The sequence below is a fragment of the Odontesthes bonariensis genome, chromosome 21 (genome assembly GCF_027942865.1).
Source record: "Odontesthes bonariensis isolate fOdoBon6 chromosome 21, fOdoBon6.hap1, whole genome shotgun sequence".
Classification (NCBI taxonomy): Eukaryota; Metazoa; Chordata; class Actinopteri; order Atheriniformes; family Atherinopsidae; genus Odontesthes; species Odontesthes bonariensis.
Window position 1 is genome coordinate 14,189,190 of NC_134526.1, and position 61,094 is coordinate 14,250,283.

General features: G+C 40.4%; 8 protein-coding genes across 12 annotated transcripts; 4 read left to right on the forward strand and 4 right to left on the reverse strand.

Moving 5' to 3' along the window:
- Window positions 1-8,522: 8,522 nt before the first annotated feature.
- Window positions 8,523-11,603, reverse strand: LOC142370987 (Golgi apparatus membrane protein TVP23 homolog B). 2 transcript variants are annotated; one of them, XM_075453544.1, is made up of 7 exons: window positions 11,534-11,603; window positions 11,303-11,370; window positions 11,079-11,223; window positions 9,875-9,964; window positions 9,355-9,480; window positions 9,124-9,252; window positions 8,523-9,038 (listed from the first exon to the last, which is right to left on the reverse strand). In XM_075453544.1, exons 1-7 carry the CDS (start codon window positions 11,543-11,545, stop codon window positions 9,012-9,014), a joined length of 597 nt encoding a protein of 198 aa, XP_075309659.1. In that variant the 5' UTR covers window positions 11,546-11,603; the 3' UTR covers window positions 8,523-9,011. The 2 variants fall into 2 exon arrangements, with proteins under 2 accessions (XP_075309659.1, XP_075309658.1); XM_075453543.1 differs by lacking the exon at window positions 11,534-11,603 and having other exon boundaries at window positions 11,303-11,403.
- Window positions 11,604-13,046: 1,443 nt separating this feature from the next.
- On the reverse strand, window positions 13,047-24,501 carry otop2 (otopetrin 2). Of its 3 annotated transcripts, none has more exons than XM_075453542.1 (7): window positions 24,428-24,501; window positions 15,947-16,420; window positions 15,732-15,868; window positions 15,569-15,627; window positions 14,747-14,886; window positions 13,824-14,653; window positions 13,047-13,721 (listed from the first exon to the last, which is right to left on the reverse strand). In XM_075453542.1, the coding sequence occupies exons 2-7, from the start codon at window positions 16,377-16,379 to the stop codon at window positions 13,551-13,553; spliced, it is 1,770 nt and encodes a 589-aa protein (XP_075309657.1). In that variant the 5' UTR covers window positions 16,380-16,420; window positions 24,428-24,501; the 3' UTR covers window positions 13,047-13,550. The 3 variants fall into 3 exon arrangements, with proteins under 3 accessions (XP_075309657.1, XP_075309656.1, XP_075309655.1); XM_075453541.1 differs by lacking the exon at window positions 24,428-24,501 and adding an exon at window positions 16,792-16,815; XM_075453540.1 differs by lacking the exon at window positions 24,428-24,501 and adding an exon at window positions 16,792-16,806 and having other exon boundaries at window positions 13,048-13,721; window positions 15,947-16,470.
- ush1ga (Usher syndrome 1Ga (autosomal recessive)) lies at window positions 18,331-24,205 on the forward strand. Of its 2 annotated transcripts, XM_075453941.1 has the most exons (4): window positions 18,331-18,622; window positions 21,163-21,616; window positions 21,878-22,674; window positions 23,331-24,205. In XM_075453941.1, the coding sequence occupies exons 1-4, from the start codon at window positions 18,459-18,461 to the stop codon at window positions 23,332-23,334; spliced, it is 1,419 nt and encodes a 472-aa protein (XP_075310056.1). In that variant the 5' UTR covers window positions 18,331-18,458; the 3' UTR covers window positions 23,335-24,205. The 2 variants fall into 2 exon arrangements, with proteins under 2 accessions (XP_075310056.1, XP_075310055.1); XM_075453940.1 differs by lacking the exon at window positions 23,331-24,205 and having other exon boundaries at window positions 21,878-22,678.
- Window positions 24,502-24,858: 357 nt separating the features above from the next.
- On the forward strand, window positions 24,859-28,329 carry LOC142371217 (tripartite motif-containing protein 16-like protein). The gene is made up of 6 exons (XM_075453833.1): window positions 24,859-25,432; window positions 25,654-25,749; window positions 25,863-26,096; window positions 26,691-26,862; window positions 27,219-27,293; window positions 27,391-28,329. The coding sequence occupies exons 1-6, from the start codon at window positions 24,887-24,889 to the stop codon at window positions 27,924-27,926; spliced, it is 1,659 nt and encodes a 552-aa protein (XP_075309948.1). The 5' UTR covers window positions 24,859-24,886; the 3' UTR covers window positions 27,927-28,329.
- Window positions 28,330-28,353: 24 nt separating this feature from the next.
- Window positions 28,354-29,796, reverse strand: amn (amnion associated transmembrane protein). Its single transcript, XM_075453834.1, has one exon. It carries the CDS (start codon window positions 29,779-29,781, stop codon window positions 28,354-28,356), a length of 1,428 nt encoding a protein of 475 aa, XP_075309949.1. The 5' UTR covers window positions 29,782-29,796.
- Window positions 29,797-31,299: 1,503 nt separating this feature from the next.
- Window positions 31,300-33,891, forward strand: LOC142371376 (proton channel OTOP2-like). Its single transcript, XM_075454029.1, has 7 exons — window positions 31,300-31,349; window positions 31,629-32,023; window positions 32,106-32,242; window positions 32,332-32,390; window positions 32,478-32,599; window positions 32,699-33,501; window positions 33,607-33,891. Exons 1-7 carry the CDS (start codon window positions 31,300-31,302, stop codon window positions 33,775-33,777), a joined length of 1,737 nt encoding a protein of 578 aa, XP_075310144.1. The 3' UTR covers window positions 33,778-33,891.
- A 772-nt stretch (window positions 33,892-34,663) lies between these two features.
- On the reverse strand, window positions 34,664-48,105 carry hid1a (HID1 domain containing a). The gene is made up of 19 exons (XM_075454023.1): window positions 47,933-48,105; window positions 47,131-47,280; window positions 45,722-45,892; window positions 44,192-44,308; window positions 43,533-43,639; window positions 43,297-43,413; window positions 40,967-41,174; window positions 40,816-40,872; window positions 40,585-40,725; window positions 40,404-40,494; window positions 40,167-40,318; window positions 39,993-40,071; window positions 39,668-39,832; window positions 39,312-39,539; window positions 36,008-36,159; window positions 35,843-35,929; window positions 35,656-35,747; window positions 35,405-35,563; window positions 34,664-35,321 (listed from the first exon to the last, which is right to left on the reverse strand). Exons 1-19 carry the CDS (start codon window positions 47,996-47,998, stop codon window positions 35,258-35,260), a joined length of 2,403 nt encoding a protein of 800 aa, XP_075310138.1. The 5' UTR covers window positions 47,999-48,105; the 3' UTR covers window positions 34,664-35,257.
- Window positions 48,106-48,998: 893 nt separating this feature from the next.
- LOC142371678 (protein VCF1) lies at window positions 48,999-54,522 on the forward strand. The gene is made up of 3 exons (XM_075454395.1): window positions 48,999-49,539; window positions 50,032-50,149; window positions 51,411-54,522. Exons 1-3 carry the CDS (start codon window positions 49,523-49,525, stop codon window positions 51,621-51,623), a joined length of 348 nt encoding a protein of 115 aa, XP_075310510.1. The 5' UTR covers window positions 48,999-49,522; the 3' UTR covers window positions 51,624-54,522.
- The last annotated feature ends 6,572 nt before the right edge of the window (window positions 54,523-61,094 follow it).

The window sequence follows — 61,094 nt, forward strand, 5'->3', positions numbered from 1 at the left end:
CTGCCACACTTTATAACGCTGTATGAAGAGTTAATCTTGCTCAATGAGAGTGTTATGCAGATGTTACCAACTGAGGAAGCAACTTCAAATCAGTTATCATGGTATGAGCCAAAGGCAACTGCCATAAGGGGATTTGTCATAGACACAGAAATATGGATTAATGAACAAAGGAACAAAAAAATGGATGATGGTGTTACACCAGATGACAGTGTCTCAGTGGTATCACTGCGCAACAAAAGCAACAAGAGTAGAGCTGGCTCCAATAGGTCGTCTTCAGTTGCATCTTGTACTAGCTCAGTGGTGCGCATGAAAGAGGAAGGCAAAAGAGCAGGGCTTTTAGTCCAAGCAGAGTCACTGAAAAAGAAGAGAGCCATACAGTTACAGATGGAACAGTTAAAGGTTGATATGGAGCAGTTGGATTTGGAAACTGCAATAGCAGCCTCTACAGCTAAGCTGAAAGTATTTGCGGAACATGAGGGCCCTCGTGACGCCATGAATGACTATGTGGCAGCCAGGTTGCCAGGTGCTGATGCAGGCAGCCGTGCAGGGTCGTATGTTTCTCTGACTGGATCTGTTGCACGTGTCTTTAGAAGTCCACCTGTGTCTGAAGCTCATGCGCCAATGGCTGGGGAGGAAGAGGAGGAAGATAATATTCCTCACACTGCTGTGAAAAATGTGGGACATGCACCTCCTGCACATTACCGTCACCATGTGCCTACAGCCAGAGCCTCAATAGGCAAGCTTCAGGATCCCATGACTTCAAGTGACAGAATGTATGATGTGATGCAGCGTCAAAACATAATAACCGAGCTGTTGGTTAAGCAGCAAGATCTGTCTCTATTACCCAAAAGGGACATTCCTGTCTTCTCTGGTGATCCGCTCACCTACAGATCTTTTCTCAGAGCGTTTGATAATGCCATTGACAGTAAGACACAAAATGCTAGAGACAAACTCTTCTTTCTGGAACAATATACAAGTGGAGAGCCACAAGATCTAGTGAGAAGCTGTGAACACATGACCCCAGATAAAGGCTACGAAGAAGCCAGGCTATTACTTGATCAGCAATATGCAAATGAGCTGAAGATTGCAATGGCCTACATTGAGAAAGCCTTGGAGTGGCCGCAGCTTAAAACAGATGATGCAAAGGGCTTGAATGAATATGCTCTCTTTTTGATTGGCTGCAAAAACACCATGAAGGATGTTGATTACATGAAGGAAATGGATAACCCGACCAACATGAGAGCTATACTGTCAAAACTGCCTTACAGACTGAGGGAGACGTGGAGACACGTGGCTTATGATATGCTGGAAAACAAAGGAAAAAGACCGAGGTTTGGAGACTTAGTGAGTTTCATAGACAAACAAGCCAAAATAGTAACCCATCCTTTATTTGGTGATCTTCCAGGATCCAGAGCAGCAACCGGACTAAAGGAAAAAGGCACACCTGTTAAGAAACCCAAAGGAAACACCACAAAGAGTAGCAGTTTTGTTACAAGCATTGACACACAGAAACAGAAACCAGTACAGACAAACCAGAGTGCAAAACCGGACCAGGCCAAACTGAAAACAGAGACGTGTGTGTTCTGTGAAAGGAGCCACATATTGGAAAACTGTGAAAAGTTCAAGAAACAAGCTCACACCGACAAGATTGAGTTCTTGAAGTCTAAAGGTCTCTGTTTTGGATGCCTTGTGCCAGGTCACATGAGCAAGAATTGCACCAGGAAGTTGTCTTGCCAGATATGTTCTAAGAGACACCCAAGTGCTCTACATGTGGTGCACAAGGATGAAACGACAATGTATAAGAGCAACAAGAACAGCATTTCGGAGTCACAAGCCACAAGTGCTGTAGGACAGGAAACCTGTGGGTATACTGGGGCCGGAAACAGCCAAGGAATTTTGGCCATTGTGCCGGTACGACTCAAGTCCAAGAAAGGTACGAAGACGATGGTGACTTATGCCTTCATTGACCCAGGCAGTTCGGCGACGTTTTGTACAGAAGCAGTAATGTCAGCGCTGAATCTTAGAGGCAGGAAGACGGAGATCTTACTCCGAACTATGGGGCAGGAGAAGCTTGTCCCTAGCCACATCCTGCCAGACCTGGAAATCTGTGGACTTGAGGAGAACAGGTACATGGACTTACCTTCAGTGTTCACACAACCTGAAATTCCTGTGAAAAGAGACGATATACCTTGTCAGAGAGACATTCAGATGTGATCTTACCTGAAGGAAGTACGCCTTCCAAGTATCGAAGCTGAGATTGGTCTATTGATTGGCGCCAATGCTTACAAAGCCATAGAGCCATGGCAAGTAATAAATAGTCGAGATGATGGTCCATACGCCGTGAGAACTGCAATTGGATGGATTGTCAATGGCCCCATCAACCGAGATCAACTTTATGACACTGATGAGGAACTGCTGAGAGTTGCCGCAAACAGGATTTCTGTGGAAAACATCGAAGAGTTGTTAATCCAGCAATTCAACTCTGACTTCTCAGAGCGCAGCTGTGAAGACAAAACTGAGATGTCTCAGGAGGATCGACGGTTCATGAAGGAAGTGGAACAGTCATGCCAGCTTGTTGAGGGACATTACAGCATCAGTCTTCCCTTCAAGGACAAGTCTATGAAGATGCCCACTAATCGCAATCATGCAGAACAAAGAGCCATCAACCTCAAGAGGAAGCTCAACAGGAACCCAGAGTTCTGCACCGACTACAAGGGCTTCATGGAAGATATTATAGCTAAGGGCTATGCGGAAAAGGTGCCTGAAGAAGGTCAGGAGGTCAAGGAAGGAGAGGTTTGGTACATCCCACACCATGGGGTGTACCATCCCAAAAAGAAGAAGATTAGAGTTGTCTTCGACTGCACAGCTACGTATCAAGGCGTCTCTTTGAACAACCAACTACTCCAAGGGCCTGACCTCACGAGTACCTTAAATGGAGTGTTGACAAGGTTCCGAGAGGACTCAATTGCGATGATGGCCGACATAGAGGCAATGTTTTACCAGGTCAGGGTTCCTCCCAAGGACTCTGACTTCCTGCGTTTCTTCTGGTGGCCGGATGGAAACTTGAATGGACCTCTGGAGGAGTACAGAATGACTGTACACATTTTTGGGGCTACTTCATCCCCAAGCTGCGCTTGTTTTGCGCTAAGAAAGACAGCAGAAGACGGAAGAGACGAGGCCTCAGTTGAAGCAGTGAAAACAGTTGAAAGGAATTTTTACATGGACGACTGTTTAGCCTCGGTGGCCTCTGAGCAACAAGCCATAGCACTTGCACAGTCTCTGAAGGCTTTATGCCTAAGTGGTGGATTTAACCTGACGAAATGGGTTAGCAACAGCAGACACGTTCTGTCATGCATCCCAGCCAATGAGAGAGCCGCAGAAGTGAAAGACCTTGATTTGAGCAAAGACACCCTGCCAACAGAAAGAGCCTTAGGGGTTCATTGGTGTACAGACACAGACACCTTCAGGTTCAGAGTGAACGTGCCAGAAAGACCAACCACGAGAAGAGGGATACTCTCAATAGTCAGTTCAGTCTATGACCCTCTTGGTCTCGTTGCTCCATGCATCCTCCCAGCCAAGCTGATTTTGAGAGAACTTTGCCAAAAGAAGTTGAGCTGGGATGAGGAAATTGGTGAGAAGCAATCGCAAAGGTGGCACCAGTGGCTTGAGGAGCTGCAGGAGCTATCTAACTTCCATGTGGACAGATGTATCAAGCCAGCTGATTTTGGTCCCACTCTCAAGGCCCAGATACACAATTTCTCAGATGCAAGTGAGAGCGGTTACGGTACAGCTTCATACATTCTGCTGATCAGTGAGGATGGACAGAAGGTCTGCTCAATGCTTATGGCCAAATCAAGGGTGGCACCTCTTAAGAAAGTAACAATCCCCAGAATGGAATTGACTGCCGCAGTCATAGCAGTGAAGGTGGACAAGCTGTTAAGACAGGAAATGGAGACCAAGCTTGAAGAGTCTCTTTTCTGGACAGACAGCCTCACTGTACTTAAGTACATCGAAAATGATGCGTCACGCTTCAAGACATTCGTGGCCAATAGAGTTTCGTTCATTCGAGAAGCTACTTCACCATCACAGTGGAGATATGTGAATACCTCACTCAATCCCGCAGACGTAGCTTCAAGAGGGATGAGGTTCACCTCACTCATTAACAATGACCATTGGATACATGGACCACAGTTCCTTTGCCAAAGTGAAAGTGAGTGGCCTACAAGACCTGACATTCGCAGCACCATGGAAGACGATAGCGAGCTCAAGTCAACCCTGGTCAGTGTCGTCAGTATGACCAAAGGCACAGGCCTGACAACGTTGGTGGAATATTACTCGGACTGGCATAGGCTGAAAAAGGCTGTTGCATGGATGCTACGATTGAAAGACTTGCTTCACTTCTTGGTAAAGAAGAGAAAGAAATATGTGGCTGATGTTGCTCTGAAGGAGATGGATAAAGAAAAGCAAGACCTAAAGGTGGAAGAGGAAATGAGGAGATTGAGACAGACAGTGGACAAGAAAGCATTGTCAGTACAAGATTTGGAAGATGCAGAAACTGTGCTGATAGGCTTCAGTCAAAGGGAGATGTTTTCAAAGGAGTTGGCCTCACTCCAACAGAGAGATTCACAAGTTATGAAGACGAGTGTACTCTACAGGTTGGATCCTGTTCTGCTCGATGGTGTCATCAGAGTGGGTGGCTGGTTGAACAAGTCCGCCATGCCAGAGGAATCCAGAAACCCGGCTGTGCTACACAAAGATCACCACATTGCAAAGCTGATTCTACGGCACGTCCACCAACAAAATGGTCACTGTGGAAGAAATCAGTTAATTGCAAAGGTCAGGCAGCATTACTGGATTCCTGGACTGAACAGAGCGACCCGCACAGTGATGTCCCAATGCATCGCATGCCGAAAACTGCATGCAAGGCCAGCAGAACAGAAGATGGCAGACTTACTTGAGGAACGTGTACTGCCAGACCAGCCTCCCTTTACACATGTCGGCGTAGACTATTTTGGACCGTTTGAGGTCAGAAGAGCATGCAGCACAGTGAAACGCTATGGCGTCCTGTTCACATGCCTCGCTCTAAGAGCAGTCCACACAGAGGTGGCTCACTCTTTAGATACCTCATCATGTATCAACGCCATCAGACGATTTATCAGCCGAAGGGGTCAAGTGACTACGATGCGCTCTGATAATGGCACAAATTTTATAGGTGCCGAGCGAGAACTCAGAGAGGCTCTAGAAGAGCTTGATCACTCTCAGATCAGAGATGACCTGATGCAGAAAGGTATCACCTGGATTTTTAACACGCCAACTGCCTCCCACCAAGGTGGAATATGGGAGCGACAGATTCGCACTGTCAGAAAGGTGTTGAATTCTGTGTTGAAACAGAAGGTGTTAGACGATGATGGCCTTCACACTCTGCTTTGCGAAGTTGAAGCAATTATCAATGACCGTCCCTTGACTGCAGCTTCTGATGTTCCAAGCGACGTAGAGGTTTTGACACCAAATCATCTTCTGCTATTGAAGAAACAACCAGCCCTTCCACCAGGTGTCTTCAACACGGATGATATCTACTCCCGTAGAAGATGGCGTCAAGTACAATACATGGCCAACTTATTTTGGTCAAGGTGGACCCAGGAATACCTCCCGTTGCTACAGGAGCGACAGAAGTGGCACAACAGGAAGAGAAACTTCACCCCAGGAGATCTTGTGCTCATCGTGGACAATTCCGCCCCCAGAAATACCTGGCTGACTGGAAGAATCCGGCAGACTTACCCAGACGCAAGAGGCGTCGTCCGAAGAGTTCAAGTCCAAACCAAGTCCAGCTTATTAGATAGGCCTACTAACAAGCTTTGTCTTTTGCAGGAAGCTGAATGAGTTCAGGACGACCGGCGACTATGGACGTTATATTCTGAGTTTGATTGAGCGAGTAATTGACATTTACAGTACAGTAAATGTAGCCTTGCTAATGTGTTTATGGCTCTATTTTTGTAGTTTTTAATTGTTATGCATCCTGCCTATACAATTAGGGGCCGGAGTGTTAGAGCCATGATAATATTTAGGGATATAATTTAGAGTGTAAGAATTTATATATTTAGTTTTTGTCATTTCTAGGTTATTTATTTACTGAAAGAAAGGTTTATTTTAAGTTCAGAGAAATGTAAAAGTCATTTTATATTTGGGACTTTTAATTTCATTGCGTGCGTAAAGGTAGACGCATCCTCAGAACTGATGCAACGGTGGAAAGAGCCAGACGGATTTAGTGAAGCACGGATGTATATAGTTTTTTGACCGTGCTCGCTGTGTAATTAAGAAACAAGGACATTGTATTGGAATACCTTTTTTGTTAACCCTTTTTTATTGGATAAAGATCTTTTGTTTATGAAGAACCCAGCTTGCTCGCGTCCATTCTTTTCAAAAGTGCTACCTAAATCCTGAATGACACAGATATTGGATCTGCTGCCATAACAAGGACTGTTCCAAAACCTCAATTGAGAGCATACCAGTTAAAGATGAGGTCGTCTATCTAGGTATAACCATCACAAAGGATCAGAAAAGAAGAAGCTCTCTGAACTTTGACCCTCTTATTCTAAAGACTAGAAAAAGACTCAATCAGTGGTTAGTAAGAGATCTTTCACTGCGTGGTCGTATTCTGCTTACTAAGGCCGAAGGCATTTCCAGGCTTACTTATGCTGCGCAGGCGTTAGAAGTTGTCAATAAAGCTGAGAAAGAAATTGACAAGTTATTATTTAATTTTGTCTGGAAAAATAGGACTCACTATATTAAGAAATCTACTCTAATGAACTCGTATGAAAACGGAGGACTGAACTGTTTATCATTCTCCATTTTGAATAACACCTTTAAGATAAAGTGGATTCGTCAATTTTTTAAATCTCCAGCCTCAATTTGGAACATTATACCTTTCCATATTTTTTCTAAATTCGGCGGTTTGAATTTCTTTTTGGTTTGTAACTTTGATATACAGAAGCTTCCAATCAAACTCTCTAATTTTCACTGTCAGGCCTTTTTATCATGGTTACTTATCTACAAGCACAATTTCTCTCCTCATCGATACATCATATGGAATAATAAGGACATTTTATTTAAGAAGGAAACTTTGTTTTTGGATACCTGGTTTAATCATAACATTATTCTGGTAGATCAACTGTTTAACAGTACTGGAATGTTACTAAGTTATGAGGATTTCCTATCTAAATTTAATTTTCCCATTTCTCATGGAAAATACGCAAAGGTTTTCGAGGCTATTTCTACAAAGATTTGCATGTTATTCAAACAGAGGACAAGACTCAGTTATCTTCATTCTCCCAACTCTTACTCCTCTACATTCTCCTGTTGGTAAAATATGCTTCAACCCTCTTCTTCGTAACAACAACAAATCAATCAGATACTTGTTTCAGAAGGAGACGACTTCTACTCCTGCTGTCTTTCCATTTTGGAATCGTTTTTGGTCTGATATATCTTGGAAATCTACCTGGTTGCTCCCAAATCATTTTATTCTCACCAACAAGGTAAAAGAAGTGTCCTAGAAACTCATTCACAGGATCTACCCTGCTAAAGACTACCTGAAGAAATTCAACTCAAACATTAATGTGAACTGTACCTTCTGTGATCTTTGCCCCAAATCCATCACTCATTTGTTCTGGTTATGTCCTCATTCTAAAGAGTTCTGGCAACATTTTTGTAATTATATTGATTTAAAAATTTTTGCAAGCTTTCAGTTGTTCTGGGAACATGTCCTATTTGGCTATCAACAAAGTGCTAAAATGAATCCAAAGATTTTCTTTATTAATCTACTTATTTTTAAAGCTAAATTTCACATACACAAACACAAATTTTTGAAAAGAAAACCTCTTTTTTTTGTCTTTTTGGTTGAATTAAAGCAATACCTTCTTACAATTAGACCTTTAACTAATAAAAAAGCAAAAACACCTATATGGGCCTGTTCCCAACTTGGGATTTTGGACGAACTGTTGTCATAATCCCTAATTTTTTTTTATTTTTTATTTTATTTTTTTGTTACAAGAGATTCCTTGGCACATATGTCTTTGTGTTCATTAGCTTTTTTTGTCTAAGTGCATCATGACGTTCATCTTCTTCGTTTTATTAGTATTCCTATGCTCCTCCTGGCTATCTTCTTTTTGGCGTTATGCTCACTTTTGTAAATTGTTATTTTGTTGTACTACTAATAAAGATTTAAAAAAAAAAAAAAAATAGAGAAATAATGATTTCCGGCGCTCAGGTAGCGCAGGTCGCTCTTGGTGTACACGCAGCATTAGAGCCACCTAGTGGCAAAACATTTCTCGGCATTCAGATGAGTGATACCACACTCCTTCACATTTTCTTGATTTCCTTTGCAGGCATACTGATTTAGAACTGATGGGATAGCAAAACTTCTGTTTCACATTCATATTCTCTTTGTGCATATGCTATAAAACACTGAAACATTGAAAACTTTTGTGGAGATATAATCTGTAAATAACCAATTCCAACAAAAAAAAAAAAATGTGCCCAAATTGAATTTATTACAAGATATCACTCAATGTCATTAAGAAACAACTTTTCTGAACAAAGAAATTCGGTTTGATCAAAAAAACAGTAGCCATACTTAAATGTAAACACTCCAGGATTGATTAGCAGCAATTATAAGGTAACAACTTTACTGTATAAACATGTTTCCAAAATTCACAGAAAATAGAACACAATTCCTTGAAAAAGGCCCTTTGAAGTATGAAAAAAGTCACATCCCCTAAAGTTGGCAACAGAGTTTCTTGTGGAACAAGTTTAAAGCTTCACCCATTACCTTTACCGATATCTTAATCCAAATCCCCTCAGAACTCAATCAGAACATCATTGTAACCTCCTGAGAGAAAAAAAAAAGACCCTGACGAAGATCTGCCGCTTTGTGAAGAAATCAGATAAATATCACAAGCCCATCCAGCGACGAGCTCGACGTCACTGCATCAGGCACCCGCACATCCACTTCAGTTTCACGATCCTCCCGTTTCCTTCATTGCCTTTGGTGAGAAATAGGAAACGGTGAATATTGCAACTCATTACACCAAAATATGACACTTAAATGTCTGATGATGTTCCACGTACCTGTTTAAAAATCTGGGTACTGAAGTAGTTCTTTGCCATGTTTCTCAGGTTAGACCCTCCACCCACTTTACATCTGACGTACCCGTACAAGTTGGCCCATTGTAAAACCAAACCCATTATCACCACAGCCTGGGGGCAACCACAAACAGGACTGAGACATAAACTCACAGTATCCAATGATTTAGACTGACAGGAATCTATGTGACAAGTGCACAATTGCTCTGAACTGACCAGCCATTTAATGTTGAAGGAGAAGACGGTGCTGAACATGAAGATGACCCAGAAGATGGGGCACACAGTGAGTCCAAGCCAGAAAATTCGTGAGTCTGCGCTGGATATTGTGTTCACACTGTTTGACTGCTCAGAAAAGCACACCAGATTTATGACATTTCATCCTCTTATCAAAGTACAGACTGTGTTCTGTGATAAAAAGGACAATGCAGCTCTTTAATGTTGCCATATTGTCTGTTTATTAGTTACACACCAACATAAAGTTAACTATTTGATACTTTGAATATCCCTAAATCTACCAAAAGATCTGATAATAGGAGTTGTGTTCTGCCTATACTACATTCACTTGTTAATAAGAAAAATATAAAAGGGTTTAGTTTCCGAAGGATGTTTTATTTTTCCACATGGGTGTTACATGTGGCAAACATTTGAATTCATCCTTGAACAGAACCTATAAAGCTGTCATTGATCATATCAGCTTACTATTTATAACTTCCACACTCTTTGAGTTCCCGCTTACCTTTCTTGACTCGAACATCCAACGGCTGTTCCCATCTAGGTCCACTTGATTCCACCACCGAAGGCCCACCATCAACCTGCCTGATACATTCTAAAAACCACAAATCTCCCCTTAACTTTTAATTTGATTTATTACAATACATCATACACGAGCTCAAGTTCACAAAACAATAAGCAATACAAATGAATTACCTTGCAGGGATTTCAGAAATGTTTTCTACCTCTACGGTCGTATTCTCATATATAATCATTTATCAGTTACTCAAAGAAAGCATATCTTTTTAGGGTTTGTCCTATGTAAATAGCTTTGTTGTGCATGTACATGGCCTGTAAAATTCCACAGTCCGCATCAAAGGGAGCTCTTTCCCCCACAGAGTACAAGGGTCCAGAACTGCTTGAAGCACATTTTTGGCAGTCTAGAGGTTTTTTTTGTTGTTTTTTTCCGTTACTTATCTACACCACCATGTAACATATCTGCATAACATCTGCAGGTTTGCAGTTTCCTATATATGCAGATATACTAGTTTCCTAATGTTTAGTTTAGGACATTCGTCTGTCTGACTGAACATGTCTGGTTTCATTGTTAATAACTTCTAGGAACGGCTGCTGTGAAGTCGAACACATTTTACTTACGTGACTGAGCTCTCAAGAGTAAGAATGTTAACATGACAATGGAAAAATAAGTAAATTTCTAAACTAGTCTGACCAAATCTAGACTTTTAAAATGCATGGCTAAACACGTCACTCTGCTCTCATAAAATCCTAATTTTAAAACGCCAACATTATCTGACAAGATCACCATTCAAGTCACTTGAAGATAATCTCCCTCTTAGAAAGTTATAAGCAGCAGAATGTAATGAACGCTCTTTCATAAAGTCAACAGCGATGTGGTGTTACTTCAGTTAATAACTCGCGTCCCCTCCTGTGCTCCCATATTGAGATGCGCATTGAGTTGCCAGACAGCCATCTTGCAAGTGTGCCCCTTGATGATGTAAATAAGTGAAGTAAGAAAAACCTGGACTACTAAAAAGGTGTTTAAGGCAGTGCAGCGATTCCTGTGGGAGAGAATAAAACTCTTCAGTGCGGACTTAATATTGCAGAACTTTAAAGGAAGAGGTCAAACAAAAAGAAGAACAATCCCTCTCTTAAGGCCGTATAATTGGCCATCTTTCTGAAGCAGCTTTGTGATACCTTCGCCCACTAACCTTGACAGTCCAGAAATCGCATGACAGCAGCAGGATGATGGTGACCATGCACGCAATAAAACGACCGCTCAGGATGTCGCACAATATATAAACCAAGATGGCACTTATCCGGAAGAAGAGATGGAAGAATGATGCCAGAGGATGTCTGAAATACAGATTTACATGATTTCTTTATGGCTGGAAAAAAAATAATCCACTTTAGCCTGAATCAAAGCACATCTTACCTAATGGCAGACTTTCTGTGCCTGAAGTTATCTTCCTCGTCACCAAAAAGAGGAGAGTCTTGGGAGTCCTGAAAGCATAAAATCATTCATTTACACAGCAGCTAGTCAGCAGCTACCCCTGCGTGTTATTTCTACCACACGTGTGAAAAGTTCTTAAATCAAAAGATTCGCCATATTAAAAAGAATTAATAGCCTCTAAAATGTAACAAAATAGAACTTCGGATCGGTCACCTGTCTCTGCATTTTGACACCAGAAGGATGTATTTCCTGGTGACGTGGATGTAAACAACAGCGTGTGCGAAGGACCTCGCGGAAGTGTGGCCTTGAAGGTGCCTGCATCAAAGAGAGTTCTGACATTTCAACCCCAAGGAGAATTCAAAATCCGGAAAGGAAACAGTCCTCTTGGCATAAACCAATGGGACCTGAAAATTTAGAATCGACTAATTGGCTTGTTGCAGGTTCAGAACTAATTTCTAATCTCGTAATTTCCAACTCCCCCTAACTGACACTATAGGCCTACCCTATTGTAGAAATTAAATTTAGCTCTGCCAGTAACAGAGGGGGGGGGGGGATTTAACTCCAGCCTGCTGTAAATCGAAGAATATTGTAAACGGGTAAAATAATTAATTAATTGTAAATTAAAATTACAAAGTAATTTTGTAACTATTCCAACGAATGGGGATTCCAAACATTCAAACGTAAAAAAAAAGTTTCTATACAATTGAAATAAAATCATATTGAAAACAGACACCAAAAAGGAAGTAAGCTGTTCTCAGAAATCAGCCAGTGCTGCAACAAAATGGACATGAACAGTACAAGGAACAGTTGATCCGATTACAATCCAAAATAGATAACTTGTTTGTGAGGTTAAGAGCCAAATGGTTTGAGGAAGGAGAGAAGAATACCACCTATTATAGTCATTTAGAGAAAAGACGACAGCAGAACACAGCTTTGACAAGTTTATTAATGAGTGGACTTACAGCAGGCTGTACACACCCAGTTATTCCCACCCAAGAAATTGTTTAATGACCATTAAAGACTTTTTTACCACAAAAAAATGACAGCATACTTAAAGAAAGTTGTGAATCAGACCTAAAAATTGAAGAACTGGACGCAGAATGCATAGAGAAGAGAGAATTAATGCCAAGCACGAAACAAGGCCTCATAACCCCATATCCCAAAACACAGCAAGGACAAAAGATTACTAGACAACTTTAGACCCGTTATGTTATGAAACACTGATTATAAATTGTTATCTAAATGTTTCCAGCTTCCTTAGTGGTAGAATCATTTACAATAGCACAAGGCTGGTCTTAGACTTGATCGATTACAGTAACTTATTTACAGAGCTTCCTTTTATTTTTTTACCTGTGAAATTGTTTCCACCAGCAAGTTTTATTCTATTGCAAATGATCAATCATCTAACCATCGTTTTAGACCACACGACAACCCTGTGGAACAACAGATACATCCTTTGATATAAGAAATTATTGTTTTTGAGATCATGGATGGGAAATGGACTTTGGTCTATTACTCACCTCATGGATGACTCAGGTGAATTACTAAATTATCAAGTCTTGTGTGTAAATTGGGTGGGTGACTACGACCACAGAGTTGTTCAATTATGCCAGAATTAGTTACAATAAATTTCTGGTGATTGAATTATCGATACACTGCTTTCTTTATGTAGCAGTGCATATACAGTATGTTAAACAACTAGTTTATTCTATTTCGCCAGTCACGACTTTCAGCAAGAATGATATCGATCTATGTGTGTTAATTGCTGCAGTTGTCTCTATTTTTTCCACTGTCTCCAGTAGCTATATGTCATTTCAGAAGCCTTTACAGTATTTTCTTTAGCATTATCATGCCCATAGTTATGCATTATGCCGAGTGTAGAAGCACCATCTATAGTTAGTCACAGCAGTAGCTGTAATGCTGCTGCTGTTGATGATGACGATAACGATGATGATTAACAGAATTGTTCTCTCATTTTGCTTTGTTTTATTCTTTTATTTGTGCATACAAAGTTTAACGTGTAGATAAAGTATAACAAGATTAGCTTCGCTTTTGAATATTTTTACATTGTCATATATTTAATGCTGCAACACAATAAGAAACACCAAAGTGATAATACTCATTTGTCAGTCTTTACAAATATATATAGAAATGAATCATCAAACAAAACACATTCTGTACAAAACAGTTTTATAATGTTAAAACATTATAACACAGAATATAGGCCGAGTTATGAGTTCAGAAACACCTCAAGCAGACTGGCGACTGAATGCATTCGGTAAAAGATGCCAAAAGGTAGCCCGATATTCACAACAGCAGCCCACATGTTGAATTTGTAGAATTCCGTTTCGGTGTCATGGTCAAACTGGGGACGAGCACCAAACGCTGGCATGATCCACAACTGTGAAAGAGATAAACAAAAGTTGTCAATTATTATAGTTGTCGTTGATTTTAGTGAATTTTAAACTGGAGATTGGAGGGAGTGAGGGTGAGAGGTACTCACAATGATGTTCCCCAGCAGCAGAAACGCGCAGACTTCTCTCAACACTCTCCGCTTCCACAATAGTTTGTGTTTGTGTTCGGCTGCTCCACTGTGGCTGCATGCTTCTGTGTCAGGGGAGGGTTTTGCTTCAAGGTTGTTGACATCTTTGCTCGCCTCCATCACGTATGGATTTGCAACCACTGTGGGTGGCTCCACCTCATGAAAGGGTTCCCGATGCAGACCTTCAATTATGAAAAAGTTCTGCAAGCCTAGCTGGATCACAACCAGTATAGCCCAGGCCAGGTTGAGTCTGTTCAGGTGGCCTTTGGCTCCTGTTGCAATCATGGCCACGATGGAGAAGTAGCTGATGATGAACTGCCCCAGAGATGCACCAACCAGCAGACCCACGTCAAGGTTGCGGGTGGGGTTTTTCTCTGAGACGTGTTCCCTGTGATCCACCTTGAAGATGGCACTGCCGATCACAGTGCAAATGGACATCATGGTTACTGTGACTATATTCATGACGAAGTGCATCATCACTGCTTTGTCTTTGTCGTCTTCATCATAGTAGTTTGTTTTCATTTCGATCTCATATACGATGAAAGTCGCCAGGCCTGCAATCACTAGGAGGACTCCCAAAATAGGGCCGATAAAGACATCCTTCAGGCTAAATTTGGTGTGGTGGTGGCTGTGGTCGGCTGCTACTCGGCCTACGTTCTTCCACATGATGTAGGCCATGGCAGAGGCAAAGAGGCTGTACTCGATATTGAAAGGGTACAGGTAGTAATAGGCCTCCTTGAAGACGCCACATGTGGTGTGGCTGCACTTACACCGATCGTCTCCATAGCCCGCTGTAAGACATGAAACAGTAAAGAGTAAAGTGCTACAATGTGGTTGCCAACAAGCTTCTGTATCTATTGCATGGATTTGTTTGCTTTAATCACCTCTGTTGATGTACATGCTCCGTCTTGAGAGTTTGGTTTCGTTCGTGTAGTCGGGAATAGTTGTTTGGTGAAGGGACTCCTCGGTGACTGCGGTCATCCATAAAACTAGATTTGTGGACAGGGTTAGCATCAATCCGCAGCTGCAATAATTAAAAGAAAAAAGAATCATAAAAGGGAAGCTAAAGACGATGGTAATACACACACACATACATATATTCATATTTACACATGACACCACAAACTATAAATCAGTGAGTACAAAGTTCAAGATTAGTATTTACATAGTTATAAATCTCTCTCAGACTTATTTATTATAGAAATAATGCGTGCCTTTTCTTTTCTCTCAATTTTTGCCCTCCTCCTTTACGTTTCTTCTCCATTTTTGCACTGCTGATTGATTGATGAATTGACAGATGAAGAGGAGGAGGGGCCTATACCCTGGGGGCTCCAATGTTGATTAGCTAGACACTAGAGTAACTGTTAACATTGGTTATCACATTAAAGGCCAGCCCAAAATTAGTATTTACATAGTTATAAATCTCTCTCAGAGTTCTTTATTATAGGAAACTCCTCTGTGTAGTTGATTGCACAATTCAAATACGTAACATGGTTTGCATGTAGATTACAGTGATGAAAATGATGTATTTGCACAAGGTCTTGCACCTTTTCAAGGTCTTGCATTTAAGACCTTCTTAAGTTAAGTTAAACATTATCAAAGTGTCAGCAGTGGCGTCAGCTGAATTATATTCTATCACCCAAGCTACTGGCAGTGTCTGTGGCACACCTGTTAAAGAAGGAGGTGTAAATGCCTTCACTACTTACAGCGACAAGTTCTTTTGGAGCTGCACGCAGTCTTGTGAATGGATCCACAAAAAGTATGTCTGCAAATTGAAATGGAAATTATCAGAACATTTTGCAACCATTGTGACCAGAGTATCGAGCAAGATACCTTTTTTTAAAACTTTTTTTTTTTTTTTGTCTTTACCTGCACAAGGACGAACACAAGTTGCACCACAGGATATGCAACCTTAACACCAGAATCACAGTGGAGGTAGCCCACGTAGCTGGCTATCTTGAAAATGTCCATGATGACACTGAGGAGCCCAAACAGCATAAGTCCTCCTGAGGGACAGACAGCAATTAGAACAGGGGGGAAGTTTCCAAGAATTGCTATGCATACAAAATATCTATTTCTCATACCTCTGAGCCATATAGGTCCGGCGTGCTTATCCTTGAAGGTAACAGCGTTCGCTGTCCTGGTTGTGTAGACAGTGTAATAGATCATCCAGATGGAGCTGAGGAGGATTAGGATGATGAGGAAAGCCTGCAGGTCAAGGGTGCTGATTTTAACACTGTTGGAGGCGCTGCCACTGACGAGAGCACAGCCAATGATCAGGATGTTCAGACAGATGATCCCAGACAGCATCCATCCCCAGTTTCGGCCCCGGTCCTTCACAACCTCAGTGGAGGACAAGTTCACCTCGGGTTCACTTGTGTTCTCCGTTTGATTCGCTGCGCTGATGTTGGAGAGGTGCGCATCCTCCATCTCTCTGTCTTTGGCAGTCATCTTGCATGGCTCACAGAGACTTTCGCCGGTCAAGCATTCGCACGGATTGTCGGGGTTATAACACATGGCTCCTCTCTCTAAGGTCTCTTCACAACTGTTCGCTGTATCTGGAACCAGATATGAGACAAGCCTGGTTTATCAGCTACGCCCGGGCTCTCTGTAAAGGCAGACCCCGCCCTGAATGAAGGTTTTCCACGCATACAAAAAAATGCAATTGACACTTAAAAACAATGCAATTTCCTCATTTTACTTGCGCTGGTTTTGGCAAGATGTATATTTAAACAGTGTTTTGTCCAGCAACAATCCGCATTAACTGTACAGCTTTCTTCACCTATAACTCATTATCTTCGAGAAAAGCAATCTGACAGAATAGGTGAAAACATTATCAACATAAGCAGATATCACTTACAAAATTGAGCACACCAATATAACAATGCAGTGCCCTGTAAAACCAAACGAAAGAAGGGTTTCAGCATACCTGTAAGCCACCTGATGGAGGGAGGAATTGGGAGAGGCCTGAGCTGTTGTGGCTTTATATACCCCCAAAACACAGTTGTTTACGTGCAAAGAGTCATAAACGTCAGGACTGTTTTAAACAACAGCACAGTAGCCCAAAACACAGCGTGTTTAGCACACAACCAGAAAGTTCAAAAGAAATTTCCAGGAATACCCTTTTCTCATGGATTACAAAATACAAGGAACCGGTTCTTTTTCGAAATAACTGCAAGTTTCTTTGATATGACATAATATGGTTTAATGTCAGTTCTAAAAGCTGGTTTAATACGCTAAGTTGGCAAAATCAGAACTGTGGTGGTGTGTGGCATGTATCATCAGTACCCAATTTTCCTTCCCTTAAATAGATCCTTTTTATTTTCATTTTTCATTTTTCATTTTTCTCTCAGCTGACCACACGCAGCCATGCAACACTAAAGGTGATCTAAATTATGCAGATAGGTGTAGCAGGTGTTACTCATCTAATGTTTTGATTCGGTGCTTGGAAAGAATTCTTTTACTTTTCTAATACGAAACATGACACAATGAGGAGATGCACCCCCACCTGAATAGCCTGTGGTGTCCTGTTCGCTGCACGTGCCTATTGTCATGAAAGTTTCTATTGGGTTGTTTGGGTGAGAACTTGCTAATGGCGCAACTAGGCTTAATTCAGATGAGCACTTTAATTCACCCCATTCATCAAAATGGTACTGAAAGCATAGACACTTCTGCAAAGCTCCACTGTAATGAAATGTTGCTTGGTTCATTTCTTTCCAGGCATGGACACCTCAAATGAGAACAATGGTTATTTCTTTTAGAATAGCCTACAAGGGAAAACAATTACACTAATGAGTCTGGTTTCGTTGTGCCAGTCACAATGAAACAGGGCTTGGGTATGTCCATAATTCTCAAAAGTCAGTAGGCCTACTTATTTCCTTGTGTTTGAGCAACATCGGAAATTAAATGTAGTGGAATAATCGCATCTGTATGTCTATTGTATTGTGTGATGAATGACTTTGCACAAATGAAAAGAAGTTGAAGAAATCTTTTCTAAATACAATAACATGACTAATATCAACACAAATACTTTTATTATATAACCAGGCTGTATCCAAGCATTAGAAGTAAAGATAGTCACAAGACTTTATGTTCCTTTCACAGCTTATAGGGCCATTAAAGCTAAGTTGATATAATTTCAGTTAAATAACTGAGTAACTGGGTACCCATTCAAGATGATAATGTAAATCTCGGATACGTTCATATAATAAACACAAGGAGAACTAAAGTGAACGCGTCCAATTAAATTACAGCCCCCTATATGTTTAAATTAGTTAAGGTTGGTGTAAAAGCAACCATGAAAATCCTGCAACACCACTTCTAATGAGATAGTTTGGCTCCTAAGCGGGGTTTTGGGTCTCTGTCCTGGACCACCTCGGCCACCGGGAGCACTGTTTGACCACACGGCGCGTCCCTGGATACCAGCGACGCGCTCGGCGCTCTTTGTTAGTTCAGATGCGACTCGCTCTGGATGAACGGTGGAACAAATCGACACTTTAATCGATTTGCTGCCACCAAATGCCCGCATGACTCCGGCCATGGTGGTGGTGCTGATTAAACGGAATGGAGTCGCGTATAGTGGATTAATTCTGCACCATGAATGACAGGTACCACAAGGCGGCCCGGGACGGCTACCTTGACCTGCTTAAGGAGGCGACGAGGAAGGATCTCAACTCACCGGACGAGGATGGCATGACACCGACGTTATGGGCTGCTTATCACGGCAACCTGGAGGCTCTGCGGCTGATAGTGGCCAGAGGGTGGGTAGGATTTATTAGAACTTGTGTGCAAAATCACAGAAGGCCAACAGATTCACCCAAATACCAGTAACCGTACTCAGTTATGCGTTTTTTCTATACATTATTTATGACAAATATATTCTAATTTGTATGAGCTCTATATTGTAAAGATATGCTCATACAGTGCGTACGTTACACATACTATATATTGATAGATTCAATTAAACCTTGACAGTGTTCTTATGGAAAAAAAAACTTTGTGAAAGCACACTCTATAACCCTCATTATCACCATCTTCACCTCATGTATTTGGGTTAATACAAGTATAACTCAGCTGAAGGTAAATAAACCAGTTCATGCAGTCCACCAGTTCTGAATTTCCTAATAAGCAAGAACATTTGTGAAACTTTCTAGAGGCTTCATAGACATTATTTATAACAGTCAGAGTCTGTTCATGTCTTTCAGGAGTTTTGTTTAACAATTTTCTCCTTTACTAATTTCATAACTTGAACAGGAATTTTGCTTAGACTAATTTCCAGGGGCTGCATTGTGTTCTACAAGGTGGATATTCTTCAGCAAAAAGTGCATTCGTGGTTGGTATTCACAACACCCTCTTTCTCATCTTAGCTGGTTGACCTAGTTTGCACGCCAGCCAGAAATAATAGGACCCATTTGAATAAGCTTCACTGAGTCATTTTAAAAGGGGAGAACATCATTCATAAGAGTATTAATTAATTGTTATTATTTTGAAAATTTTACAATTTATCGTTGTCTTCAAGAACCGAACAGAGGTCTAGCTGCCTTTTCTCAAAGCGCACAGTATTATCCTAGCCTGAGTTTGAGCAATTTCCCACGAATTGAGTGCAAACAAACCAGCAGTGTATTCAGCTGCTAAGGGACATATTATTCTTCTTTTGTTAACACCAGGCATAAACTACAGATTGACATTCTCAGTCTCAGACTGCTGAACACGGTCATGGGAAATATGCCATATCAGCTATATTTGGCAGGTATATTGCATTGGACTACCCGCAGTAACATCAAACTGACATAGGACATGAAAACACGAATTGCCCATTATGTGATAACACGCTGGGGACGGATAAGTGAACAGACACAGCTGTGCTCAGTATTTTACCACAGACATTAATTGTGACTCATAAAGCAATCTTAGATGATCACTTAGAATGACCATAAAGGATCATGCAGCTCAGGTGATAAATATTTCATCTTAAAAAAGACAATTTCAATTAATCATTGTACATCAATTTATGGCCCTTTATGGTCCTTCAATTTTTCCAGCACTGTGCTGAAGATGCTGTTCATTTGTTTGATCATTATTTTATTGTTGCATTCTGGGCGGTTTGCCACTCATAGTTCATCATCAACACTAGACAGCTACACTACTTCATATGAACAGAAGTGAACTGTGCTTATGAAACTGCATCTTTTTTCTGACACTTTGAACATTATCATGTCCAAACGTAGAGAGCACAGGGCTGAAATCAGAGCGGGGCCTTGCTAATTGCTGCACAAGCAGGATCTGGCTGATGTGACACACATTCCCTGAGAAAACCTTGCAATGCCCTCCATCAATAATACATCTGCACTTTAACTTCATCCACTGCATCAAATATTCAGGAGTGTGTATGTGGATACAGTGGAGAACAAGACACAAGACAGTTTCATAAGCGTGGAGGTGTGACACAAACAACAAAAGTTTTTGAAAATGCAGAAAACTTGAGCTGAAATTAAACAAGAAATATCTAGATTTAGCTGTAAAAAAGATCTCACGTCATGTCATGTTGACCTTTAGACATGATAATGCATTTGTCAAAAAAAAAAAAACTCAATGAAATGATAATTTACTTATAATACTTATAATATTTACATGAAACAAAATGGCTTTGATAGATTTGCATATTAGGTTCATGACTGGAAAGAAATAAGAGCACTCCTTACACATCTGTCTGACACATCATCCAACCAGGTGTGCAGCTGGTTACTCTGACTTCAGGAATTCATTGTGACATCACCATCCACGCACAATTGTGCTTTTTGAGCCAGGTGCCACTTCTGTGGCCTCCCCTGAAAAAGGATACAGGTAGTGGAGCAGTGGTGCTGGCAAGCCTCAGGTCATATTACAGACGTGAAGCAACAGGGCAACACACACAGAGGTAACCTTCAGGTCGTGGACAGTCTGGGAGAGGAAGATGGTGGCTGTAGTGTTAATAATGGCCTTTGCATTATTTTTAATTCTCGGTCCATCATCAAAGTTTCTAAGATATTGAGACCAACAGTTGTTCTCTGTAAAGGGAATGTGGTGTTTAGAGTTTGAATTATTAAACAAGGTCCTGTTAACAACTCAGGGACAGCAGGCCAGTTCTGAAAACATAATCAGAAAATCACATGCTTACTCATGAGTGAGTCATCTAAACAAAAGCCACAGAGAAGGCAAAGTTTACCCTTAAACTGTTTCAGAGTATGAACAGAACAGAAGGGAATTGTTTCTTCAAGCAAATGCTTCTTGAGTCATCTAACACATTTCTTATGGCCTACAGAGGAGACCCCGACAAGTGTGACATATGGGGAAACACGCCACTCCACCTGGCGGCTGCCAACGGTCACCTCAACTGCCTTTTCTTCCTGGTGTCTTATGGTGCCAACATATGGTGCCTGGACAATGACTACCACACACCGCTGGATATGGCTGCCACAAAAAACCACATGGATTGTGTCCGCTACCTGGATTCTATCGCTGCCAAGCAGGCAGCTCTCAATCCAAAGCTGGTCAGCAAGCTGAAGGACCGGGCATTCCGTGATGCTGAGCAGAGGATCAAAGAGTGTGTGAGGATGCAGAAGAAGCACCACAAACGCATGGAGCGAAAATTTCATAAAGAGGCATCTGAGGCTTCTGCGTCAGATGTCATGAGCTTTTCCAGTTATAACAGCAGCTCTCTAAGCCACAAATTACGCAACTTCAACACAGCCACCGTCAGCGTGCCATATTCTCAGGTTTGGAATTTTGTTTGTTGTTGTTGACTATTAGTTCTACATCTACTAGTTGAGATATTCTTCAATTTGTGGGCTGATGTGGTAAATATCTGGCTTGTCATAGAATTTCAAAGCACGTACTGCACAAAAACACATCACAACCTATCAGCAGTGGGAAATTGAATAAGAAATATATGAATCTGAAGAAAAAGCTAGTCATAACACTCAAATCTGAAAACACCATTCAAATTTGTGATTTTAAATTTGCTGTTGCCCTCTTAGGCGACTCTCCATGCCACAAGCCGAGGGAAGACAAAGATCCAGAAGAAGCTGGAGAAAAAAAAACAAGGAGATGGCACCTTTAAGATCTACGAAGATGGAAGGAAGAGTGTGCGCTCTCTTTCTGGCCTTCAGCTGGGTAATGATGTCATGTTTGTAAAACAAGGGACTTACATCAACCCAAACAACCGCGGCCGTCGCAACGTTCGCGACATGTTCACTAGAGATAACGACGATGCCATTTCACGTGCCATGAGTGAGCCAGACCTCCACGGGCCAGATGTGGACTACTCTGAGATCAGCACAGACTCCGGACATGATTCCCTGTTCAACCGACCCGGTCTTGGCACAATGGTGTTTAGGAGGAACTATTTGAGCGGGGGCATGTTTGACCTTGGTGGCCAGGATGCAGCAAGTGTGGCACAGTCCACTAATAAGGTGCGTTTACGCAGTCGGCTGCAGCAATACGCAAGTCATGATGAAGACAGCATCGGTAGTGCACATAGTCTGCAGGAGAGGAACATGGAAGAGTTGCCTTGGGAGGAAATTGAATTAGGGCTGGACGATGATGATGAGCCTGATATAAGCCCACTGGATGTCTTCCTTGCTACACAAAGCATGAGCGAGTTTTATTCCATCTTCAAGAGGGAGAAGATTGACCTAGCAGCCCTAATGCTGTGTTCTGACCATGACCTAAAGAGTATCCATATCCCCTTAGGACCAAGAAAAAAGATCTTAGATGCCTGTAAGAGACGTCTTGAAACCATAGAGGACCCTGACTGCATAGAAGACACAGAATTGTGAGTCTTGAAATTTTCGATCAGTATTCACTGCCTTAAGGGTTTGCACTATCACAAATTGTTGGTTATTCTATTTGTTCCTGGTATAGAATTAAATACGGGGCCCTTCAAATATCAATATGAAATATATGAAAATATCAAAGGTGCTTTGTGGAATTATTTTCTTTTTTTTTTCTTTCTTACCAAAGACAATACCATAACAAATAGAAAATGTATTAAGTATTAGAGATTACTGATTAGTTTGAAAACAATGGCAGAAAATTTTACCTACATGGTCATGCATTTGCCTGTAGTAAAGCCTGTCGTCGAGCTGTCTACTTTTTCCCCACCTTGGTCTTGCATTAATCAGAGCAAAACATGTTTTTGGTTGGCCTAAAGTAAGATGACTGCCAGTCAATGTAGTTCATTGCAAAAAAAAAAAAGCTTGGCTAGTCTTCACATTTCATTTGCAAGGGTATTTTCCTGTATGGTCCTACTGAAACTGGAAAAACTGGATGTGAACTTTTTAAGCTGAAATGACAACACTTCATATCTTTTTGTTTAAAATACTATCTAGACTCCATTGCACATTTTGTTTCTTGTTTGTGAGATTAAAAAAGATTAAAAAGCATAGCGTGAATTTAAACATATGCATTCTTTCTGTGTCTGTTCTGCAGATAACAAAAGTTGTGGATGGCCATCCCACTGTGTGCTCATCCAGCCTTAAAGGTCAGTGGAGCATTGTGGAGTGAATGTCACATATGTGCAGGAAGGACTTAAAGGTTTACATCTCCTCATAACTCAGTGCCAGCAAAGCAGAAAAAACACTGTTACAATAAGTCAAGCAAGAGGAAACAGGGGTGAGATGAATTCTTGATATGATTCTTTTTACCATCTCGGTAGCTTAAAAGGGTCACAGAAATTCTTTCTCCTTGTCGGTTGGATGGTTAGAATACCCTGCACTGCGTGATTTCACAAATTGAAAGAAATTTATCAGAGTGCAGCGCTGTTCTGTGATGTTGTACGTCATGTGATGTAACTAACAGAGAGATGATTGTGGGCTCCTCATCCTCAAATGTTTTCCCCTATGGGGTCAAATTGATCACTTCATGTGCCTACAATGCTCGTGCCTGTTTTTCTTTAAAGATGACAGTATGTTCATGAATACTTTGACAAGACCTTTCTTATGATAGGCTTTTGGTCAACATTTTTAACTAGATTCATAGTCACTCATATTTTGTAACTGTTTATGTTTACATACAGGAAGCCATGGCCATCTAAATCTGGCTCACTTGTACCAGAAAGGCCAATTGTACAATGAGATTGTTCTAAAATACTGAAATATTGTAAAATATTTGTAAATGCAGTATTGTCTTTTTTTTAATAAACACTATAACATATTAACCTCACACTACAGCATGTATTATTCTTTGTATGCCACTCATACCCATCTTCCAACAGTTTGTTCCATGGATGCCGTTTTCAAATCTGCACTGTAGCATAAACTGATGTTTAGTATCACATGGATTTTACTCTAAATAAAGATACTCTTTCAAAGCTGAACATTGCTCAGATTGTATTATTTCCCCCCTTGCTTGCAACCGAATGTTGTTTATATCATAGCCAACTATTTATAGTTTATTGGGGAAAAACCTAAGATATATTCAATGGTGATGCTGTGCCTTTCACTAGAATCACATGTATATGAAAATATTTTAAGGCAAAATCAAAAAAGAAGTCTATACAGCCGTTGACTTTGTGACAATATCTATACCTTTTTTGCAGTTCTTCTGTCCCGCATGACACGAATTCAGGAAGCGTCTCTGTAGATAAGTGGTGTTGTCTGGAAGCTCCATGCCTCTGATGTAACATTGTTATCAAAAGGAAACTCCGCTACAGTGTTGTTTTTGGCAGCACGGAAGATCCAAGCCAAAAAAATAAAAAGAGATTCTTACATATAATGCTACTGCAGTTATTTTGTAGTGATAGTTAGATTTTACATACCATGCCATAAAATCCAACTCTTTAAAAGTATTGAATGAATGATAAAACATCAGAGAGTTTGTTTATTCCCCTTCCTGCTAGAATAACTTCCTCTGCTCATTTGTTCTAAACGTAGTGAGGTTACACACGGGGCAAGGAGAACAGCAACACAAGGGAGGGGTGAGAAATGAGAAAAGCCTCTGTTGGCTAAGCACAGAATATCTTAGGCGTGGTTCTTAATTCTTTCCTTATGCACTCTAAGGGTCTTTGCTGCATAGAAAAGACAGAAGAAGGCAGCTGTAGGCACAGAGCTGGCATTGTCAAAGTACTCAAACAAAGTTCATCAGACTTGGATTTAAGGTGGCAAGAGGAGCACTGGAACATGGCAACTCTCAGCGGTAACAATGAGGAGAGTGTAAAAGAGAGTCAGCACCATGTTGGCGTCAAGAAAGAACCGGAGGATCCTACAGTTCAGGCATCTAGCACACTCCTGGCGCAGGATGTGTTATGTGACTCCTGCATGGACAGCCCCAGCAAAGCGTTAAAATCCTGCCTGACCTGTCTGGTTTCCTATTGTGGGGCCCATCTCAGACCCCATCTGGAGAAAGCTAAATTTCAGAACCATCGTCTGGTGGATCCCCTTCATGATATCGACTCTCAGACTTGTGCGTTTCACCAACTCCCGAAGAAAAGCTTCTGCCTGATGGATGGTTGCTGTTTGTGTTTGGACTGTGAGAATCAGGAGCACAAAGGTCACACAACGGCGTCTTTGGGGGAGGCATGCACACAGATTAAGGTCTTAAAAAAAATAGATAAAATCATAAAAATGATACACTACAGTTTATAACTGGGAATGTCTATATAGTCAGGCTTAAGTCTTACAGAATGTAGAGACAGTGCTTTAATGTATTTATGTTAATTGTGGGTTTGTAATGTTTTTTCTTTAAACATATGTCCTTGTTTGAGGAACCAGTGCAGCATGTGTTGTAGTCTTGTTTTTTTTTTAATCATTTGTAGACTGAGCTGCAGAAGAAACACAAAGAGATCAGTCAGAACGTCTCATCTGTCGAGAAAACAATTGAAAAACTCCTGAGCAACAGTGACTTGATTAAGGTAATCTTGAGGGCAGTTGTCCAATTTCTGTTAAATTACTTAACAAATAAAAGTCAGACCTGAATATGCTGTTTTAAATTCAATACAAAATCATATTTCTCTCCCTCCCTCAGTCCTCCGTGCAGGAGGTTTGTGATACAGTTGCACAGCAGTTTACCAGGCTGCAGATAACTGTGGAGGAGGCCAGAAAAAGGGTGGAGGAGCTGTTGGACAGAGAGCATAAAAAGGCCCTCAGACAAGTGGCAGGCATCCAGGCACACCTGGAGCAGAGGAGAGCAGAGTTGATGAAAACTCTTACTCAGATGAACAAACTGTCCAAGAGCAGGTCTGATGTTGACTTTCTGCAGGTAAAATTGATGGAAAATACTCAAAATTCTTTAGATTCTAGTTTCCAAAAGCAGAACTGGCAACGAGTTTGAAATGAAAATTGAATTAGAACGCAATGCTTTGCAAATCTTGCCAGAGAGGCTGTGTGAGTCACTATTGTATTGAGGAGCATGGGCAAATTTTTGGGGCATTTTGAAAATTAGGAATTATGAAATTCTCATTTCATCATCTTTGCAAAATATGAAAAAATTCCAGGAATTAGCTAAATATAGAGACAAATTGATTTTCAAATGAATGCATTCACTTTTTAATCAACATTTTACATGAAAGGATTACATTGAAGTAGGTCAAATGCACAGTGTAGTAAGTTTAAGATAGTTGGACCAAAAGTTTTGGTTATATTTAGCACAGGAAGTTCAGTGAGATAAAGAGAAGATGACGTTACATTGACAATGCACACATGGCTTTTCAGATATCTCACACAGAAAAGTCTTGGATCAGAGCAAATAAATTGCATTTTTTGGGGGGGGTTTTGGGAGTTTGTTTTTCAAGCAGCATTTTTTCACATCATGAACTTGATAAAAGTTACATTTGTTTGTTCTGTCATGCATCAGGACTACACAGAGTGGAAGAAAGAAGAGGCAGAAATATGTGTGCCCAATGTGTACATCAACCGAACGGATAATCTAAACTCATATACCCAAGCAGTGACAGATGTTACACAAGAGCTATGTGACCTGATTTTCTCTTCCTACAGGGAAAAACTGAGCATGATTTGCCAAGGTGGTGAGTTAATATGATATATTCTGCCTCATATCTTGAGACTTATTAAAAAGAAAATTGTCTTTACATTTGGTACACACATTTATGTTCCACTTAGAATTAATTTGAATATAAATTCTGATTTGATTCAGAATTTAAATTGACAGGTAATTGCTTTAACCCTATGTCTGCTAAATGAATGGCATTCTTCTGAGCCGCTGCCTTTTTTCTTTGTGCTGTCAGCACGACTATAGCCTCCTCATTTATTTTCTCTTTGTTTGTTTACATTTAAAAAATATTTTTTTAACAGCACACTTATCACAAGTACATAATACACTATAAGATCTAGCAATAATCTTTCTGTAAAATGGGTAATGTAGGTAATAGATCGGTGATGCCAGAATCTCAGCCTCCATCCCTGCCTGATCCTGAGACCCGGGAGGACTTTATGAAATGTAAATACTTTTCAATACATTATGTTGTGAGTTTTCTGTTCAATTATGGCTTATAAATCATACAGTGTAACACAAAATTGTGTTTCCCTTGTTTTAGACTTACGGAGTTTGACCTTTGACCCCGACACCACTCATCATTTCCTACGTATAATGGAGGACAACAGAAAGCTGACCAACACCAGCCCCTGGCAGCACAGCTACCCAGACCACCCCAGTCGTTTTGAATATTGGCGCCAGGCCATGACTAAGGAGAGCCTTTATTTAGGAAGACATTACACAGAAGCAGAGCTGAGTGGAGAGGGAGCACACGTTGGTGTTACCTACAAGAGCATTGATCGTAAGGGAGAGGAAAGCAGCACCTGCATCACTGGCAATGACTTTTCTTGGTGCGTCGGAAGGAACAACCGAGGTTTCTCTGCCTGGCATGCTGGTGAGGAGACAGCATTGGATGTCACCGATATCACAAAGATCGGCCTGTATCTTGACTTCAACCAAGCCTCCGTGTCTTTCTACCATTTAACAGATCCTATGAAGCTGCTCCACAAATACACAGCTGAATTTATAGAGCCCTTATATGTAACTGTCTGGCTGTCAAAGAAAGAGAACATAGTTTGTCTGGTCAGTCCAAAATGATGAATGTGCTAACAAATTACCAGCTGTCTTCACTGTGAGCCTATTAAAGAAATGTAGTGCTTTGTAAATATTCAATGATGTTACCTAACAAGGTACACATTGCACAAACATAAGATTTGTTTTTCTCACACATCATAGAGAATTAAATTTACTACCATCTAGTGGTAACTGTGCAATGTGAACACACTGTGCAGTGTTTGGAATTTACTGCCACACTATTGCTATTTTACTGCTTTCAAATGTGATTGGAATGATAAAAAGTGCAGTCGTTTGTCTTATAAGTTTTCTAAGTTGGTCATAAAGAGCTTTTTATCTGTCATGTATTATCTTATTGACACCGCTCATTGGTTGTAAATCAATAAAAAGGTATTATCCATTACTTCAAAAATACTTTCACAAATCAGATATATATATGTGCGGATCTACTTCAGACAGTAAAATCTGATTCATTTTCATTATAAACAGGATTTATAAAGTGCACACCTGTCTGAGTCAGAGCGATTGAATTACGTTCGGTTTCATTCAGACCGGGAATATCAGAAAGCATACCAGGCTTGTCAAATATAGGATTATCAAATCCATGATCAAGTGTCCCACCAAGGTCTCCGACATCAGTGTTTCTCTGAAAGCGGCGAAGAGATGGCATTGATGGCATTGATGGCATGGATGGCATTTGAACAACACCCATACGGATCAGTACAACAGGGACAACAATGAGTGTAATCACAAGCAAAACAGCAAACACAACTCCAACCACTGTCCCCGCACTGCTTCCACCCTGGTTACTGCTGCTCCCAGAGGACGCTTGAAATTCAGTGTCTGTGATCCCCAGTTTAGAGCCGTGAGAACGAGCATCCTTCACTATGTCCTGGGCCAAAGCTTCTGACAGTGTCCCTGTCTCTCCATCCAGAATAACTACCTGGATCTCAGGTGATGTACCAAAAGGGATAATCCACATCAGCCGCTGTGACTTCAAGACTTTGGACATGCCCAGCTGGATGGACTTGTACTGTGGCAGGATAAGAAAAAGGTGACGTATTCGTTCCCTGTAATTCTGCAGGTTGAAACCAGCAGCATAATGGATGGTAACAACAGCGCCACACATTTCACAGCAGTGTCCCACAGGTAACAGCGGCATCTTACAGCTCACAGACTTGCATGTTACTGTGCTACAGATCTGTTGATGGTTTACAGCGTTCCCACAGTCACAGCCGGTAGGATCTTTGCAGCTGGGGCTTCCAACAGTGACAGCCGTAGACGCTTGAAATTGCAGTCGGCCAGAGTGTGAGTTGAGATATTGGTAAAACTCAGATTTTCTTTCAAACATCTTCCCTAGCACAGACACAGATTTGACAGGGATGCTTGACTGAATGGAGCCGGTGTCCACACTGAAGGACGATAAGGCTTTGAAAACAACATCATCATGCTGACAGGGAACACTCTCTTCATGGACTGAAAACAGAAAGTCTCCGTTCTGCAGGTCATTCAGAGTTGCAGCAGTCTGCCACAGAGCCGGGTTAAACCACTGAGGAGACTCTGAATCTTTGAACTGGGCTGTTACACCTGCTCCACAACCAGGGTCTTGTCCGTTGACAACATAAAAGCCAGCTCCTGAATTCAGAATAAACTCTCCATCAATTGGCAGCCTTATCTCCCGCACAGCATGTGTGGTCTCCACAAACGCAGACGTTTTTCTTTGAACTGAAAAAAGAGCAATGTCATTGCCACATGGAACATCTCCTTTGTCCCAATTGGTCTTGTTCTCGTAGTTGGTATCAGGAATCCATTGTTTGTATAGAGCATTTGTTGCCCCAACAAGACAGAAGACCATGAGCACGTCTGGTGTTTTAAGCATCTTGAGTATCTGTGCCGGTCAGAGGGAACATGCTATGACCTTTGTTTCCAAACTTGTGACTAGCACATGAGTGCACACTGCTTACTCGTAAAGTTAGTGAGCAATAAACAACATCACCATTGCTCAAACAGGTGACCTGTAAAAGATTTACATTTACTTCTGCACAAACACATCTGCATCATGACAACAAGTTTCATAAAACTATTCATCCCGCTAAATTTGTGCTGGGGATGACTGGGAAAGTGTCTGTGCTGCAGGTCATTCAGAGTTGCAGCACTTTTGTCCTTTTGTGTTTTTTCCCCTCTTTTTTTTCCAGTTTAAACAAATATTTTGTGAATTAAGTGATTGGTTTCGCTGAACTAGTAATAAATCATAAGCAGTCTCCGAATCTTATTTAAGTTTTGCTCGGAGCATGATAAATGATCATTTAAGGATGCAGCATAGTGTGGCATCCGGTGTATGATTACAATTTGATCTAATTTGCTTAATTTTCAGACATAATGGGAATTGAATTAGAAGTAGGAACTCAGTTAAGATCATAACTAGTTTCATTGCTCTGGATACTGAATCATATTATGGCACAGAAACTCACAAGCACACACTAGGCATGAGAATTACAGTCACAATGAACTAAATCATCTTAATATGCTGAATCAAAGTTTGATAAACAGCTTCTGCATAATAGCTTATTTCTTGTGTGTTTTCAATTACACGAATGGAAAAAGATTGTATTTTGAGACTGCAACTTAATCTTCCTTGTTCCCTCAAGTCAGCAGAAGGGGAAAATCTTAAATTGAAAGTTTTCCAATAGCTTCTTGGAACCAGTATGCATGATACACACACACGCACGCACGCAACTGGATTCCTCCTTACAATAATTCTTTATGCATTTTAAAAGTTAATGAATAAGTGTGTTTCAATTTGATGTTTAAAACTGATTGGTACAATCAAAAAGCAAAACGGTTTTGTTGAATTTGTTAATAACATAAACCATCTAAAAAAATATCAGGTTACCTGCGGATTACTCTGGTCAATTCCAGGTTACTCTGGAAGGCTACAACTGTTTCTTAGAAGTGGACATGCATAAACACAAGCACTCTTCACTCGTAGAACCTACGCCCCCACCTCATAAAATGCCCTTCGCAAAACAAGCACGACCTCGCGACATCTGACGTAGCTGCGTCACTTATAGGAACGTGATGCAGTCATGCAGGCCTTCAGACAATGGGAGGGGGGCAAAAAGAACAAGTAGATGGAGGGGAAAAGCAGCCAAACGATAATTGGTGTGAAGATGGTGAATTTAAGAACGCTGAAAATGTGCACGTCTGCCGGGGCGGGGATCTTGCGTCGTTAATCGGCTACACCTGTTTTCATTTACTTCTCCGTGTAGTGTGTCAGGTTGCTCTGCAATCTGACCTGTACGGAGAGGAACACTGACCCACATCTTTGGTTTTCAAGTTTTGACTTTGATGCAAAAGTCTTAAGACTTGCATATGACTTTTACAAGACAATTCCACAATGAAAACTGTAGCTGAGCAGGTGTTGCGTTCTTGTCACTTTTTGTCTGGGTAAATTAGCATTGATGCTTTTGAGTTAATTGTTCCCACTGCAGCGCTATCATTTGTTACTGACTCTGGGACTTACAAATCGTCATATCTTGCAGGAATATAGGTTCATTTTTAACTTGCTTAATTGTCAACTAAAAACGTTCATACTGTGTCTTCAGTATACTTGAGATTTTACTATGCTTGGCCTTTTATATTTATATATATATATATATGAATTTGAACAGGATTATTGTTGTTTAACTCAAACTGTATTGCTTAATTAGTGGATTTCTCTTGCAGAAAAACACCAAATGTTCCAGAGTTCCATCCTTGCTACACTCAAAGAGCAGCACAGATGGAAAACAACCAGCATTTGCCCTATCCTTCCCAAATTTCCAGAATCGAGACTGTGAGTGACCATGTGCACCATGCACAGGCAGGGAAGGACAGGACCCACAACAGTGGTGGATGGCTTCTGTCCGGGATGATATGCATTAACATCCTGATCCTAGGCTGTGCTCTTGTCAGTGGCAGTGCTTTTAACAGTGTGGCTATTACACCTGTGGACCTACAAATCTTCATCATCGCCCTCCTCCTCCTCACTATGATGTGGATGCTTTTTTACATGGTCTTCACCTCTCAAAGGAATCGAGGGTTGTTCAAAGACGGCCATGCTGGGCCTGTATGGCTTAAAGGTGGGAGCTTTTTCAGTATTTCTGGCACTGTTTTAGATGATTGTAATTCAACAATCCAATCTCTGGACTCTCCATATTGCAGCTGGACTTGTGCTGTTTGGCCTTCTCAGTCTCCTCATGGACATCTTCAAGATTGCCAGTTATGTTGGTTATCTTCACTGTGATTCAGCTGTTAAAGTAGCATTCCCTGTCGTGCAAGCTGTATTTTTATTTGTGCAGGTTGTTTAATTTCTAAGTAAAATATGCTGATACTATTAGTTTTACTTCTACTAACGCTGTGTTGGTAAAACTTAATTTGTCCGTTTTAGACTTACTTTCTGTGGACTCATGCAAAGGATTGTGTGCAGCAACACACTAATTTTACAAGGTAAAGAGCATTACCTTTTTGATTATCAATTATTCAAGGACAATTCTTGATTCTTCCAAAACTTTAATGATGTTTTCACCCTTACAGATGCGGGCTTACTCTTACGCTATCAACCAACTTGGTGGTGTGGATGGCAGCAGTCACTGAAGAATCGCTTCACCAAACTGAGCTTCCAAATCTGAATATCAGTGTCTCTCACAAGTACAGAGGTATCAAGGGATGTGTTGTTGTTGTTTTTTTTTAATCAAATGTAATTGGAGGTTAAATATTGGCTCATTCAAAACAACGGACTGTTCTTTGTATTTCAGCTGGCTTTGGCGAAAAGATGTGTAAATGCAGTCACTCAGTGTGCGGCACTTCAACAGAGGCTTTTTATTATCTGTACCCCTTCAACATAGAATACAGCCTCTTTGCTGCTGTCATGGCTTACGTCATGTGGAAAAATGTGGGTCGTCTTGTGGAGCATCACAGCCCCCCCAAAGTTGAGTTCTATTCAAAGGATGTGTGTTTGGGACCTGTGACCGGGCTTCTCCTGGTGGTGGCAGGACTCGTAACCTTCATATTCTATGAAGTGTTGATACAACATGATGAAGAGGAGCAGAGAAACATGGCCCTGCTGATTCATTTTATTATTAATATAGTGATCGTGAGCCTGATGTGTCTCGCCGCTATGATTGGCTGCATTATTCACAGGCTGGACCACAGGAAACGTGTATCGGAGAAAAATCCCTCTCGCAGCCTGGATGTGGGGCTGCTGGTGGGAGCCTCAATGGGGCAGTTAATCATCAGTTATTACACTATTGTGGCTGTGGTCGCGACGAAAGCCGGAGGTTACCTAAATGCCCTCACTCTGGCCTGGGCTGTGCTACTGGTGCTCCAGCTTGGCCTGCAGAACTATTTCATCATTGAAGGCCTCAATCGGGAGCGCTTCCAAGTGATGCAGGAGGCAGCGACGCACACAAATGTTTGTGCCTTTCATGTGCATATGGAGAGGATCGTTACAGTGGAGCACAATGCATCCAGACATGTGACTTCAGGTCCTGATAGGCAAAACTGGAAGAGAAGAGTTCTGAAGGAAGTCTGTTCCTTTCTGCTGCTTGCTAACATAATTGTAAGTTATATCATGTCTGGTTTTTTTTGTTCGTACATTTACAACTGACCACTAGTGGTTCCTAATGAAAAATATCTCGCCTATCCCCTTCCTGTGCTCTGACAGCTCTGGATTATGCCTGCATTTGGAGCTCGTCCTCAGTTGGACCATTCCATTGAGATGCGCTTCTACAAATACACACTGTGGACCACTATTGTGAATATTGGACTTCCTTTTGGAATCTTCTACCGTATGCACTCTGCTGCCAGTCTTTTTGATGTTTACTTAATCTCTTAGCTGTTTTTATATTTTCATTTTATCTTTGTGCATGATGATTCATTTTATGGACTATTTCAAGGGTTAAACCCTTAAGTCGGAATATTTTATACAAATAAACATTATGCATGGTCATTGGTTGTTTTTCTTGACAAGCTCCTATTTAGATGGATGGCAAATTTATATGCATCTGAGGGTCATATATTTGTGCCACAGACATTTTACAGTTTGACCATTATAAATGACAATGTAAAACCACTAAATGGCTGTAATTTTATAATGTTAACTAAACAGCAAAAGAGTACCTGTATTTCAAACTGACAGGCTTTATAAAAACACTTGTGGGTTTGCTTTTCTAAATTGTGGCAACAAAATGTTGACCCACGCTTTGAGAGGAACGTTTGGTGACTGGAATACCTTGAAGATGTGGCTCGTTGAGCTACAAAGTTCTATAAAAATTCTTGTGTGTTTACTGAAAGCTGGGGGGGGGGGGGGAAAGATAAATCCAAGCTGTTCTCCTGAATGAAAATCCTGTTTGAAGAGCGGACCCTACTGTTAGGTCATGAAATAGTTACTCAAACGGATGACACAACTAAGATCTGGACCTAAACGTAAACTAAAATCTGATGATCCCTCTGAGAGGTTCTCCCAGATGGGAAAGATATCCATTGGCGGTAATTGTGGTAAAGCAAAATTGGCCAATACGTTGACTGCTGAAAAGGAACATGGTACCATCTAGTGGCCAATACTTGAAGGTGCTTCGTTCACAAACACGTTAACCTACTGAATATCTCATCAGGGGAAAGCGTTCTAGAATTCAGATATAACACAGACATTTGTGAGGAACCACAACAACATTTAAAAGATTTTACATTGAAATCCACTTCAGTAATGCGATCGACACAGATTCACAGATGCATATCAATATATATTTTAAGGAAAATAACATTTTATCTCGTAAGCACTGTGAGCATAGCCAGCCAGATTGAAAATAAACCCTGGTCTTTTACATAAAATCATACAATCTGCATTATTGTCTCCAAACATCACATAAACAACAACCATAATGAACAACTTACAAATGTGCAAGTTCACTTTAAAGCATAGCAAGAACGATAAATAAATACGAAACACCAATAATGTGCCAATGCGAAATGGGTTACATGTTCTCTATTAGAAATCTGACAATGGTTTAATATTTCCTCTTCTATGCTTTCAAGAAAAATTCCTCAGCCTTCAGAAAACACACCAATCGTGTCAGTACTATGACAGACATTCTGTGGTCTTTAGGTTTAGAGAAAAATACGAACACATTTCTTAATAGACATCAAAGTTTATAACTCAGAAATGTTCCAGCTCCTTAGTAAATGGTATAAGGGGCAGGCATTATGATTACGAGGAAGTTAAACACAGTGAAGTTTACCAGGAAACCAGCAGATACTGAAGGGAGGAGGAACCCTGGAGTCAGAACAGTCTATTTTTGATACGTAAAGCTTTCTGTCTACATCCTCTGAATCTCAAAAAGGCGGACATCAGTATCATACCAGATGGGAGGATCCACGTTGCTAGAAAAACAAAATATATTAGTTTTACTCAACATATAAAGTTGTCAATTTTCAATATTATACAGTTAATATGCCTGGCTTACCGCAAGTAAACGACACCCCACATGTAGGTGCGAAACCACATGGCAGTGCCAGCGTTGGCCTGATACTTCCTGATGAGGATCGGGTGAGGAACTGGCAGCAAACCCACTAATGTTCCATGCTGAAGAAATTTCAGAATCTCTGATTCATCTGTCAGACCCCTGCAGTGAAACATAAAGCATGATCTAACTGAGTTTCTGGTGAGATTTTCTGAGAGCTACTATAAGACTTTTGCACAAAAAGTCAAACTAACTTGTCGATACAGATCTTCTCCACCTGGGGAACAAGCACTTGTAGAAGACGCATGATAGTCTGCAGAGGTAACTTGCACTTCCAGGAGAGGACCTGGGACAAAAGAAGCAACTTTAAATAAAATGTTCTTGTTGATAAATATTCCAAATTGATCAAAAACCGAAATAATAGCGAGACAGTTTACTGACCCATTCTGGTGTGGGAGCCCATAATGACGTTGAAGATGCAGTTGACAAACGTCTTCTTTCCATCTCTGCTTCAGTGTAGAAAACATCCTGATAATGTGAGGAAACAGATTAGCAAGTATCCGCTTACATTTAAACCAACACATGCAGTCAAAGACAGACACTTACTTCATTGTCTCTGCCTGAGTTTGACTCGGTGTCACTGGTCCCAGCAGCAGCATTTTGGTCTGAGTGGACAGTGTGTGGGGAGTCTATTTTAGGGACTGACACCATGGTGCCATCCTCTGATACCTGGGACTTCTCAGTCAGTTTATCAATGCCTGAAGGAAGCCATGAATAGAACATGAATCAATGTGTATCAAAAGAACCAAACTTCTGCTGGAGATACAGATCAATCTGTTAAGAATATATCAGAAAGAAACATATCGACAAGATCTAAAATGGCTGCTGCCTGCTCTGGGCCTACGTATACATAAATCATGGACTCTGTGTCATCTCATGCTAAAAACAAGTGGAACCACACAGCTTGTTACTGGCGGACAGTTTAAAAGGCAGCATTTGGGATGAAATGGGGTTGTATTAGTGCACATGGTATGGGTAACTTGTACATCTATGAGGGCATGCTAAACCTCATTATAAATACAGGAGCAACATATTCTGAGATTCAGAGTGATATTTTCAGGGCAGGCCTTGCTGATCTCAGCGGCATAAACCACATCCTGCACATGTTAAAAGCTGCTAAACTGGCCTCCCTGCAGTCACTGGCCCACTGAAAACATTTAACGCATTATATTAAAAAAATACATACATATATATACATAAATCAAATCAAATTTATTTGTGTAGCACATTTCATGTACAAAACAATTGAAAGTGCTTCACATAAAATAAAAGCATTGCAGCAGGGAGTGTAAGAAGCATTAAAAATAATATAAAAGAGAAACAAACTAAATAATTTAAATGAATTTAAAAACAAGCAACAGTCCAGATAAATTAAAAGATATCGTGCAGATTTCATGCATAGACACATGAGAAAATAAGTGTTTTTAACCTGGATTTAAAAATGTCTCCATTTGGTGAAAGTTTAATCTCCACTGGCAGTTTGTTCCACTTGTTTGCAGCATAACAGCTAAATGCTGCTTTTTCATGTTCAGTCTGGACTCTGGACTGGACCAGCTGATCTGAGTCCTTGGATCTAAGAGCTCTGCTGGGTTTATATTCTCTGAACATATCACAGATGTATTTTGGGCCTAAACCGGTCTGGGATTTGTAAACCATCAGCAAACTTTTAGAATCTATTCTGTGACTGACTGGAAGCCAGTGTAAAGATTTTAAAACTGGTGTGATGTGTTCAGATCTCTTAGTCCGGGTTAAAACTCTAGCAGCAGCGTTCTGGATGAGCTGCAGATGTTTAATGCTCTTTTTGGGAAGTCCAGTTAAAAGAGCATTGGAAAATTCGTTGCATTTCTCTGTGGAGAGGAGGTCTGGGTTTGACTGTTTAGGAGGATTTGTGAGTTTTTCAACCATAGCAAACAGAGTTGGAGAATTGTTGACATTCTTATTAATCATTTCAGATAAATGCAGCTGTCTGGCCTTGCACAGCTCATTGTTATATACGCAGGCTTTCTTTGTACAGCTCATAGCGAATCTGAAGCTTTGTTTTCCTCCACTTATGTTCAGCTTTCCTGCATTCTCTTTTGAGGTTTTTGACTGTAGTGGTGTTTCTCCATGGGGTTTTCTGTATGCTCAAGGTGCTCTTGATTATTATCGGTGCAACAGCTTCCATTACATTCAAAATTTTTTAGTTGAAATGATCCAGCAGTCCTTCAACCAACTTGGCGCTCATTGTTAGTAACACAGCTATGGCCTCCCTAAACTGAGCACTTGTTTTCTCATTGATGTACCTCTTCTTAACTGAGAAGCTGGTTGTTTGAACATTCTGAGTGATAAATAAATCAAATAAAATACAAAAATGGTCAGACAAGGTCAAATCAATAACCACAACAGAAGAAATATCAACACCTTTAGAAATGACCAGGTGCAGAATGTGACCTCGAAGGTGGGTAGGTTCTGTTACATGTTGCCACAAACCAAACATGTCCAGCACAGAAGAAAATTCTTTGGCATTACCATCCGTCATATTATCTATGTGAATGTTAAAATCCCCGGTCAAGATAAAATGGTTAAAATCAGTCGAAATAACAGACAATAATTCAGAAAATTCATCAATAAAAATTGCACAGTATACTGGAGATCTGTAAATGATTAAAGGATAAGACCGGTTTTTTGACATTGGGCCCTTGATTTCACATTATAACATGATGTTCTACTCACCCCTGCTTGTTGTTGGTCATTTGGAGCTGTTCCGAAGATATTCGCGAGGCGTCCGGCTGCTCTCTTGAGATATTCGGCCATGAAACGGTTTCCTATGGGCAAGCTTATACAGGTACAAACTATGCTGTTTATAATTTATTAATTACTCTACACCAGCACTGATAACGTGGAGGTGCGTCGCTTACTTAAAAAAATCCGGGTTACTAATTTTGAATTTTAGCCGAATGAATAAATAGGCAGCAGGTCTGTGGGCTGCCTGTGGCAGTAGCACGACGATGACGTCAGTAACACCCACTTTACGACAAAAAAATCAAAATTACAATAACCCGGATTTTTTTAAGTAAGCGACGCACCTCCACGTTATCAGTGCTAGTGTAGAGTAATTAATAAATTATAAACAGCATAGTTTGTGCCTGTATGAGCTTGCCCATAGGAAACCGTTTCATGGCCGAATATCTCAAGAGAGCAGCCAGACGCCTCGCGAATATCTTCGGAACAGCTCCAAATGACAAACAACAAGCAGGGGTGAGTAGAACATCATGCTATAATGTGAAATCAAGGGCCCAATGTCAAAAAACCGGTCTTATCCTTTAAGAACAGGATTTTAGGAACACCCTTTAAAAAAAAAACTAAGATATTCAAAAGAAGTGAATTCACCAAATGAGATCTCTTTACACTGGAATGTATCTTTAAATAAGGCAGCTTCTCCCCCACCTTTCCTCCCATTTCGGCATCTATCCATAAAACTAAAGTTTGGGGGTGCTGTTTCATTAAGAACAGTAGCACTTGTGCTCTCTGTTAACCATGTTTCTGTCAGAAAAAAAAGAAAATCTAAATTGTGTGAAATTATGAAGTCATTAACTAACAGTGACTAAAGCTAGCTTTGTGGAGTTTACACTGGTCTCTATTGTATTCTGAGTTGTACGTGGTACCGTTAACAGATTAGATAGATTCACCCAGCAACCCTGTTTTCGATTCCTTCTTTTACTAACTAATACAGGAATCCTACTGAACGCATCATGGCATGGTATTTTTGTTTTGAACTGTGCTATCTTTGTTTTGAACTCTGGATGTTCTGCTGCTCCTTGAACAGGGTGGTGTACATATAGATATATATATACACTAAAAATATCAGTACCTGGCATAGCAACTAGACTGGTCTTCAGTGTACCAGGTTCTGCTGGCACAGCAGGGTGTGAGCCCTCCATGGATACAGTCTCTTGGGAACTTGTTCGAGAAATTACATCAGGCGTCTTCTTCTTCCTCTGCAAAGCCTTTTGGATTGTACTGGGGTCAGAGGGCAGGTTGGCCAGCTGGTGGAACACGTTTCTCTTGCGAATGATGGCATAGACTAGACTGCAGTTTCCTGGCAGTAAGATAAAGAGGGACAGAGCTATATCAATAAACATGCCTGAGAAAAAGCTTAAACCTGTCAGTGTAAAAACAAACAGTTTATCTGTATACAACTCCTGTGTTTCCCCAGCTTTCTCTTACCATCAAACTGGTACTGAATGATATTGTTGAATGCCTCGAGAAGGAAAAAAACAAGGTGATGGTTCTGAGCAACAGAGAACAGGAACCAGTTGGTGGAAAAGGCCTCCAGCAGGTGGAGCAGTTTATTGGCAGCTACCATAGACAGGCTCTTCAGATATGGGGAAACTACACAAGAAGCAGAGGAGACATTTATAAAACATTTTGAATAAATGTTTTTTTATTCAATTAAAACATGTGTGACAACCATTTCTTATGACACACAGCCTGAAACATTTCAATGTTGATATTCTAGATAAAATTTGTGGATAGCACCAGAGAGATTCACCGTTTACAACAATGGTGAGTAAGCAATCAAAGAGAGGTTGGAGACGCTGGTGGCCTGTAGTGATAATCTTGTGAAAAACCTGGAAAACAAACCAAGTAACCGCTGTGATACTTAACTGTACTTTAATAAGATAGTAATCAAGCATATTGCCTCTTTAGTTGGTGTGTCTCTCACCACAATGAGTAGGTCAGCATGAGTCCCTGTGAACACCGGGATGTCCATAGGCACATGGACGGAATATGGTTTATTCAAGCGCACGCCAAAGTTTCTCTCTCCACTCAACAGCAGCAAAATGAACACCCCAATATGCATGAGTCCAACACGTGCTGCAGCAAGGATACATCACACTACAAGTTAATGAATGTTTGTCAAGAAGAAGTTTGTTGAAATGAAGAAAAAGAGGAGACTCACACTGGTCAGCCCTGGCATCATTCAGGTAATACAGTATAGGGACCAGAATATCCAGCACATCACTGCTCTTCAGGACGAAAAACAAGAACTTCTGTGGCAGGAACACAAAGTGGGCCGTGTTATATAATAAAGCACAAACTCTTCTAATGCCACACTTGAGCTAAATTTGGCACATCCCAACCTTATTGAAGTCGCAAAGCTTCCAGAAAAGCACCAGCAGCTCCTGGTGGAACTGGATTTTTTTTGTGGAGTTAGGCAGGTAAGTCTGAGTCAGAGGATTGGTCAGCAGACGAGCGAGGCCCTTCAGTACAAAGTCAAAGTCCTACCAGTGGAAGAGCACAGTAATAGCTTTTAACAAGTGTTTGCCACAGGAATTATTATTCTTTTTTTTTTTTTTACACATTAGGCGTACCTCCTCTCTGTGAATCCTTGACAGATAATTCACAAACAGGTTTTCAGGACCTGCAGACTGCACAATAAAAAAGAAAAAGGTGTATTTGAATACAACATAACACATCAAATATCATCAACAAACTGATATGCTCATCATGACCTTGTCATACCTCTTGTTCCTCCATACTGGATGGAGAGGCAGGAGGGTGGGAAACCCCTCCATCATGCTCCAGCGTCACAATGAGGATTTGCACAGCCTGCTCCACCAGCTGCTCTCGGTAGTCAGAGAAGAGTAGGTGGTTGTATGGGATGCCGTAGCCCACCGGATCATAGGCGCACACCACATTAAGCAGAGACGTAAACAAAGGCAGCGCATGTCTGTGGAGAAAAACATGAAGACTATGTTAGTGAATTGCTCAAAAAAAATGAACACAAGCTGCAACTTTTAATGAAATGTTCTGTTTTAGTCAATTGTGTTAACATGGTGTTACCAAATCCATAAATAATATTTACATAAACATAACAAAATGTGGGGGTTAGCACCGTTGCCTCACAGCAGGAGGGTTCCTGGTTCAAATCCCAGCTGGGGTCTTTCTGTGTGGCTTTTGCATGTTCTACCCATGTATGCATGGGTTCTCTCTGAGTACCCCGGCTTCCTCCCTCCACGCAAAAACATGCAAATCAGGTTAATTGGTGACTCAAAATTGACCCTACGAGTGAGTGTGAGCATGGGTGGTTGTTTGTCTTGTTTGTCTCTATGTGGCCCTGTGATGGATTCGTGACCTGTCCAGGATGTACCCTGAGTTGGATTAAGCGGGTATAGAAAATGGATACATGGATAAAAAAATTTGCCAAATTCTTAACTTTGTAAACATAGTCAAACATACACCTGCAAACTTTGATTTTGGAAATGTCACCCATATCTCAGCTACAAAGCCACAAGCCATCTGCACTGTAAGCTATACATAATGTTACTGCAAATCTCTAATTTTCTAAAAGTAGGAAAACAATGAAATGCCAAACAAACCAAACTCTGGTTTTTGCTAAAAAAAAAAATAAATAAATGTGAATCAAAAATCTTATCTTATTTTCTGATATAAATTCTGATAAATTCTGCTAACAGCTGTAACTGTCTTTCCTAATCCTCAAAAAGTGATCAAAAGGGACATTTATTTATTTATTCATTTGTTGTTTTTTTAAATCGGTCCCTCATCCACACTCACACCACCACAAGCTACGTAATTAATAAACTTGTGGCCATTGGGCCTGTACGAGTGCAGTCTCAAACACCCATTTCCAAATAGAGTGTTTCTGACCCATGTGGACCATGTTTCATCTTGCGTACATTCATGCAAGGGGGGGGATTTGTGATGAAGGAAAACAATTACCCTGTGAGGTCAGGGGTCATAGACTATATTTCACATAATATTCTGTGGACTGTCCATACAAACAAGGACAACTTTTGGAAAGAGAAGCTTCAGCTGTACATTCTATATATAATTATTTTTAAACTTCAAAGTACACTTTGTTGTGTTGATGAAAGGAGTTTTTATAATAGTATTTAGAATAATTTGTGGCCAGAGTATAATAGTTAGTTTTTCTTTAGTTTATCCATTTTGATTTTTGGTCTGAGGGTGCTGGAATCATCTTGAGCAGAATTGCTTTGTTTCCCGAATATTTCACTGGTAAAATATTTAAAAGGCACGGCAGCTTAAGACATTTTTCTGAGCAAAAAAAGTATGGAGAAAAGCTTATGTAACTACAACTACACATCAAAAATAAACAATGAATCAACTTTCAACTACTGTGCTATATGCAGTATATGTATTAGGAGACTTATTGATAATGCTCCTGAAGCATGATTTTATAATTGTTTCATTACATCTAAGAAACACATTCTGTATTTGTTCAGATAGTGTCTAAAAATCAGATTTTTGAGAGTTTTATTTGATTTATTGATGCTGCGATGCTTAAGTAGATGGAGCATTGGCAGAATTCCACTTTGACCCTGTTTTCTGACCCGTTTTCTGCATTGAATACTGGCACTTTGTCCAGTCAAAAGGTTTTAACTGTTAATCTTTCTTCTTTCTTTTTTTTCTCCTTTAAATTTCTCTGTCTCTCTCTTAACGCTAGCTTTTCTTCCTGAGCTCCTCATTGCTGGAGACTGCATCGTGGCATTTTTCCGTTTCATGAATTAATCAGTGTGCAGCACACATGTGTTCTGGACATCTTACTGTTAAAAACAAACTTATATGTAAATGCACATTGGCAGTATCATCCATTGCATATTTCAGTAAATACATTGTTAGAATTGCCCACATATATGGGTAAAATGCATGCAGAGGCATGCAACTTTGCAGAGGCCCCTTCAGTGTCTATTAGACCGGGTACTAATGTCAGGTCACCTATTAAACATTTCACCTCTTGTAGCATTTACAAAAGTCATCTAAATAGTCACTTGACATCTGCATGGATGCACACAATCACATATGTCCTTTACCTATTTTCTGTGGAGCAGAAGAATGTCACCCAAGGATTGAGGACACTGTTGTCTGATGAAGGAGGCAGGTACATGGCCTCAGAGAAGCAGGTCAATAACAATCTCAGCAACTCTGTCCTGAAGGGGAAAAATGATGAAGGCAGACAGAGAGAAGTAAGTCCCGCAGTGAAATTTGAAAAAAAAAGTTTATGGCCTAGATATTGCAAGGTGGAACTATTCAAAAACAGCTGACTCACCTATTCAGATCATGGCTGTAGTTGAGAGGAGGAGACTGAGCAAATCCTACCCCTGACTCCCAGATGTACTCACAGCTGTCTAAAGACTGCATGCTCTCAACTGAGTCCTAGATACGGTCACAAGACACATCAAAATGTAATTATTTCAATCAGACTGTCCGACTGACTCTTTGCACAAAATAAGTTGTCATTTCATCTATCCATCACTGGACATAGTTTATCATAACAAATAGGTTATGCCTTCTTTTTTAAGAGCAGAGTCTCACTTTCTCTTCCTTGAACAGACCATTGTCTGCAATCCAGTTTATGGTAGAATGTTAAAATGGCAAGAACGTTCATTGTGAGGTCAAACTGGCACTGTGGCAGGCAACATTCCTTTCATACTCATGAAGGAAGTGGAATTCTTCCTGGAGTAACTGGCAGTATCTCTTTCTATGTTGTCTTTTCTGCTAAACTTGAGAGACAGGTTAGTTAGGTGACTTTAAGTCAGGAAGGAAGAAACAGTGCCTGGAAAATGTGTCTAACCTTTAAAACAACAAATTAGAGTTAGGAGAAGAAAAACTTGCTCCAATGTGTCCAGAATAGTTGTGTTTGCCCGATGGTGGAGAGATGACAAATGACTTGCAACTGGATTGCACAGTGTCAGGACAGGTACTCACAGGGCCTCGCTTGTGACTGTGCACCGTGAAGTCAGGGCAGAAGAGAAGGTCAGCAATAGCCAGAAGCAGTGACTCAGCCAATGGTCTGGCTCCATCATCTTCATCCAACTCATCTGTCTGAAAAAGGGTGGACACGTGAGGCGTAAAAAAGTTTTTCAATTCTCTCCAAGTTAATGAAAGCCCCGATTTAAGCGGAAAAACAAAAGGAATATGCCTCATGACAAACAGCTTTCTATCAACTAAAATGTCTTTGTTGCATAATTTCCTTGTTACAAACCTCCTCATAGTTGATCAACTGAATGAAAGATTGAAAGAAAATACTTTGCTTATAACCTCGGTGAACATCTTAAATATAATTGTGTCTTCGGAATGAAGCATCTCATGTCTTTTTTCCACCAAAGTGGTTCCAGTGGTGGTTTGGAATCATAGCTCAACTTTAAGCTTTTCTGTTTCAACTGCCAAAGTACTGAATCTGCGCCAGCAAAAACTGGTGCTGCAGAGGCTAAAACTCCAAGTTGGTCCTGGAGGAAAGAACTGCTTGTGCTCAAGACCAACTCCTGAGCACAAAAATAATAAAGGCTGGGCTGTGCCACACCAGACAGGACCCTGGTTGCAGGCCGTGTAAAGAGAACTCTGAGACAGCAGCAGGTTGTAAGAGGCAGACAGGTAGCTCATACGTGGACCGTAATCAAGTGGTGGGAACAGGCTTCAGGAACATCTGTGCCGAGTTTAAAGGTGGTGAAAAATGACAGAGCTAAGGGCCTGTGGGACTTCCAGGTCCAGACAGATAAACTGGCGATGGCTTACCAATCGGACACTGAGGTGGTTAACAAACTACTGAAGAGGGCAATAGTGACAAATCCTAGTAGCAATCCTGAGCCACAGTAACATCAAGAAGCAAATCATAAGAGGGTTGAAATATACCAACGGCTGAGAGAGGAAGATAAAAAGACACAAGAAGTGAGGACAATAGTGGTACAAGTGGTAATCTCAGCACCCAGGGCCATGAACTCAAAATGGGAGAGTGGCTCCAACAGATCTGAGGAACATCAGAGGTCTCTGTCCAGGGGAGCGCAGTTCTAGGAACAGATCACTCACCCCCTCACGTGAGCGGTTGTATGTTATAATGTAATGAATAGAGGAGCATTCACAATTGACCTTTTAAACTGAATTCATAAACAGTTTTTGCAGCTTTGTTTAGAAACATTATTAGGCATCTTATTGCTTCTGGCTAGAGTTTATAGATCCAACATGAAACAGCACTATGATTCAGTGTTCAGAAATACTGACCAGCAATTGTAAATGCCAGAAATGCCAAAATAACCACAATGGACACAACAACAGAGAGACTCAAAAGGGTAACAAAGAGATGTGAAATGTTAATCAGAATAGTCTTGTATTGATACTGATCTATCGCATTTACAGGTTTAAACAGCAGTATTCATTGCTGACAAAAGTCATTTGAATTTTGTCTAAACTTCTAAACATCATTAGAGACAAACAAAGCTTTCTTGTCCAGCACACACTCACCCCAGCTCGCCCAGCACCGGGCACTGTTGACCAGAAGAATCCTCTCCAGTCCTGGTCCTCAAAGATGTAAGGAAGAATACGCGTCAGGATCCGAGTGCTGTTCAGAATGACCTGCTTCTCTCTCTCAGTTGGACAACCAGACTCTGCTCCCTGCACCAGTTTCTCCACGGCCTGGACAATCAAGTAACATGGTTGGAGAAAAACTGAGCCAAGAATGGAAATCTGCTGAATTTGGCAACAAGTTCCTCTGAGTTGTTATTCAACTCATGAGTTCAGTTCAGTTCATGAATTGTTATTCAACTCATGAGTTGAGTTCAGTTCATGAGTTGTTATTCAACTCAAAGGAACGTCTTGATTTAGACTGTTTTTGATTTAAATTTCAAATATCTCACTTGTTTCTTCTCCATAAGTGATAATATATTTCAAAGGCATTGCCCACTTAATGTGCTCATAGTGTGCATTATTATTTATTTATAACATTATTATGTTTCTGGAATACTTTCCATAAAAAATTGTAATACTAAATTCTTACTAAATTAAACATTTCTGTTAGGACATTTAATATACATGTCGATCTGTATCTCTTCTTTAAGATGCCCTTAATTCAGCAGTACTGATGTTTCTCTTTTTCCAAAAGTAGGCATTAAGGGCAAAAGCTCGCTTGATCTTGATTTTCAGTATGAATACAGACCGTGAAAGCGGGGCCTCACGATCCTTCTGACTTTTTGGGTTTTAAGCAGGAGGTGAACACTGGTGTGTGTTCTGTTCATGTGCAGAAGTAAACATGAGACTATGCATAGGTCCAACACTTTTGCTAATAAAATGTGACTCTTTGTAAACTGTTATGCATCTTCTGTGGATACTCCACAAAATGAAATTGAACCTATATAAATAAAGGTTAATAAAATAAAAAAATAAGAACTCCACACACATACACACCATAAATCACAGTATGTTTCATTTGACAGATAGAATAATTTGTCTATGAGAAGGAGTGTATTGTTCTTATGGACAAAAATTATCTGCAATTCATCAACAGCCTGCAGCAGCCCATTTCTAAAATAGGTAACAAACCCTATGAATGAGCTTAGCTTGAAGTGCTCTCATCTCCTACTCTTTATCTAATTATGCTGTTCGCCTCTGTGCGTCTGTTTTGTTTCTGATAGGCAGCTTCAAACGGAAGCTGGGAGCAAAAGACGGGAAGCAAAGTGAAAGGAAGGGGAGTTGACTCATTTATTCCCCCATTTGCGTCTGCACAGGGCTCTAAAAACAAAATCCTGCATTGTTTTCAAAACAACATGAATCCACAAAGTCTCTAATGTAAGCATGTCCACATGGTGCAATCTCCTCTCAACATACAAACTCACATTTTCCCATGGGCTACTGCATGGATGGTGTTCAGTGTGTACCTTATAACAGAGGGTTGCCAAATTTGACGGGGACTCCTCTCGCACAGCTCTTATCTCTGCAGCTGGCACCAGAGCAAAAACATCCTGGATTGTGGTGGTGGAGTCTGCCCAGAACTGGTCCCAGAAGGCATCATCTGTGGCTTCCACTGGCTGTAGAAAATATGTCCAAATTAAATTTCCCATATGAGCCATGTGAAGCAGATTCCAAATTCAATGTCCTAACTGATCCTGCACTGCACTGCAATAAACATTATCATTGGCGTTTTTATTTGAATTCATAGGCCTGCATTGTTGTTGAGTATCCTCTGTTACATAAACCATCTCATGTTTAATAGCAATGTAAACACAACTGCTTGTTCTGGCAAGAGTGAAAGCATTATTATGTACACTGACCTAAGCACAGTCCACCTGCAGCATCACAAAAGTGGTTAGTACCGGGCTTACGTCATCAACTATTATTTTGCTCAACGCCATGATTTATTATAATCTAAACTAAATCCGTTGGCTTCTGCTTGAATAGAGGGTTATGGTAATTTGCATCCCAGAATCGACGATCATTTAATCCAATTTATGACAAACACGACTCATATTAAACGACGCATTAAATCTTTACACATCGGCATTGTCAACATTTCCACCCTGTAGAATACATCCCTGTGAATACATATTGGGCTATTTGCAACTAGAGGCAGTTTATTTTTTTGCCACAGCATAAGAAGCCCATCTTCTCGGTGATCCTCGGTGCGCTCATCCGCTTGCGCTCTCTAGAATGCTTCATTCAGCAATATAAAAGCGATCTAACCTGTGTTTTGGTCGTAAGCTGGATCACTGCCTTTCTGAAATCCAGTTTTGAGTCGCTGTTGCCCATTGCGGTTGATTCCCCTTGGACACGCTGGTCCGCTGCTACAGAGAATCCCTGATAATCTTACCTCCGTCCTTCGTTTGAGTCATTGGCGGAGGCGTTTTTTTTTTTTTTAAACCATTGGCTGGCTGGACACACTGAGAGACTACAGGGTGTAACTTCCGGGTAACACTTCACTCAGATTGGACGTTTTGTTTAACGATTATGAACAGCTAGTTTGTATATACACAATCACTTTAATATTAGCTACCCATTTTCTCAGGATTTCTCTATTTTATGATTACCTCACCAAATTGATTTTATGAGGTGATATAGTGTCCGTAATACTAAATATCTATTTATATCATTCGGTATTTCCAGTCCAGAAACTAATTGTAACAATTTACAGTGTATCGAACAGCGATTTTGTAGCGACATCATTTGGGGAAATTCATCATATGCCATTACATTTCTGAATGTAAGTAGGCTATATTGGTGTGTTAGAGGAAAATATACAGCCATCTAACCATTCCATTCGTTTTCTATACCCGCTTGATCCAATTCAGGGTCGCAGTCTGGACGGGTCGCCAGTTCACCACAGGGCCTCACAGAGACAGGAATTGAAACGGGATAGACACACTCACTCCTAAGGACAATTTACAATAAAAATCTATACATTTATGGCTGAAATAAAATAATAAAACCGGTGTGGGTGTTTAATTCCGATAACACTTTTTCCGTTTCAGAGTGTGCGCTCGTTTTTTTATTTTGTGTTGCATTTAGAACTCCCGGAAAGCTGCCTTATTAGTGTCTGTTCAACAGGCTTTTGGAGCACACCGTTGACCTCGTAAAAGAGTAATTCATTTATGTTACAAATACTGTCATCAATACTACCCTGCTACTTAAATCCAACATTGGTAATGCCACAAGAACCTCTGCCATGATTAGACAGCACAAGAATATCTTACACCAATTGCCTGAACACCCGCGGGCCATAAAAGCACCATATCTCTGCGCATGCGCTGTGACATGTAAACAGAACTCGCGTTTGGATGTTCGAGGATGGTAACGCCAGCTAGTCTGGATTAAAGGCCAATATATTTTACTTGGTCCTTGTTACCGAAGTCCTTTACCTGGTTAAAAAGAAACTGACTAATTATTACCTAATATAAGTTTGTCAACTATTGTCAGCAACATCGGATATAAAGGCAGCGTTAGCTCGCGGTGACGTTAGCGTTAGCTTATAACCAATGACAAAGCGCTGGCTGGCTTGTTATCAGCTAGCTGGTCAACGCCGACATTTTGCAGCATAGTTATCATTTAACACTACTTAATAGTGTCTATATCGTTAATCGTAATAGCTGAATAATTTGCAATTGTTGCCAATTTGGATACTGATAGGATATCAGTATCCAGTATAATCAGCTAGGCAGTCTAAGTTAGCTTAAGTAAGGTAATAGGCCATTAACTGACATCAGACTACCGTGTAGCCTTTTAAAGGCCCGAACGAAATAAAAAAGAAGATCCTCCAGTTTGACGAAGTGTCATCATATGTTGACTGAAAACAGGTGAGCGGCGCTTACAGTACTTCATACTTTGTTATCAGTTTGAAACAGTGGATTTTTATTCACAACTTGCAGTATCCATTTTAGAAATGTGGAGCAGCCATTGGTTGAGCGTTTGTTACCACAACGACATACCAATATCATATTCTAGCAGTTTCATGACTAACGTGCCTTTCTTTTTGTTTGGGTACAGTGACCGCTAGATTTTCTGACAGTGTAAAGCATTATATAGCTTCAAAAAGAATTTATACATGTACCGGTATTATAAAAACGTTGAGGCAGAAGCAAGTAAGAAAGGATAACGACTGGAGTTTATTTATTAAATCTACCTGCTCTTCAAAAATAGCTCTGGGATTACATGTTGTTAGTGCTTTTTTCAATTTTGTTTATTTTATTTTTATTATTTTTTAAAGAGATTTGTGAAACCACTACTACCTCATTTGTATATCTGATGCCCAGTAATGACACTTGTAATTTTGCTTTAACCCATAACAGAAAACGCCAGCGCTGCGGTGGTGATGAGGAGAGTGGCCACCTGGTGCCCCAAGCCAAAAGGCAGAGCAGAGCTCATCCTCTCTCCCCTGTGCCAGGACGGGATGCCTGGGACTCTGAGGTAAAACAGACAGCTGTGAATTGAGTTTATATTTTAGCTCAGTTGATCTTAACTGAAAGAAAATTTTAAAAAAAATAGATAGAAAAGTTTCATTGGTGCTCTTCCCATGTCAGAGATGCCTTTAACCTACCTTTAATTGCATTAATCGACCTTTTTTCAGCTTTACTGGCTGTGACAGTAACTCGCTGATCAGTCTCAGAAACATCAGATTTTGATCCAGTTATTTTTTTATAGTTTAGCATCCAAAATCCGTCAATAATCCTTTTAAGATGTTGGGAATCTTAATCGTCCACTAATTTAAAGTTGCCGTTTTCCTCATTAGATTTATTTATTTTTTTAATCAAATCTGGTGACTGACAGCTATTAAGCAGCATTCTTCTATGCATTATGTGTTTATTTTCTAATTTATGTGGCCACAGCTTGCTCAAAAAATGAAAGCTAAGCATCAGCAAAATTGGTCTAAACACCAACTGGACCTCTTTCAAAAATGGAGACAAATATCCTATGTTGAGTAAAAAAAAGGGGGCACTTTCTACCTTAATATTACTCATCTGTTAATTTGTTAAGTTTAAACTCATTTTCGCTATTTTCTTTGATAAATCCCCAGCATTAACTAATTAGATGTAAATATTGACCGTTAACCAGAACACTTCCATGGTAGTTCCCACGATCAACAGACCTATTAAAGGAAACTAACTGTTTCCTCAGCTGAGGAAAGCGCAAAGTACATTCTGCCGTCCTCACCACTCCTCAAGGGTCTACCGGGTCCCTCTCGGACACCTAGGTCAATCTCCATTTAGAAAAATGGCATACAGTACCAGACTAACAAGTGGGAGAACATCATTGGTGCTTGTTTTTAGAATAGACTTTGCAGGAGGATTACATTTCTATACACCTCTTCAATGTACTGTTGATCAATTAAGAAAAGTAGTGCGTAAAGAACAGCGTTCACATCTTTAGAGTCCCAGTAAATTCGCACTAGTGGTTATAATAACCATGTACTCACACTTGATTGTAATATGTCTGTAAAGGTGATGTAGACTGAATGAACACGATGGGCAAACCTACAGGTTATTTGACATGTGGGTGTTTTAAGCAACCTTAGTTTCCCTATACTTGTCTTCTAAGCATGTGATGTCTTTGTGATCTACTTTTGGCAAATTCCATGTCTCATCTTAAACATGAACGTTTTATGCTTGAATTTGAGTAGAACAAAAAAAAAAAAATAACACTCCAATCATGATTTTTATTGATCAAACAGTCATCCAACAGTGAGAGCAGCAGCAGCATCAGCAGTCCAGAACATGCCGCTGGGAGTCAGTGTGTTGTGGGCCCCTGTAGTCCCCTCATCTCTGGCAACTCTTCAGAACTTCTTGGCCCAACAAACCAGGTGTCATATCTGCAGATCAACCGCATCCTCAAGGAGGCCCACTTCCAGAGCTTGCAGAGTCGAGGTCACCTCAGAGACACATGATGAAATGATGTCCCTCTGTCAGCCACCAAAGGACTGAGGACCTGGAGCATATCCCAGCATCACATGCTGAAACACTTCACTCAGCTTTCCCCACTTATTTCCAATTACTGTGGCATCTCACCGCCCTAGAGATATGTGGGTGAAGGCCAGCCTCTGGTCAAGTATATGGGGATGGTTTATCATTCAAATAAATCAAAGTGATTTTCAGTTGAGCAATAATTACTCTGAAAACTGTGACCAACTTAACATATTTTCTATCAGCTTATTTTGGGATCAGTATGGTTTACTTGCTGCTCTGAGAGCCTTATTGTGACTGATTGATAGTGAATCCTTGTGTTTTGTCTTAAATGTATGAAAACAATGGTGCTGCCAAAGCGGCACCAAACACAATTTTAGGCCAGTCATGGTGACTTGTTTAGTCTTACAGTAGAATACTTGGGTTGCATATGGCTGGATTAGATGTCTGTAAGTACATGGACCAGTCTCAGGGAGCATATGCACTTGTCTTAGACTGCTCATTTGCTTTTATATTCAGACATGGACTCCTTTACAAGAAAATGTATGACCCATGGGAGTTAACTTAGCAACAGGGCTTTACTTAGTTCAAAATATTTATTATACATTTCTGTGAAAATAGGTTTCAGCTTGTTGTAGAGGAGTCAGGTTGTAGAACATAGGATTTGGTGTAAGGCAGGGTCATGCATTTCTTTAAAGATTTCATTGCACTCCCAAGACGGATACATTTTAGTCACAATTTCTAGTATTTCATCAGCAATTACGCTCACTCTGCGTAAGATTCCTCCATAAACTCTCTGTATTTAGGAAGTAGTACAATAAATGCATTTAGATGCACATTCAGTCACAAGTGCAGATAATATTTGATGATTAGAATATCGTGCCCTGTTGTTGCTTTTTTGGGTTAATTTTCTCCCCCTTGTTATGCTACTGATCTGAAAAAGTCTTTATTTCTTGAGTTTGTTGTACAAAAACTCTTATTTGGTGATATTTGGCATAACAAACCAGTTTTTTTTAAGAGTCATTAGGTAACCACAATGTAGAATGTCACTTGAAAAGTCTAAAAAGCACCACTTTAGTACATTGGTCATTATATTTGACGTGAAAGAATTTAACAACATCATTTGACTGGTGCGACCACAACCAAGAGAAAAACGCATGCAAAAGAGTGCTTCACTTGTTTGGTGACAGTTTTCAGTTAACATGTTGATTTAGAACACAAAGAAGCGCCATTTGTTTAAATTTCAGATATAATTACCCAATCCCTTTTTTTTTTTTTTTCTTTTTTAAAAGTGATGAGAATGCTGAGTGATTAATGTCAAAACTGACCATAAAAGAGCAAATATTACTGTTTTGGTATCATGACAGCACCCTGACATTAAATAAGGTCAGACAAGGGGTAAAGAGCATGTTTTTTTTGATTATGTGAAACTCTTGAGAACAATATCACCACCTTTGACTTCTCAGTGTCGATACCTTTAAAAGCTGAAGTAGGAAAAACAAAAAAAAAGACCATTTGAAAATGCTTCTCTCTTCTTGCTCTTCTCCCGATCCTCCAGCCGCACACAGGCATATGAATGTACTGTATGCTTTGACAATATATTGATACATGCTTCAATCTGCTTATTTTCAGATTCTGTAACTCTGCCTTCTTTTCTTTTGGCTGGTTTTCAGTGTAGGCTGCTGCTACCAATGCTGGAATAGCAGTTTTTCCTGCAGCATTTACTACTGTCATATGAGTACCTTCATCTGCATTAAAGAACAGCTAATAGAAACCCAGTCCATGCTTGGTCAGGGTCTCCTATCATGGGTTTAGATTAAAGCTGGAAAACAGCCAATAGGGGAACTTGTAGAAGTCTATGTAGCCTAGAAACTGGATGAATAAAAAATCTCATTATTTGAGTGATTTCCCCCTCTCATTAAAAGAGATTTGCATCTGGCCTTGCAAGTGTTTGGCTAATCTTTCCCTTAATCTCTTGAGGGGCAGGTTTGACATGATGGCTGAACAGAAAAGCCCCATCTGGGCATTTTTGGAAACAACCACTGAAATGAACAGCATTTTACTCAGTTTTTGCGTATGTATTACAACAACTTGATGTAGTATTTTCTTTGTTGAGCCTTTAGCTTACATTTTTCTGCTTCAGTGCCACATCACACTTTTTGTTGCTCTAATTGGTTGTTGGTTTATCCAATTATGAGACCATCAGTAATCAAAACATAAATGAGAGGTTTTAAACTAATTTGGGAAATTGTCACGCAATTCAGGCAACAAGTTTCCTCCCAGGCCAGTTGGAATACAATATGGTGAAAGATTGTCATAGAATCTGTGCCCAGTTATGCCAGAAATATTACTGCCTATTCCCAAGCTATAACTACAACTTTCCACATTTCATGCTTTCTCAGCCTTTTTTTTTTTTATGTTTATGCGTGGGACTGCTGTGGTGTTGATGCACGTAGGAACAAGTAGATATTTCTGTCAAGAAGGAGTTGCATTCCAGAAGCTTGGGTTGCAATATTATTGGACTCTCTAAAATGGTGTTTTATCTGCAGGCAAGCCTTCCTGTCTGTGCACTACCATTCAAAGGTTGCTGAGTGACTATCCCTGTGCACTAGAAATCCTGATGTAAGGCTACATGTCGCCTTCTCTGAAAGTGGGATTGGTTTCTTTGCTGAGCCGTTGTCCCGGAACTAAGAAGTTTATTTTTATTTTTATAAATCAATGTGTCAAAATAAATGCATTTTTGAGAGGTGGTTTTATTATTATTTTTAATTATATATTTTTTGTATTTAGAAATGTGAAATATCAATGTGACATGGATGTTTTTTTTGTTTGTTTTTTTGTCGATACCTTCTTGTTTTGAAATAAAATTAGATTTTGAACAAAGGCAGTTCAACGTTTCTTACCTAACACGTCTTCAGTACCCCCTGTGCATAGCTTGTTATGATGTTTGGTAGGCAAGTTGTCTTTTGTCTATTCATACTGTCATGATATACCTGCCAGGTTTGCATGAATTGTAATGCATGCCCTTCTGCCCCCCCCCCCCCCCCCCCCCCCCCTAAAAAGGCAGAAGTAAATGACTCCCCATCCAGTGAGACCATCTTTAATGAGACATGACCTGTGTCTAAGGGAGGAGCAGTGAAAGGCTTCTTTAATTAGCACACTACGTGTCCTTGTCACAGACACAGTAACAGATTACATACATTAATGCACCACGTGTCACCACGGTTACCTTGCTGGCTACTCTGAGTCCTCATTACTAGCCTGCTTTGAGTCCACTTCTACTAAATTAGAGAGATGAAAAACGAGCCCGTGATTAGAAATCTTTCTATGCGATGACAACAAAGCTCTTTACTCCGGTGCATACTTTCTCCTTCCCTTAAGGACAGCAGCATATAGAGACTGTCAATTAGTAAGCTATTTGTGAGTCTTTCATCTCAGCATCATTTCGGGTATGTCTGTTTTGAATATGGCTTTTGTGTCTTCCTGCAAATATCACATTAGTGTCTTGCATGTGGTATGTAATTAAGGTAGTGAGGATGCAATTACTGGGAGCTTGGGAAAATAGTTTTTGCGAGTGATGGTGCCAGTCATGCATACTGAAGGAATACTGCCCTGAAATGCAAATTCAGGGGGTGCATTCATGGCTTGTTTGGTTTTGCGCTGTTGATGGTATACAGCAATGAGTGCACAGAATGAGACGTGCTCAAGAAAATGTATTCGATTCTTTTTGACATCAAATATTTTTTTGGTGTCTCTGCTTGTAACTTTTTTTTTTTTTAGTACAATTGCAGTATTGATAAGCAAATTTCCTTTTCAGTGTGTCTTAGTAACTGCTGTCGCTCTGAGAGCAGATGTTCATGAAAAGAGCAGGAGAGGGCAGCACACTCTGAGTGTTAACACATACCGATTCCACACAGTCTAATACTCATAAACGCTGGTGAATTCTGCAATGGCAGGGAGACGTGTGGGCTACTAAGAAAATATTTATCTTTAATCAGTTTTCACACACACACACACACTCACCCACATTGTATTTTCGGTGCGGCTCACAGATATGAATCTGGTTGATGATGAATGGCTCATATTTGTTGAGTGGAAAGGCAGAATAAAATGAACTGTCCTTGTTCTTGGGTCTATATATGCGCATACATTGTTATATTTTTACCATGGCCAATGAAAAAAAATCTGGGTTAGTCTATGGCTTATTTTCTTTGTGTTTCCTCTGTTGTTTCCCATCTCTCCTCAGAGGTGAAATCACAATTTAAACCAGTAGCAGAAAATCTGCTGTGTGTTTTACATTTATCAGTGTCCAGTTCACCTTCAGTTTCAGGATTTGCAAATATGAATTCTCCTTGAATAATTTCATTAGCATTGGATTGTTTTTGAAAAACTGTTCACATGCCAGTCATTCAAGTTTGGTTTGTACAACAAATAAATGAATGAATAAAACTAAAATTTGCCTTGAAGCTGATCTGATCAACATTGCCTCTCTGTGCCACAACTTTGGCTGAAATGTATTTGGACAGCTGTTGCCTGGCTTGAAATGGTGATTTTGTTGGCATCATGTTTGCTGCTTTTTCTTGCCAGCCAACACAAACATCTGCTTTGCCTTTCCAATATCAAACAACAAAGCTGGCCTGCTCTGCTGCTCTCATGGCCGTCCTGAGAATTAATGACCCACCAAGCACATTAGCAGTGCCCTATGGCCCCGGTCTGGCTGCAGTGGGGAAACAAGGAGAGGGAAAGCTTAGTGGGTAGGAATAAAGATGGTTAGATATTTTTGTAATATTTGGTCTTTTTTAATTCTACAGTTGGCCTTAATTTTACAACAATGTTGACAGGTCCTGGATTTCATGCAGAATTATGTCGTAGAAACAGCATTTGTCATTTCCTTTGGCAGCAGAAGAGGCCAGCTGAATAAATCTGAGAAAGAGGTCATTAAAAGTTAAAATGTACAGTTATTACAACACTCTTGTTCTTGATTAAAAACAAAAGCTAAAGAGAATCCTCCTTACTTTCTTTACATTGCCACTTTGAGTGCTCACCCTACCAAACTGCTGCTGTTACGGTCTGGTGACGACTGAGTTATCTCAGGAACTGTAGCCTAAACGTCCCGCCCCAACGCAGCTGAGAAACAGTTGACACACTCCACTAAATGAGCCCTTAAATAAGTGTCTGCAGTTTTTAAAGCTTCCAACAGACTGAACATGCAAGTCAGATAACCAAAAGGCTCAGCATTTATGGATCAGTGTCTTTAGTTCCACTTTATTACTCCCCTGTACACACAACGCATTTCAGGGACAATGTACAGAGGATTGTTTTCATTGGAAAAAAATAAAAATTTACAGTGAATGCCTTGACTAGTCATCACAGACAAAGAAAAAAGACGGGGTTGAGCAGTTTAAGTGGTCAAGTACAGACTGTAGCTGTTCCCCTTTTTATAGATGCTTGTGAGAATATTCAGACGCACTGTTTTGTATTTGTAAAATTGTGATGTTTACGTGGTTCAGTTTTGCTCCGCTGAGCCATTAACACTCGCAGGCTTTCAACCCGGAGAGGGCTGCAGAGAAGAAGTGCAATAGTTTAGAGAGAGCCGTGCTAAGTGGGACTGTTTAGGGTTGACTGGGTAGAGCATGCACTCAGCACAGCACCATATAGACCGCTGTTTTCTAAATGGCCTCTATTAGCTGAATGGGAAAAGGCTGAATTTAGGCTGGTGTTGTTAGCTCAGAGAGGACAGGCTGCATGGCTCACCCACCCTGATGTTGTCTCCACTCAGCTAACCTGCCACACTGCCATGTTTCATCACCAGAGGACTGATATGGCGCCGCTCACAGCCACCAAGGTGCAATTTGTTGCATTTGGACTATAACTGTCAGGAAGAGATATACCCTCACTTAAATAGCGGCCCATAATATGCCCCTCTCCCTGTATTATCCTAATTGAACCCATGGGCAGCCAACGCCATCAATAGCTGAGCTCATCTGCAAATTAATAAAACATGGGCCCTCACCAGCTCTATGTCTATGATACAACATAGAGCTACTTAGATATACTAAAGGAAAGAGTTTGTGATTGTTATTTGAAGAAGAAATGGAGGCACAATAAAATGTTCTCATTTTCTTTTCAGCAATGATGAGCCTGAGTTCTTATGGGTCCCACGGTCCTGCATGTATTCCCAGTGAGCTCCTCTCCTTCCTTCTTCCTTCCTTACCCATAATGGAAATGCTTATTAAAACCATCAAACACCATTTACCTAAACATTCTTTTGCAATTCACCCAAATGCACTGATGTTAGACCGGTGGCTGTAGGCCTTTGCAGTGCAGATTCCCTGTGATTCTACAGGTCATTAGCAACCAATATGTTTTGTTTTCTTACCACTGCTGGTTAATGCCAGGCCACATCTTCCTTAGTCAGAACTGAGACACAGCGGCACCATCAATAAGTGCCGCATCAACACAAGTACAGAGGGATTTGGATTTTGTGTTTATTTTGATTGTCTGGATTGAGGCCCAGCTTGATGTGGGAGACGATAAAAGAGGTGGTCATCATAATAAGACCTGGTTCTTAATAACAACACATCCCTCGGGACACTAAAAAAGCAGCCAGAGGTTATTAAAGACATCTATCACATCTGTTGGTCAAGCAGTCACTTATTCACATTCCTCCCTCATCCTCTCACCACTGGTAATCACTCCTCTGCTTAACATGAAACCAAGGCCATGGTGACCAAACTTTCTTCTCTTTGCTCCGTGTCTTTTACACTCCCACGCAGCTTCATTCTGTGTTACTTTATTTTCACACATACAAAGCTCAAAGCAGACTTTCAAAGCCTGTGACCTCCTACTGTTTCCCAAAAAGAATGGCCAAGTCCAAAGTGGCATCAATCTCTGAGGGAGGGCAGAACTCCTCCAATATCAACAAAACGTACCTGGCCTTGAGTGCACCTCCGAGCTTTTGGTCTATTCATGGGCGTATTTTACAGCACAGTCAGTGTGCACTGATGAAAAAAAACACCTCTTGGACATAAAGAAAGGAATGTTCTAAAAGCTGGAAGGCTAAGACAACTTGATGAGCCATCAAGACGGACTGTGATCAACCACAAACACACAGAGAAAAGGCTGACATCACAAAGCTCGGGTATATGGAGTCACTGATATATGGAACAAAATAGAAAAACAGACTCGCTCTCCAAAGAAAACCGTGAGTAATCCTTGGACAGAGTATTGTTGGAGCATGCACATGGTTGTTGAAACACTTTGATGCCACAGTGAATGATGGTGCATGCTTGTCTTTGCTGGACCACATGCAAAATGGGGTTGTAAAAGTATGAATAATAAACAATAAGTCACAAAAAACAAAGAGGAATATTTTTCTTTTTGTAAAAAAAGGATGTTTGTGTTGTAATAAAATGGGGAAAAAACGTCATAAAAGACAAACATTCTCATATCCATGTTGCATTTCATTCTCACAGATTAAACAAACTCATATCGCTACATTTGTGGGCTTTTGTTGGAATCTGCTCCTGCAGATCAAAGAAAGTTTTCCTGTTTCAAATCTTTAAGCTTGTACAGTGGTATTTCCAAAGAGTGATATGTTCTGTGGAATGTAAACAAAAACAGAATAACGATCAGCTAATTAGTCAGACCGTATATTTAGTTAAAACAGTACAAATGTTGACACTGAGTCATTTCTTTTACATCATATGTTTACTTTGAATTTAATGACATCAGCACACTTCAAGAGGGGCAGAAGCAACAAAAGTGCTTCCCAAAGAGTTTCTCTCTGAAGAAAAGTCTGTTTCATCTACTGTCCAATACCCGAAAAAAAAAATGTCATCAGGGAACATGAAGAAATCTCTGAGACAAAGCTGATTACTGAGCCTGCTCTCACCTAACAGCATCATATACCTACATTTTATTTGGACCTTTGTCATCCTAATTCAGGGTAGAAGGCAGCCGTGTTTTAACCCATTGGGTAAACAATAATGTTTCTTCATATCGAGCAGTTTTGGTTCCTAAACCTAACCCAGTTTTAGTGTTTAACCCTAAAATAGTTGTGAGAACCTGGATGTCTTCTCCAGAGAAGATGTTTTTTGGAAGACAAAAAAAAAAGCAAAGAATAAGAGAAAAAAAAATGCTTTAAAACTATAGCGATTCATCTAATAACATCTTAACTGTGTCACTGTTATCATTATAAAGTTTAAAATGAGAATATGAACAATAACATTTCACAGTTTCAATGTTAAGTATATTTGTACTATTTTCAACTTAAAGTAGTGTTTAGAAGATATGTCGTAGATTGCATCTTCAGAGCACTTTCCTTTTTTAGTCATGAAATTTAAAAAAACTTTCTTTTCTTTTTTTTAGATTTTCTGACCACTGTATTCTGCTTGCAGTGATAATAGGGGTTGACACCGCCAAAGAGTGTACAAAGTGGTTTGCTCCAACTATATTAAAATACTCCCTACTGCTTTGTGCATTAATCATTTACCACTCTGAAAGGGGCCATTCCTCACAAAAATGACTGTTACTTTTGATCCCTGCGTAATAAATTTTACTGCTCATACTTAAGTTCAACTTCTTTTGTAAGGTCGTACATGAATGGTCACAGTAAATGTAATTTTTTTTAAGCTCCAAATTGGAACCTGGAGAGAATGCCAAAAGGAAACCTAATGCAAATCTATTTAATCAAGTGTGGTCTTCTCAACACTTAAGTGTCAGGTATTGGGCTGCCTGCATTCTTTATAGTGATTTATTCCTGTCAAACTTTAGTGGAAACACAATATTTTGAATGCCTTTGAATGTCTTGTGCTCCGCAACAGAGCATCATATTGAACTGGAACTAAAACCTGGAGTTTGTTGAAATTTGCCACGTTGACTAACATTTTCTAAAGAGAAGTCTCTCACTGTCATTGTCACTAACCATAAAAAGTGGAGCCAAAAGGACATTAAGTGGAGAATTTATGGCCTCTATATATTTGAGTGGAGGGCTGCTAAACCTTGTGAAGTCTCTCTTGGCAGTGCAAGGTTTTGCTTTCTCTGTCTCGCTCTGTTGGTTTTTTTCCCTGTTGCTTCAGAGTGCCTACATTTTCCCTTTCTTTATTTTCATTGGCATTTGAAGAGCACGGTGCTCTGTTGAATGTGCTCATTCAATAGTGAACTTTTCAATACAGACATGCCCACACCGATACATTAGAACACAGGCACATGTACACACACAAAGAAAAGCAGCCGTGAACATGCAGAGAGTCGACACTGACTCTCCTGCTCAATGCCACAGGACACTGGAACCCAGCAAGTTTCAGACATGCACCAGGTCTGAAAGCATTTCTTCCCATCTATGCTCATTATTGTCGGGGGGCATTAATTGATTGGTTTGGTTTCTGTTCCCCTTTGTGAGGTGGATTTAGTCCCGGCTTTATGGACGTTGCTGAAGTCTATTCAGACCATTC

Excerpts from the sequence above, each read along its gene's own strand:
- LOC142371678 (XM_075454395.1), top strand. Across the intron at positions 50,150-51,410 it reads GGGATGCCTGGGACTCTGAG|TCATCCAACAGTGAGAGCAG; the intron begins GTAAAACAGACA and ends TTGATCAAACAG.
- LOC142370987 (XM_075453543.1), bottom strand. The coding sequence starts at position 11,388 with ATGATTTTATGCTTTCAGGACTCCCAAGACTCTCCTCTTTTTGGTGAC. Across the intron at positions 9,965-11,078 it reads GCGATTTCTGGACTGTCAAG|AATGTATCAGGCAGGTTGAT; the intron begins GTTAGTGGGCGA and ends TGTGGTTTTTAG. Across the intron at positions 9,253-9,354 it reads CCTTCAACATTAAATGGCTG|GCTGTGGTGATAATGGGTTT; the intron begins GTCAGTTCAGAG and ends GGTTGCCCCCAG.
- LOC142371217 (XM_075453833.1), top strand. The coding sequence starts at position 24,887 with ATGCACTCTAAGGGTCTTTGCTGCATAGAAAAGACAGAAGAAGGCAGC. Across the intron at positions 25,433-25,653 it reads AGGCATGCACACAGATTAAG|ACTGAGCTGCAGAAGAAACA; the intron begins GTCTTAAAAAAA and ends AATCATTTGTAG. Across the intron at positions 26,863-27,218 it reads GAGCATGATTTGCCAAGGTG|GTAATAGATCGGTGATGCCA; the intron begins GTGAGTTAATAT and ends TGGGTAATGTAG.
- hid1a (XM_075454023.1), bottom strand. The coding sequence starts at position 47,998 with ATGGGCAACAGCGACTCAAAACTGGATTTCAGAAAGGCAGTGATCCAG. Across the intron at positions 47,281-47,932 it reads AGCTTACGACCAAAACACAG|CCAGTGGAAGCCACAGATGA; the intron begins GTTAGATCGCTT and ends TATTTTCTACAG. Across the intron at positions 35,322-35,404 it reads TGGGGTGTCGTTTACTTGCG|CAACGTGGATCCTCCCATCT; the intron begins GTAAGCCAGGCA and ends TTGTTTTTCTAG.
- LOC142371376 (XM_075454029.1), top strand. The coding sequence starts at position 31,300 with ATGAAAACTGTAGCTGAGCAGGTGTTGCGTTCTTGTCACTTTTTGTCT. Across the intron at positions 32,024-32,105 it reads TGGGCCTGTATGGCTTAAAG|CTGGACTTGTGCTGTTTGGC; the intron begins GTGGGAGCTTTT and ends TCCATATTGCAG. Across the intron at positions 32,243-32,331 it reads CTGTATTTTTATTTGTGCAG|ACTTACTTTCTGTGGACTCA; the intron begins GTTGTTTAATTT and ends TGTCCGTTTTAG.
- otop2 (XM_075453542.1), bottom strand. The coding sequence starts at position 16,379 with ATGTGTTATAACCCCGACAATCCGTGCGAATGCTTGACCGGCGAAAGT. Across the intron at positions 14,887-15,568 it reads CTCCAAAAGAACTTGTCGCT|CTGCGGATTGATGCTAACCC; the intron begins GTAAGTAGTGAA and ends TAATTATTGCAG. Across the intron at positions 13,722-13,823 it reads TGCTGCTGGGGAACATCATT|TTGTGGATCATGCCAGCGTT; the intron begins GTGAGTACCTCT and ends TCTCTTTCACAG.
- amn (XM_075453834.1), bottom strand. The coding sequence starts at position 29,781 with ATGCTTAAAACACCAGACGTGCTCATGGTCTTCTGTCTTGTTGGGGCA.
- ush1ga (XM_075453941.1), top strand. The coding sequence starts at position 18,459 with ATGAATGACAGGTACCACAAGGCGGCCCGGGACGGCTACCTTGACCTG. Across the intron at positions 18,623-21,162 it reads CGGCTGATAGTGGCCAGAGG|AGGAGACCCCGACAAGTGTG; the intron begins GTGGGTAGGATT and ends TATGGCCTACAG. Across the intron at positions 21,617-21,877 it reads TCAGCGTGCCATATTCTCAG|GCGACTCTCCATGCCACAAG; the intron begins GTTTGGAATTTT and ends TTGCCCTCTTAG.